This window comes from Pseudopodoces humilis, chromosome 7, assembly GCF_049639895.1.
Source record: "Pseudopodoces humilis isolate 2021_Gansu_Grassland_sample_001 chromosome 7, ASM4963989v1, whole genome shotgun sequence".
NCBI lineage: Eukaryota > Metazoa > Chordata > Aves > Passeriformes > Paridae > Pseudopodoces > Pseudopodoces humilis.
Window position 1 is genome coordinate 43,358,415 of NC_142206.1, and position 72,089 is coordinate 43,430,503.

Sequence of the window (72,089 nt, forward strand, 5' to 3'; positions counted from 1 at the left end):
TGGCATTGTTGGTTAACTGTGCAAAATTTAAGTGTCAGATATATCAGTGAACTGCATAATCTTGAGTGTGGCTAACTCTTTGTGTATTTCATGAAAATATTTATGCTTTTACAGAATTCATATAATGAAGCATCCCAGTGATGATATGATCTTACACTTTTCTTTATATCTATTCCTTCTTTGGGTTTCTTCATGTTTAGAGTTGTACTTCTGTTTTACAACATTGGTGATATAAGCATGTATGATCTGAAGTACTGGATTCTGCACAGGACATTTGAGAAGAAAGTTTACCCAGCAGTTCTGCTGCAAAGGTACTAGCAGTAGCCCAGCCCAGGGAAATCTAGTTTTGTCTTACTTTTGCTTAAATAGACTTGAACTTATCTTTCTTATACTTAAGGCAAGCAGTTGATGAACTAGCTGTGAGGGATTTTGCGGTGGTAGAAAGGGCACACTGTTATTCTCATCCATTTCAAGCTATTTCTCTCTAAATTAAGTAATTAAATGAGCAGAGAAGGCCAATTTGAATTCAGCATATATATGCTGTACTTCCAAGCTGAGTGCAAAGGTAGCAGGTCCACAGCTGCTGTAACTACAAGGATGCATTATGCTTGCAATTCTACACTTGTGTGCAGAGCAAGTTGATATTAGTACCATTTAACCTGCTTCCCTTCTGGAGAGGAGAGGGCCAGGCTTGCATATATTAGTCCAGATACTAGTGACAGCAGTTTTCTACAGTGACCTTCTAAAATGAAGTGATGGGGATCATTCTGTTCTGGGTCACTGTTACAGGAGACTATTCAAGGTACTAGATGACATTTAAGGTCCTGTCCACAGCAACCTATTTGGTGATTCTCTCCAACACCCTTCTATCTGCTTTCCTTGCACATCCTCGCCTACCTCATTTCTTATTTGTCCTACCTTCTCTTCAAGGATGTTCCTAGGCTGAGAGTAGAGTAACCCTTCCTGTGTTAGACTTGCTAGTCTTTGTTTTTTAACATGGCAGTGAGATCTATTTGATTAGGTAATGTTAGATGGACCATTGTCTTGTGTTGTAATTTGCCATGCAATCCTTTTATTCTTCTTGTCTCGTTTCAAAATGAGCTCTTCCAGTCTCAATCTGCTTCACTGAGGTCAGTTTCTGATCTGATCCTGCAACCCCGGGACATTCAGGGAGGTGAAATCTTATTTAACCACAAGTCAATTGAAATTCTGGAGACAAGACTTCACCTTAGCATTCATTTGACACTAAATAACATTCTTCCTGTTTACATGGCTGAAAAGAAAACAAATTATCTGCTCTATATAGTGTTAGCTGTGTTTTTAATACCAAAGAATATATTTTTTTCATGTGTCCTGTGTGAACACTGTAACTGTAATGTCTGGAACCCCCATTTATCAATGTGTTCTGAGAAGATCCTCAGAATACATCTTTATTATAATCCAGTTTATCTTTGAAGAGCGTTTATTAATCCATTTATATTTAAAGGCAATTTCATAAATACATTTGCTAAGGCACCTTGTAGCTTTCATAATTTGTTTCAAACAAAGATTTGTGTTACTTCTTTTCATACAAACAAGCATACATAATTTATCTTCCACATATATATTGTAAACAAACACATTAATAATTTTATCACATGTTTTGGTATTTCCCACATGAACAGAAGTGATTTGCTATAACCCAAGTTAGCCACAAAGGTAAAATCTTATACATTTAAATTTTTTTTGCCTTAGGTTATATACAGTCACTTAGACTATTATTTTTAACTTTTAATAATCTAGTTTGGATTTTTGCCAGTAGAAAGAGCTTTTTAAATTTTTAAATATTACTCTGTTTGATCAGCTGAAGAAGTAGTTCCACTTTTCCTTAGGATTTCCTATGTTTTTAATACCTTTTGTTGTTGACATTAAGTTGGGGCCTATGATAAGCCAGGGGCACTGACCATAATTATATGGCACAAGGTACTCTACACAGGCCACCTCCAAGTCTTCAATTACCAATCTATTGTTGCCACATTTTGGTTGATAAGACAGCATTGAGAAAACACATTGAGAAAACACATACCCATGAATTATTTTAAAATAGGTGTTTTCCATGTATTCTTTAAAAGAAAAAAATCAGTATCCTGCAAACTTTTGGAAAAACTTCCAGTTTAGTCTTTTCATCAGGAATTTTGTCATGGACAGATTCACAATGGCAAGGAGAGTTTTGAGAACCTTGTGACTGAAATTATCTTCATTTTCTTGGCAGCTCTTATGGGTATGCATTGTACAAAATCAACATTAAAAGTGGCCTTCATTATGAGCTTAAGTGGATTTGAGACTGTGCCAGAAACCCTACCCCACTAATAGCTTGTTCCAGCAATGGAATAAACAGTTCTGCAGCAAGTTCTTCAGATAGATTGCTTCTCCAGATTGGATACTGAGGTTTGTCCCTGCTGATTTTGTTGTCTGTATCAGTTCACTACTGCCTTAGCATGGTAGAAGGACTTGCTTTTCTGTATTTTGGGACCTAGAAGACAGTGAACAGAGAAGTAGTCACAAGAATCCATTTATAACAGCCTGACAACTTCCTTAATATGATTGTGGCAGTGGTGGAAGTAAACTGACAAAAAGGAAAAAATCTGCAGGATATTGGGAGCTGGGAATACAGTCTACAATGACTGGTATGATCAAAATACGGAGAGACAAGTAAGAGATATTATATAAGATATATATATATAAAATATGTAAGATAAAATACAGAGAGACCAGGTTTGCTTACCCTGTCCTAGTATGGAGTATCTACTTTTTAGAGCATGTTTCTAACACAGTTACAGTATATCAAATTCTTCTTTATCACTCAACTGTTATTGAGGCAGGAATTAAGAATGAAGTTTAGAATTTGGCCCTTGATTGATATGATGGTTTGGCCGGGATTTGAATACCGTATCTCTTTGACAGTCCCAAATGGACTTAAATTATGTTGTAAGGAAAAATGATCCTACTGTTACCTCATTCCAAAGTCCAGTTCTGCCTTCCTTCCTAGCCATTCAAAAAATCTGCATGTGCTTGCTTCAAGGTCTACTCCATAATTTCCTGAAGTAAAAATTTTAGAATCCACTTACTTCCACTGCCCTTATCTTTGTATGTCCTGCATGTGATGGGAGCCTGGTGTCTGAGCATTTCTGATGTAAACAGAAATTTATACTACTTGTGTCTTTACACACATATAGAAGATTTTGCAGAATCAGGTCCTGTGATACTTGTTTATGCACTCCTTGTGCTCTCATACTGCATTCCAACCAGATGGATAGATAAAATCCTTATTTGGATCCTGGAGGTAGTGTCTCACAGGAAGAGTCTGCAGACACAAGATCACCATAAAGCTGAGGGCTGCACATCTAGCAAGGATGCAAATCCCACAAGAAGATGATTTTTCCCTGTCTATAAAAAAATCTTTAATTAATGCATGATGCATAATTCCAAAGGGCTTGTCAAACTTCCCAAGGCCAGGTGTATGCAACACTAAGAATCATAACAGGCCTCAGGTATTCTCACAAAGCTTCACAATAGGAATCTGACACATTTGAAAGCTGACAGCTGTCAGGGTCTCATTGCTAGAAACAGAGCAGATCATTAATGACTGTGGGTTTATTACTGGACCCATCAGGCTCATATTATATATTTTAGCTTCCTTATAATTCCAGTCAACAACAACAAAAAAACTAAACAAACTTGACTGACTGAATCCAAGGGAAAAAACATATTATGGGACAGTTATCCACTATTTATCTATATATACTGCACTGTCTCACTTTTGATGTCCTTGGAAGAAAGGGCACATGCTGTCTTCACTGTCTTTTCTTCAGATTTAGGGTGCAATGACAACACTTACTCTAATTTTTATCAGCTCACCAGGCAATAACATAATATCTGTTACTTCTGACTCAGCAATGAGGTCCATAGGCCAAGGAATTCTTCTTTCTCCTGAATAAACTTTTTTTTTATGTGACAACCTGGGAAGGATAAATGTGATGGCCATCTTGAGGTATGTATGTGTTATACTGACCTCAGTGGATACTTCCTCTGGCAAAGGCCAATTCATCAACATGTTCTAGTCTTTGAGATTTCATATTGAAGAAATATAAATTAAAAAAAAAAAATCAGTAATATGATGCTTATTAATACTTGTGATGTTTGTTAGTGTCAAAACTTGAATATTTATTAAAGTTTCAGTTGAAAAATTAAAAATACTGCTGACTTTTACAATAAATTGAGGGAGTCTTTTGAGGCAGTTAATCAGATTATGTACCCATGGCCAAATTGATGGTGTTTAAGAGATAAAAGCAGAGAGAAGTCTGTGGTGGTGTCCCCAGGACACATGCAAGTTGGCTATGCTGACAGCACGCTACACAACTGGTATACTTTTCATTTATGAGGCCAGAGGTGGATCTTCTTCCTACCCGTGTGTATCAGGTGCGAGCTTTGAATGTCCCCACCATGCTTCATGCCAGGTAATCAGTATGCTCCAAAATGATGTTGCTGTCTCCCAGTAACTGTGCTGCTCCATGTAGTTCCTGCAGCCCTGAAGGGTCTGAGAAGGCACCCCCAGCCTGGCTTAAGGGGGAAATAACTGTGAGGGACAGACTGGAAGTTGTGATAATCAGTTCTGATTTTTTGTGTAATTTAGGTGCATGATGCCATTGTCAAAGGATCCATAGTGTCCCCTGGTCTGAAAATATGTCTGTGTGCTCACTCTCCTTCCTGTTTCTTAAAGTCAAATTCAGGAGTCACTGGAGTTCATTGCAGTTGTCTTCTGCTCAGGAATCTACCATAGATCTGGTGACAAAAATAGTAAGAGAACAGCATTGGAAAATGACCTCCGTTAGTGATGTCTGCCTCCTTGGGCTAGATACAGTCAAAGAGAAAGAAGAGACACTTAAAGACCCAGAATATCTCAGCTGAATCATGGGTAATGAATGTCAGTTTGCCATAAGAAAGACAACTGTGCTGAACAGTACTGGACCAGTATTTGCAATCCTGTGTCCAGACATGTCCTTGTTATCACCTCATGTATGTTAGGAGGTTCACTGGTCCTGAACTACTTTCTTTTAGATGTCCATGAAAATTATCTTCCATTTCCTTTTGGCTTTCTTTGTTCCATAAGGTTTCTCTCTTGCCCCCAGTGCTTTGAGAGAAAGAAGTGTCAGGGTCCTGAGTGCACCACTAGGTCTTCACTGCCCTGATCAGCCTCACCAGAGACAACTCCCTCCCTGCCCAGACATGCCTTCTGATCCTTTTGCCAGGGACTCAGGCCTTGGCACCTAATCCTTATTGGAGCTGTGCTGTAGGTGTGCATATCTTTGATCATGTTTCTTGCTGTTCCCAAATTGTTGTTCTAATTTTCTGGATTGATCTTGGCTTTGACTTGCTATCTTGTCTGATGGTTGTTGGACTCCTGATGCTGGAGCTGGATGCTGCTGCAATTACTACCCCTGCTCTGTTCACCCTGTTTGGGACTGGGGGACTGTACCCTGCTGGTTGTGTTGCTGAACTGTCTGAGGTGTGGTCACCTTCAGAGTACAGCGGTGCTTATTTTTCAGATATGCTCTACTCTTTCTTTTCAGCTTCTGAGTTTATGGACTGCAGAGTGAATTAAGATGTGCTTATGCATGTGTACAGAGGCTGAGACCCTCTCCACAACTGCTGCTGTACCATGCCACTGCCAGCCTGTGAAAAGGGTGAGGTTTCATCTGAATCTTGGCCTGTAATAGCTCCCAAGCTGTGCTCCAAGTCACTATAACGTTACACATAATTTCTGTATTCCTGATTGGTTCCTTGCCACAATTCTTATTTGTCAGTCTGGAATTAGTCAGATAGTGCAAAACTCCATTCATCTTGCTGAGTGTTAGCTGACTGTATTAAAGATGACTTTTCACCACATAGTCCCTCATATAGAGTTCCCTGCATTATTTGCTCAACAATCCTCTTACACAATAGGGATGTTCCTTCATACTTTAGAATACTATGTGAATAAAGTCCACTAATTATTGTGAGGGTTGCTTGGACATAACTGTATGCAATGTGATTTTTGGTTTTTCCTTCGCACCTTGTCCTCCTCTCTGTGAAGAAACACCTGCTATTTTTCTACTTGAATTTCATTGTTTCATATTGAAATCATGGTAACTCAAGTAATGAGAAGGAGACATGAAAAGATAAGAAAAATAAAACCTGAAAAACACATATCTTTTTTAAAATTATTTTTCAGATAGTATGTTATATTCACACCAAGCCCTGCATCACCTCTCTGCATCCTGTTGCTTCTCCTTGGTTGTACTCAACCATTTCCTTGGCTGTCTTCTTTCAATGTGTGCTGGTATTTGTAGTGAAAATCAGTTCATGCAGTGAAATGAAGAATGATTCTGCTAGCCCCAAAGGAGCAGTCAGCTCTTCAAATTTGAGTTTAAGGAATTTCAGACAAATGTGTCATTTTGCCACAGAGACACTCAAGAGAGCTTTCGAGGCCATTCTTGAAAAGTGTGAAAACAAAAGCAAATGTGAATGTCATAAGCGAGAGAGGTTTGCCTAAGAAAAATATATTCTTCCTGATATTATGCTGGCTTTTGGGCTTCTAATAGTTAATTAGCTTGAAGTGTGCTCAGATTCAAAGCTCCTAGCCTTTGTAAAAGGGATAAAAATCCATCAAGCTACCCTTTTAATGCAAAAATAGAGACTTCAGCTGTCCCAGGGCCAAATATTTAATTTAACATACTGAGACCTATAGAGACAGAATATTGCATGTTTCTCATTTGATGGGAGCTTTGCCAGAGATTCAGGAACATGAAGTTTGTCCCTTGGTTTATCTTTAATATGTGTTAGTTTAGGATGTGTGAAAAAGACTGATGGTTTCACAAACCCTGAAATAGCAGGTTTAATGTCATATACTAACACGTGTTGTTTAATTTCATAAATCTATTGAAATTTCTTAATGTTTCCTGAAACCTGATTGTAAGGAACAGTTTTCCTACTTTCCTTTCTGTTGCACTGGGTTAGGAGAGCTCTTCTGTGTGTGGTTTATCCACACTTTCAGTTGCTAAACAGAGCTCAGCGATGATATCTTCAGGCAACATGTTCTATTAGAGAAGGGACCACAAAATTCCTTTTCTCTTGTGTTGCCTGCCATAATTCGCCCAGAGACACAAAGATGAAAAGACAAAGTAGTCCGTAAAATTACTTTATTGAAGTAGTTTGTAAGGACTGAAATGTAGTCTCATTAAATTTTCCAGAGAGTTCCTTTCCCATTTCCAGGTTTGATAAAACAGTCAGGTTTATTGAAAGTGGCACTTCTGTGTTTTTGATAAGATTCCTCAGTTGCCCCATTTATTTATTTATTTTTGGCTTTCTGCTATATCACATATCTGCCATATGTGAAATATACCTTTTCCCAGTGAGCCCACTAGCTTGGAAATGGGTTATGAAGTTCTTCAGACCCTGACTCTCTAAGTCTATGAATCCACTTTTGTAACCAAATGTTGCTACATGACAGCCTTTCTGTTTAAAGGAAGCGGCTTAAGTCAGAACCACAACTAGTTGGCTGGTTAAAGTATTGCATCAACCATTAGAATGCCATTTAGCAGAATGCCCAGCTGAGAACTTAATGCCAAACAGAAAGGTCAACTTCTGCTTCACTCTTTCTGCTCTTTATAAGCAAAATGCCAATTGCAATGAAAGGTCGCAGAGCCATTTCCAACCTTGTGTTTCTTTGAGGTGAGAGGCTGCTAATGAAGGGTATTTCATTGGTTCTACATCACTCAGAAAATGGTTATAAAGCATTTTGGATTTACATGGATCTGTAAACAGGTTTTAACAGCTTCTGAAGCCTTCAACTACTTAAATCTCTGACAAGATGCATTAAATTTGTACTGATGGTTTAGGGGTGCTTTAAGGTGTCGTAGTTTAAGGGCTTGCGATCTGAAGATTTCGGGATGTTACGGAAAGCTAGTAGACCCCTCTCTGTTAAGACAGTAAAACCTTCTGCAATTAGCCAATAGCACCTAACGATGATGTAAGCAGATGGGAGTAACACAGTGACCCTAAGCTATAAAATGTAAAATTCCCCTGTAATAAACGCCATTTACGCCATCCATCACATTGATGTCTTGTGGGTGAATGGTCCGTGTGGCTGGAGATAGCCACCGTGCTGGAGCTGGCCAGGGAGCCTGCCTTGTTTGAAAACCCAGCATTAAGGAGAGCAATGCAGTTTGCTGTTACATCAAGGCTGGCATGACCAATATCTTCTAGTGAGTAGAAGTTTTCTGTTGCTGATGCTTGAAAACAAAACAAAGAAGGAGGTTGCCTGTTTCAAGGGCTATTTTTTTTCAGAGCAGTGAAGGATGAGTGTGTCATTATATCAGTAACAAGTGTATGTGAATATTTCACAAATTTGTTTGAGACTGTAGAGGTGAATTTCTTATCTCCATGGTAAAAGATTCCCAGTGAGTGACAATGTTCACTGTAAAGTGCTGTTGTCCTTCACACTTGTTTATATGGCAGACTTTTTTTAGCATAGTCAGCTTTCTTTAATGAGCTTAAACACTGCTCAGAATTGGAGACTGATGGTAGTAAATAATACTGAATTGATAGCACAAGTATGTAAAAATGAAATTGGAAACTCTTTAGAAGATTTTGAAGGATTTATATTCAGTTTTTAAATGAAAAATCATACCTTAAAAATTAGTTGTATTTCTGGGTAATAGCTAATGGAGAAATGCAAGGAAGCTTGTGGAGAAATTATTGCTTGTTGAGACATTTCTAGTCTCATATAGCATATTTAAGGACTGGACAGTTCATGTTAGTGACTAAACCTTTGTTTGTTCTTCTATAGCCTAAATCAGGAATGTTACTGAATTCTTCTCTTCATAAACCTTGGGCTTGCTCCCAAGTCCAATAACAAATAAATGCACAACTAGCTTGCCCTGGACTGACTATAAACAATTCTGTGTGGAATTCAGGAATATACAGAGTTCCTGAAAAGAAAAGGGATATATTTTTTTTGTGTGTGTGTGTTTTTTCACTAGGAGAAGAAAAGCACTGTGATTGCATATATACTATAGCAACCTCAGCCTGCCTGAAGAATGGACATTCAGCTTCACTGCTTAATTTAGAAAAAGGTTGGGAAGGAATTCTGCACCAATCATCTACCCTGTTTAGTAATACAGGCTGCTATTTAGTAATACAGGTACTTCATGTGAGTACCTTTCTAGGCATGAAATTGCTGCTGCATTTTCATTGTTTCCCTCACAAGAATGGCCTTGAGCATGGGAAGGAGGAAATGGATGACTTCTTGTTTTTTTTCTGGAATAGGTAGAAAATGTTTTCTAATGTTTAAAACACGTATAGGAGCACATTGCTAACCAGCTTCAGCCTCACAAGCTACAGCTAGCTCATTTTTCTGCGATTTACAAATGCTGCAGCTGCAGTTTGCAATTACAGGCTATACATGTGCAAGTAGAATGTGCAGTGGATAAAAACATATATTTCTAATATGAATTGCATGCATTGACTAGATGATGCCTTTGAATCAGTGACAGTAGAGGGGAAAACAAACAGAAGAAGCTTGGCAAAGCAACAGTACATCTTGCAGCACCACAGCTCTGGTACAGCCTTTCTGTCTTGCTTATCAATGAATGGCATGTGTCTTACTCTTTGTACATAGATGCTAAGAATACACTTTGTCTCTCTTGTTTTTAAATGCTGTAATCATTCACTGGAGCTCACAGGTGAGGACTACTTCTTAGGAAGCCAATTTTGCATTCTGAGTACTTTTCCACTAATCTTCATTCCTTTAAGGTAGACTCTGCTTCACTGGAGTCAAGGTTAGAGGAAACTTTCAGGGTGGATTTTAAGGTGGGCAATGAAGAAGAGCCAATGTAGTAAGACAGCTTCCCTACTGTGGACCTCAAATAACCAGGCCTGGAACAAGGTGTACCCTGTTTTCTATGCCTTGTTTATGATGTCCTGTTTTCTTTTTTCACATGCCACTTACAGGTGCAGCATTTCTTCCTTAAAATCTGGTGTAGCTAAGGTTTGTGCTGATCCTCTGCCTGGGATATTAAACTGCCTGGACATTTTATTTTTGTGTAGAGTGGTTTGGTTACTGAAATTCCATTATTGTCAACATGTCTCAGCATGACATGAACCTCTGTTAGCCCCTTGTCTCCTAATGTATGTAACAACCTTTATTAGTGTTGTAATGTCTTTGGTTCCTGTCTCAAATGTAATGGAATTGCCTGCCAGATGCTCGATAGGGTTGCAGAATGTCTTGGTATGTTCTCTAGGTGCTGCTGTCTTTATTAAATTGAAAACCCTTTCTGATTGTTCAGAAATGATCAATTCTCATTTGTATTATTGTTTTCCCCCTGCTGCTTGCAGGCTCCTGACTTTTGTTTCTGAAAAATCTCTTTTCCCTTTCTCCATTTATAAATTAATCTTTTCATTCTCCTTCATTTCGTTTTATCCTTCTTTTTTGCATTCCTGTCCTGCAATGTGTATTAAATGTATATACTTCAAAATCCTCAGTACTTCATGTAAAGGTCTGAGCAGCTTCATATTTTGTTTCTAGTGCTTAGTTTTTGTTTTGCTTTCATTTGTTTTTAAAGTTTAGTTAATGAAGTTTTTAATACCTTTAAAAATTATTCCTTTTATGTTTGGAACATCATTTAGTGTATTTACTAGGACTGGATTTCTCTTCTATCTTTTTTCTTTCCTTTCACAGTTTCAGAAGCAGTGACCACTACTGCACATAGGTCTGTGGACTACCTTTGTTTCTCACAAAATTTTTGTTCTGAGGGCCTTTATCTACAGTATAACCACAGTTTCTCTGCCAGCAATCCAGATCATTAATAATACTGATAATGACAAAATGCACAGAACTCAGTGGAGTTACTGCTTGTTATGAGCTCCTCTTTTGCAATTTCTGTCTTTGTCTACATGTTGCTGAACAATGCCATCAGTGTAAGGTAATAGTTCCCAAGTAGTATATGCCTTTTTCTAAAATGTCAGATCCAGCAAGGACTACCTATAAAAATAGTAAAGTTAAGATTCTTTCAGACAAAAACTCTTGACAAACAAGATATATATATATATATATATATATAAGTAAATCTTCTAAGTGATATATAAGTGAATTTTAGCTCTCTTCTTGGAGGTAGCAGCTGTTATTGGGTGTACCTAGGTAATGTCTCATTTGTCTGTAGCAGGGTAAGTGAAGATGGTTTGAATGATGCAAATTTTAGCTGGAGAAGGCAGGCAGAGCCATGGCTTTGACACATGGTGGTGTGTGAGTCCTGTATATCTTGATTGTGGTCACACAATCACATTACCATTGGTGTCTTCCAGATTACCAGTAGCATTCTTACTGTGCTCCGTCTCTGAGTGGGAAATCACACCTTGTCCTGCAGTCAGGGCCTAGGAACATAACTGAGATTTGGAGAGTCATTGTAGGCTTCTATAATTTATGCTGTATTTTTCCTCATGATATGAGCAGTCATCCTCATATATTTTCAAAGATTTTGTGGAAATTGCTACATTTTCAGACAAATTAATCCCTTTTCCATTGATTGAAAAAACTAGCAGGGTTCCATTTCAAGAAAATATGATATTTGCCCAGCTGAAGATATAAAAATCAAGGAAAACAGCTGGACATGCTTGGGAAAACGCAATACTTGCAGGCCATGCTCAGAGGTCAACACACTGCATGCACACAACAGGCATTCAGGAGCAGCAGAACCTTTCCTGCTCCCTTAAACCTGCTTAATTCTACTGACTAAGGGATTAAGTACAAAACAATGCAGAGGTATAAACTATATCTTTAATAGTGGTCTCACCACTGCTCCCTGCAAGGGACAGGGCATTCACAAAGACAGGCTATTGTGGAAGCCTAGCAGGGCTCTTTTATCATGGCACATCACATTCATGGCTCTTTTTGGTGCTGAGACTAAGCTTGGCATTCAAAGAGGGTAGGGAGTGGGCGGATATTTCCTTACACAGGTAGTTGCTCTGTGACTTTAGGACAATTGCTTTCAAAGATATGAAAGCCCTTGCCATCACTCTGCTTTCTGACATAAAGCACTTCTCTGCATTTTGGAGCACAATACTATTATTTTACAACATACCTCAATCATCCTTCTTTCTCCATCCTGGCCTGGACTAAACGTGAACAAAAAGTTGGTGCTGCTTTTCCATCCAACTTGTTTGGTATTGGGAGCTGTTAAAGGCACTGCTGGGGCAGATTGGATAGGGTAAAATAACACCCTGGGCTGCATCCTTGCCAGTATTTTTTTGAGGGTACAAAGATGGGAATTGCTGGTGGCCCACTCTTGGTTGTGGTGCCATGGGGTCAGATGTGACAGCAGAGAACAGTAAATCCAGTGGAGATGCGGTTTCAGCACAGAGCTCCCAACAAATGGGCATGAATTTTGCCACCTATGTTTCGTATCTGCCTGCCTTCTCTTTTTATGTTGTCCAAATGGGAGTGAATACTGAACACCATTTATCTCAGCAACCAATTGACATCATGTAATGCTAACTTCTAAGGAAATCTTCCCAGTCTTCAAGCAAATTTTGTGAGTATTTCCTTTATTGAATTGCAACATTTTTGATTTTCTGCTGGGAGAAAGGACTAGGTGACAACATACTGAGAAAATTTACAAAAACTAAAAAGCAGGGGAGAAGGGAAGTAAAATAAAGAAATAAAGATTCAGAGACTAGTTAAGAGCTAGGCAAAATTGTAAAATGTGTCTTCATCTTTGGGAATAGCTGATAGATCAGTTGGAATAGTCAGTGGAGTGCTGGCAGTTGGTGCCAGATGGAAGCACTGAACTAGGTCCTTTATAAAATGCAACAGATTGTCACAGGATCTTTTAAGGGTTCAAGAGCGTTTCAATGGTAGATGGGTGCTGTGTAACCCTGAGGGAAAACTTGTGGTAGTTTTTCCTATAGGGTCATTCACAGCTCTGTGTGCCCAATTAAATGATGAAGCACATGTGGAGCACAGATGTTCATTCAGTTTCCTTTGACAGGAATTTAGCGTGCGAGCACCAAAACCACTCAGAAACTGAGATCAGTGACAGGCAAATGGTTGCAGATGGCAGGAAGGTGGCAGAGCTGATCAAAACTATGCCTGAGCTGAAGCTGAAACACTAATGTTGGTGCATCTTAAGAAAGCATGCAGATTTTGGAGTTCTTTGAAGAACAGATTTTTAATAGAAAAAGCTTCACGACTAACCCATGACAGGAGCTCCAGTATCCCCTTTCTAGCCACTAAAGATGATTACCACTTTTTACTGACTAATGCTGAAAAATTTCAGATTGCTGCCTTTCTGTTCTCATGCTTTTTTGTGGTATTCATTATACCTCCTTTTTATAGCACTCCAGACTGCAAACTGCAGTCTGAGATGTCTTTGTTCTGACCAAATGCAGGAGAGGGGAAGCACAAAATTTGACGTCTGATCCACAGCATGAGAGCACAATGGTAATCTCAGTCCTGCTGGTTTGTGACATATTCAGCTGAATTGATACAGACTCCCTCTGATTTATCACCAAAGTAGCAATGAAAATTCAGCTGACAACACATTGAATTTCTCTCTGGGTGTTACAAGGCTACTTCTGCAGTAGTTACTTTCACACCAAATTAAAGTAACTTTGTGAAGACATAGGTTTAACAGGTGAAGCTTTTTGAGTGGTTTATCATTTATATCTGCTTGAAATCACTCTAGTTCGTTTCTGCTCTGGAAAGAGATGGCCAGGTGTCCAAATCTGTCACAGCTCCCGTGAGTCTTTCTTGTGCTTCCTGCCCATTCCTCAGCTTCAGCGAGATGCTGAACAGTGTACACGGCTTCTTTTTCCCTGGAAACACGTCAACCTTTTGCAGTGGATGGGCGAATCTGTCCTGCTACAGTTGTGGGATTCTCATATGACAGCTGGGATCATCTTTTACAGCTAAGGAATGAAAGACATAATGTAGTCCTTCCATCAAGTTATATCACTCACACATGCTTTTTGAAGAAGTTCACCTCCGTTGCATGACTCCAGCTATGTGTTTCATATATTGGCTATCTTAGCATAAAGAATCTATGAGTTTTGATCCCTATTTAAACATTTCTGTTTCTTTTATTTGAAAATAGGCTTTAAGATTTGGAATAATGTAGAAATCTTTATTAGAAATCTTCCTTGTTAAGAAATGGACAGAGAAGGAAAATAGGAGGAAGTTGTCTTGAGGGCAAATAAACCCATGTGTTCAGGGTTGTAAATTGTCTAATTTTCAAAAAAGAGATTTAAATTTTTAATATGTATTAACAGTAGAAGAGGACGTATTAGAAAAAGGAAAGTATTCCCTCATATCTACAGAGGATATTACAGAATTATATCTCTGCCTAGGCTGTTTCTGCAACAAGTTTGAAATGATTGGCAAAGTCATCTCCCCATCTCTATCCCAGCAGTGACTCATGTCAGAAATGTCTAGAACACATAGGCTTTTAAAGCTGTGTTCACATGTGGTATGATAAGTCTGTTGAGTTGTATGTTTATTTTGAGAATATACAGTAGTGCTGTGTTTACATTAGGATCATGGGGGAAGTTTCCCGGGAATATCAGTGAAAATCCTTATTTTTCCTTTGTTGATAGTACATATGATCACATGTGTATCGAAATTAAACCACTGAGAATTAGAACTTTTCTCTGGACAGCTTTAACAGTAACAATTGCTGTCAGCAGAATACTTTTTTTTTACTTTGAAGCATTTTTGCTCTGCCTTTATTAAATTCTAGAATCAGCTGTGGTTTTTATTCATGTTCAACCACAAATTGAATCAAAGGATTTCAGTAATGCTTGTCCTCATTATGCTGGGTAGGTCTTTTCTTGCATTTACAAAACCCTGGAGACATCTATGTTGTGATTCCTCCTAGACAAAGATACACACAAAAAACCTAGGAGATGTTCTGTTGATAATTGTCTGTTCATCATAAAGACATATATAGCCAATGCTTTCAGAAGTAAGTCTTTAAATTAGATGAGGTGAATCCTTAAACCGGGGATTAGTCCTTCAGCTGATGCTGTTACTGATCTAGAAGATAGTATTTTGTTGTACAGGCAGCAGGCAGGTTGATTTGTTTTGTCTTTTTTTTTCTTGAGCTCTACCACTGGCCTCTTGTACAACCATGGGAGACTCACTTTACTGTGTTAACTTCTGTTTCCCTAAAATTCCTTCCCATTTTCTTTAGGCTGTAGTATCTTCAGGCCTGGAATTGTTTCTGGGATTGAACAGCGGTTTGCATACTTAGGTCTTGTGTTCTGTTTGGTCCTCCAGTGACTGACTTTACCAACAGAGCAACCTGGACAGTGTTGCAAACCTGTTTTACTTAGCAAGCATCTCCAGTTTTGCAACACGTCTAGCAAAGACTGTTTGCTGAATATACTGAAGCTTCTTAGCAGCCACTATTTCCCCATGTGTTGCAGTCTGTTGAGGAATCAATGTAGTGCAGGTGGCTCAGTGTGCAGCTGCAGTGTGAGCTGCAGGTTGAGCTCTGGGTGGTGGGAGCCTGAGGCAAGAGGCCATGAACTGGTGCTGACCCTTGCATAACAAGGGGCACAGGGACCCTGGCACAGGGGCCAGGTGACCGGACACTCCATGGAGCTGGTGTCCCCAGACTTTGGGGTGCATGGATTGTGAGGGAATAAAAAGCCAGGGCTTCCTTTGTTTGGGATCCATCCCTCCTTGGAGATACCCATCTTGAGCTGTCACTTTGTAGCTGTGCCATGATTAAGTTATTTTAAGGACTGAGATATCTGAGACTCTGCTCTGGGAAACCTAAGGTTGAGCTAGTAAGGACAGCTGATCTGACTCACTGTATGAGCATGGGGTGTTGTGGCTGTTGCTGGGTTTTAGTCCCAGCTCAGGTGTTGTAAGTGTGACTGCCAGAGTGGCTCCTAGATGTCAGACGGGGAGGTTTCCTGAATACTGTCTGTTCTCCAGCTCTTTCTTTTGCCCCAGGCAGCCTGGGGGTGCCTCTTGGACTCACCAGACAAAACATTCTTTCCTGAAAGTTTCAGGACAACCACCCTTAAAAAACTGGCTTTGAAACCATTTTTAAATTCCTGCTCAAATGTTATTGCTTCCCATAAGGGGCAAACTCCCAAACCAGATAAATAAGTATGCAGTTTGTAAAAGGGCTCTGTTTCAGCAAATTATTTATGAAAGCATCAACAGCTTCATCTTCACTTGGGCTTATAACTTGCTTTCTGACTGCATAATAATGTACGTTTTTCTTTTGACAATTCAAACACCCCTGGTTCTTTCCCCTTAGGTTGCATTTTCTTTAACAATGGTTTCAGATGTCAGCCTAGCCAAGTTTTCAGGTAGGTACTATGAGACAGTGGTGTACTACAGTAAATTCCCCAAGCTTGCACTCTATGTCTTTGGTACATTGGATGCAATGAACCTTAAGGGCCTTTATTTTTATGACAGCAATAAATTCACCTAGTGAGATGAAGACTTATTTTATAACTCTTCCTTTTGATGATAGTAGCACTGTAGAGTGCAAAGCCAGTGAAACTAGAAATGCTTAAATAGTACAAAGTTTGGAAAAAGGAGAAAACATAATGTGATTGCTGTGGAAAGAAAGAGAGCCATTCACCTGTCCAAAAGTATCAGAGGAAAAGGGATTTTACATATGAGCACTCTTTGGACTCTCAATCTGGCAAAGGAGAGTAGCAAAGGACAGGACCCAAAGCCCTCACAAGCTAAAAGCATATCTTATATGAGCTCCAGTATAGCATTAGGGTCCTTTTGAGCACTCTCTGTCAAGGATCATGGCCCATGATTAAAGAAAATGACAGAAAAGCAAAAGTGTCTTCCCACCTTCTTAGCAAAATGTGACATGCTGAGATGAGACCTAAGCTCAGGTTTGCTGTCACAATGCTTGTTAGTTATCCATTATGAAATTTCTTTGGGCCATGACAGAACAAATCTAAACTATGATTGGCTTAGGTCTTTATAGGAATTTCATTTTGTGCTCTCTTTTTGGCCACAGAGTTAGGCTTCAACCAACAAAATTAAAAGGAAAAAAAATTAATTCTCTTGTAAGTGAAGATTTTCTTTTCTGGTAGAAAAAAATACACATCTAATGAGAAACATTTCTGTGCTGTTTATTAGTTAAACACATTTTTTGACAGCTAGGTTATATGCTATGCCAATAGTAAACAAGTGAGAGTGTCACCTTTATCTAAATATGGGACGTTCGGTTTGCCTCTGAAAAAAAAAATAAAGTATGGAAAACAGCAGAGATTCACTAATACCTACTATTAAAGCTCATGGACAGGGTAAGCCATTTGCAGAAGTCTAAGATCCAAAAGTAATTTGGTTTCAGTCAGAATTTCTGTTAAAGACAGGATTTCCTCACACATTTCTTCATCATGAATAATGATTTGAAATATACTTGCAAATGGTCTAAACTATACCTAGCAGATTTCATGGAAATATGGCCCCTTTTGCATGAGATCTATGGATGTTAAATATCAGAAGAACCTTTCAGATTCCAGAATATTTTGTGTCACTAAGTGCATTTAAAGGATTTATTGAAAGGGGAGATTGGGTTTGGGAAAGGCAGGCAGCTCACATTACTGGATGCTATATTGTCCTTAGCCTATTTCTCCATAGCTTTGACTCTTGGAAAAGTGTCTTAATTTTTTTGTCCTTCACTCTCTGTCTATAGTCAGGTTTGATTTATGTAATGAATGTATGGTACAACATGAATGTGTTAGCAGTGTTTATAACTGAAGAGTTACTCCTAGAACTGCATGCTCTGCTCTTTCAGGTCTGTAGAGGATGAACATAATTGTGGATGTAAATAAGGCATTTGTACAGGCCTTAACGTGGAATACATCTGTAACTGAGGTACCAGGACACTTACTGTCTTGTATCATTAGCATGTTACGAGAATACTGTTTTTAAAGGATTAATTCCCTAGTTTAAACAATGCAGAAGATAAGTCTTTACAAAGACAAATGGTAAATTTATTGCAGGAAGAGCCTGAAGAGCAAGGTCTGTTTAGCTGAACCAAAAATAGACTGAGAAGAGACTTGATTGCAAGACATCAGTACTTTCAAAAGTCAAAATTACTAAATAATGATGTCCTCATTAATCTAGCAGGGAAAGACATGAAGAAAATGAATAGCTGGATTTTTCTTCCGAAGAAATTAGAATTAAGAATGAGCGTCTCATTTCTAAGAGTGAGATTGATTAACCATTGGAACAAATATTAAGAGAAATCGAGTCCTTATTTCTTGAAGCCTCCAAATAAAGATAGAGCAATACAAAACATATCTTTAGAAAACATATTTCAGTCAAAAGGAAAAAAAAAAAAGCCAGCTCAATATAGAGGTGATGACAAAATTTTAGGCCATGTATTACACAGAAGGTCAGACAAGGGGATCTGATAGCCATTTCTGGTGTTAAATGTCTGAATGAAAGCAGACCAAGGGAGAGAGTTGATTCTCAGTGTTTTCAAACCCTGAATTAATTGTTAACATTTATCACCTTGCCTGTGATTTCAGCTTTATGCTTGTGCAACACAAAACTACAAAATCCAGAACACTCAAACTGCAGTTGCATTATATGGATGGCAGGCAAAGTTTTATCATCTAGCTCTAAGCTTCTGTTGTACCTTGGAAAAAATATGTCTGCTGTGGCAAACACTGGATCTCATCTGCTTTATGCAAAAAAGAACAAGGAGGAAGAAAATATATACACCTAACTGCACTCTCTATCTGATAAAAAATATGCTTGTGTCTTACAAAAAAACCAGAGCTGCCTGCATATTCATGAGGTAGTTATATTCAGGCCCCTATAGACATGGAATTTGATTAACATGCACTTTGTGTATAATTTGATGGAAATTGACATTCCCTAGAAATTGAATGTGAAAAACTATTATCTGGAGACCCCACACATTCATATGCATTATTGAGTAAACCTACAGGTGGACAGGTCATGTAGGGAAAGGCTTTGTTTGAAGTTGTCCAAGGGCATGTAAAGGAGAGGAATGGCATAGTGTTTTTGGCACTGGGCATTGAAAGATTAGACTAATGGAAGTTTTATCAAGTTGTATCCTTGGAAGAGGTGCAATGGGATGGTAGAACAGCAGCAACTTCACTGATTGATCAGTTATACCTGAGCTAGACTTTGGTAAAGTTCAGAAAAACATTACAGGGTGAATTCCTTGAAAAAGATCTAATCATATACAGTAGGCAATTTTAGGAGTAGATATTGATGGGTTTGTAGCAGTGAATCATAAACAGACCTGATGCAAGAAAGTGAAGAATGGGGTGATCAGTAGAAGTGAGGTGCTGGTTTGTACTAGGACCGAATTTCTAGAAAATCACATATTTGTGTGACCTGAACTTTCTGTGTAATACCTGGAAATCTCTGGGTAAATACATCCTTAGAAAACAGGGATAGGCTTATGAATGTGTTTTAAATACTGAGAAAAGCTGTAGTCTGACAAGTAAAAGATTTAAATACTGGGCTGTTTGTGAGAGATAGTGATGGTTATGTCTCCTTTATAAAGCAAGCCTTATATAAAACTTGAGCTTCTTCAGAGACTAAAAATAATGCCAGTTATATTTCTTGTACTTTGGTTATTGTGTTTCAGTATTTTCTGGGGGAGTACAGTGAATTTTATCCATTTCATGACCAATGAGGCATGCCAACAATTTTAGACACCTTTCACTTCTATAGCTGTATAACTTTTGCGATTCCCATCCTTCTTTGTGCTCAGATATTTGTGTGAATGGTTGAGTTTCAAGAACTCAAGGTGAAAATTCCCTTGTTTTATTTTTCTTTCTGGTCACAGTGACATTTTGCTAACGTCTTTGGTGGTGTAAAGAGCTCTGTAAGAACTTAGAAGATGGGAAAAGGTTTGCCCTTGTATTTTTGTCACTGCTTTTCTCAGGATAATTTCATCCTGTTAGCCTAATTTTAATTTAATTTAGCTCCATTTATTTGCACTGAAATGTTTTTGGCTCAAAAAAAGGAACTATCTCAAATGCACTGGTACAAATATATATTTCTTTTTATGGCCTGATCTAATGTGCATTTGAAAGAATATATCATAGCAGGTAATGCTATATCTTTTAAAATTCATAGGTTAGGTCAGAGGGAGTGTTTTGTCTTTATTCAATTTTATAAGGTTTTTCCAATAAGGTCCTTTTCATCTGGGAGTAGTGCAAGAGGGCTGGAAGGAACCTGGCAGAAAGCTGGAAAATGTTCATCCAGTTATTTCAGATGTATTTCTAGAAGCAAGTAAAAATACCACAAAGGGAAATGTACCCCACTGTTAGAAATGCTGTGAGCAAAGTGCAACAGAGAGATCGCCATCCAAGGCAAGCAACTTCAGAGTGCAGGAGGTAGGTGACTGTTCAGCATGATTGAAAAAATTGGTTTAAGAGAGTCAAGATATACAAAGCAAAAAAATTAACAGCTTAACTACCTGGAGATTTACTCAGCATGCAGCACCACAACAGAATGGGGTTTAATTCCCTGTATTTACAGAGGGACCGCAATTCTGGTCTTAAATTGTTAAGAACACATTAATGTTTTAATGCAGGTGAAAATGTACAGCTGCCTGAGATGAAATCCCCAGTGCATAAGGTAAAATAATTTTAATTCCCTGCAAACAAAACAGAACAAAAGCTAGTAAGATTATTTCTTTTTTTTCTCCCTCTCTTCCTCCCACCCCTTTTTTTCTCTTACTAGGCAGGGAGCACAGAGTGAATAACAAAAAGTGTTTAAATCATGCATATTGTTTTCTGTGTTGTTTCAAGCGTCAATTTTATGCATACATATGGCATGAATGTCAAAAAGTGCAACTGGATGGTTTTTCCCTGAAATTTTGACCATGGCATGTTAGAAGGCATTGTATTAGTATGTATGTGACTTCTAGATTGCAATTTTTCAAGCAAGAGGGCAGTCTAATGAACAAACTGCATTTCAACCACAGTTCTGCCTTGAGTAGTTATTAATCTGCTGTGTGCTACTGGCCCTGTGCTGGTTCTGCACATGTGTTTGTGCAGCCGTTCAGTGAACTGGGCTTGAAAACTGCTTCACTTGCAAAAGAGCAACACTAGGAACAATATAATCATTATTTTCACCTAGGTTATCTATCAGCTGGATCAGACTTCCTGCTTTTGATTAAATAAATGTTTTTATCACCATTACCTGAAGGTTAATTCAGGGAGAAGAAGAAAAGCGAAAGGTACTGGAGCCAGCTTAAACAACTCTGCTGATTGGATGGCCAACCCAGTCTAGAAAAGGAAACCTGCTCTTCCTACTAATCCTTTGTGAAAGTATACATCTGTCCAATGAAAAACATTTAAACTAAAATATCTAGCGTGAAAAAAAAAAATGGAAAACTTTAAGCTGAGTGCTGGGGAAGCTTCACTCTAATACTGCTATATAGTGTTTCTAGCAGATGGGAGGCAGCTGAGCTGTTATGGATAATCATTCATGGTAGCAGTGTTGGCCAGCATTTGCAGATTCAAGAGGGAGTGACAGGTCTGTACAGTGATGTCTGCTCATTGCAGTCATTGTTGATAACCTTTCCAGCTGAAGGCACCTGCTGTAACAGAATCAGGCAGGTCTTAGCCATCAACCATTTAAGACAATAACAGCTCCAATGCTGAATGTGCCACCTGAGTCACCCCTAGTAAAACTGTAGTTCATCCTGTTATTAGAGCAAATGTAAATGTGTTGGAAATAACATATAGGTATGACAGCAGTGGGTCATCTGTCAGTTGTGAGTGGTAGAAGTCTTTATGGGATATGGTATTCCTGAGCCATTGATTCAGTCCTCTTTTCCTTCCATGTGGCTTAATGGGAATACAGAACCATCACTCTGAAAATTTGGTCTTGCATGCAGACTTGATGCACAGCTTGCCACAGGAGTCAGATCTTTAAAACACAGCTGATATCTCAGGTACTTGAGCCACAGACAATTTGGCAAAGGGCTCTGTTTTTAGAGCATCGTTAGTAACTTTGTTCTGAATCCACCCAGAGACAGAAACAATAATTGTAGGAGAAAATGGGGTTTTTTTCAGAGCATTGTTTTTAACCCTTACAGGGCCATGAGAAACCAATCAACATGTTTATAAAATTTCTATGGGGATTCCATGTCCTTCTTTAACTGACGATTTGGACTGCAGCTTAATGAAGCTACCGTGGAGTTTAAGGCCACTGTCCGAGTTGCTTGTCTCACTGCAGTCCACTGAGGTGTGAGCCATTGAGAATTGGTTCAGGGATTAAGGAATGTTCTTGACTTCTGTTCTAGGGAAAGTGCTTTTATGTGCCTTTTTCTTGCTTTTAAAAGCAAAAGAGGTTTTTTTGTTCTCTCTCCTCCTCTCCTCCTCTCCTTTTCTCTTCTCTCTCCATAGAAACTTATCCTTGAAGTCTTTTTTTCTTTTTTCATTTTAAAGTTGAAAATTCACATGCAATTAGAGACTTACCTGATGCTTCATTTCTTAACAAGAAATGCTACTGTAGACTGTGATAAACCCTCAAGCTTTGGTAATATTGTAAATCTTGATTTCTTCTGAAGTGGCATGTTTGGGGTCAGGCTTTTCAAATAAACCTTGAAGCAGCAGGATAAGATGAGAACTAGAAGAAAGGGTGGAAGCTTTCTTTTAAACACTGGTACACACAGAATGAATTGAGCAGGCTTGGACTCTTGAAACCTTGTATCCAAATCCTGCATTGTTGAGAAAATTTTCATGGCTTGAAAATATCCAACTTTTGTGTGGCACTTTTGCAGGGTTGGGAAAGCAGCAGGTTCCATGTCCATGAAGGTTATACCATATTGGAACTGTAATATACAGCCTATATTAATTTTCTCATTTTATTTGTATGAATAATTAATGCTTTAATTTTCATATATTCACATAAGTAAATTAGAATTTCTTATTCCAATATAATAATTTCCAGCAAAATAAGTATTCTGCAGGGATTTACATAGCATTAATTTCCTCCTTGTGTTGTTATAAATATTTAGAAATTGTGTGTAGGTGGATCTCTTATGGTTAAAGATGTCATCTAAACCTCTCAGTGGAATTATTTTCTAGTAATTCTTTGAATCATTTGTTATACCATTAGTTTTGTGTCTCTTAGCCAATTGTAGTAGTCGCTTAACTGTAAAAATAGCAAAACCTTTTAAAACAGCAATTTTTGTTAGATGGCATTTATAGTAATACAGCTCGTACATGGCATTAGTGCTGGCAACTTTCATTTGAACATCTCAGAGCACTTACAGAATGTCAGCTGATTCAGACTATGCACTTTCACAGCAAAATATCTTTTCTATTAATGTCAATTCTCATCTTGAGTTTTGAGCTAACTTTATTTTTTGCAATCGAATCATGGAAATTAAGCAGTTTAGCCTAAGGAACAGGAGCCCAGAATATAACACAGGAGTTTTAATTCGACACAGGGAACAAAAGGTCTTTAATGCCTCCTCTGATGTGAAATACTGCAGTATAGAACAGGAGTATGGATGTCACAGGAGGTCAGATTGTTATCCTGTGCAAGGGGAAACCCTTTCATTTTACAGATTTCTCAAACAGAAATAAAATAAGTAATTGAAACCTTAAACCTAATAGAACAATGCTTTTATTTTCCATAGGAGCTACTGTAATATTTCTAGCAGCTCTGAAGTTTGATGTTTTGAGAATAAGTTCCATTAAAAAATGTCATATTCATAGGTCATTCAATGCTAATTCTGTATATTTAACTACTATATAAATTCTTGTGTTTAATCTGGTCTAGTTTTGAATACCACAAAGGAAGCAATCATATAAATAAATCTATATTAATAGAATAATTGGGTGACATTAAAAGTAGTGACCTTCAAAAGGTGTTTAAAGATTTGCCAGGATTAGTTGTGTTTGTGCTTGGAAAAGGAATTGCAGATCAGGATTCCTGGCTTCTTTCATGGCTTAGGCACTGGTACCTCACTGCCTGCCAACTTGTGAGTGTCCATTGCACAATTTGCACATACACATCTGTGTGTTCTGTGGTGGTTCAGCTGCTGGTACTGTTTGTTAAATGACTGCAGATATGTAGTCCTTTTAGCAGAGCAAATATTCAGCCTATTTGAGGTTTTGGTAAAAACAAAAAGAAATATCACCATTAAAACCTTAGCAAAATGCTATATGAAAACCCAGTAGTTTTAGCTTGCCTAAAACATTTGGAAAGTATTTTTCATATTAATAATTTACTAATAATTGTAGATCATTTTTGGGAGCTTTTAATCTAATCATATATAATTGAAAAGAATGAGTTTGTTCGTAATGAAGTAATAGCTGAAATGCTCATTAACTTGTTGGAGTGAAGTCATATCAATTTTAGGTGAAATAGACACAGTGGTGATTGTTCCAGGAGGCTTTCCATTTCTTCCAAATCTTATCTGACCTAATTACTATGGACTAAACACTTGCTCACATTTGAGGTCTCAATCATTCCAATATAAAAGAACAAAATCTTTGAGATGCTCTATGACTCCATATTTTTGAGATCAAATACTTTTGTTCAGAGCAATAACTGAAATTTCAACATAGTTTGTTGTTTTTTTTCCTTTGGTGCTGTTGTCTTTTTCTTAAATGCTTAGCATAATGACATCATTTAGACGAAAAGGAATATTGTATATATTACAATTCTTGTAAAAATTCATAAACTCCTTAAAGTTTTCTATAGTTCTGGAATATGTCTACAGGTATCTGTGAATGTTTAATGCACAAAACATTTTTAAATCGATATATACAGCATAACAGAATTATTGCAGGTTTAAATCTCTGATTCTTCAGTGAATAGAACTGCAGCCTGTTTTTGTGGTACTACATAGTTTATGACCTAATTTTATGTACTTTAATATTCTTAGTTCTTCTAAGTTTGTTTACTGCCCTGCGTAAAATTATATGATCCATAGAAAAGATTAGGTTAGAGAAAGCTTAGTAATGGAAGTTTTGTGTATCTGCTATCTGAAGACATTATGATAGGGCTGAGATGATTGAGGGAGCCTATGAAACTCTTATAAATTCTGGTCGATTTTGTGCAGTCATTCATATGATCTACCATACCAAAAATATACCATGGAGTTTTTCTGTAAGCATACAAAATCTTTCTCTGATGGACAGTAAAATCTTTCTCTAGTGGACAGTCCAGAACATCTCTGCCAGCCAGAGACAAAAAGCCATGTTAGCTCAGTGACTGAAAAACAAGTACACTGGGGAGGCAGACAGAAGATTAGCAGCAATGACATAAGGAAACATCTAAGCATGGAGAGAGAATCATGAAAGTTGGGCAAGAAGTCAGGCCAGGTTAGTCATAGAATCATCACAGAATGGCTTGGGTTGGAAGGAACCCTAAAGATCATCTAGTCTCTGGCAGTAGCTGCTTTTGATTATTATTTCTAATCCCTTCCAATGTCTGAGTGTTTCATGCTGCAGTAATCTATCTCCATACTCTGAAATAGAACTGAATTCAAAGCATCCTTCTTTCTGGAAAAGCTGCCCTTAAAAAGTAAACCCCCTTGGTGTTACCACCTCTCTAGGTGATCCAGACAGTTTCCTGTGAGAATTCCTTGAGATCTGGCAATAGACAACCCCCTGACTCCATGCAGACTCCAGTGCTAGGGGATTTTAGGTGCACAGAGGATCTGTGAGATCCCAGCGGGGAGTCAAGTACAAGGAGATCTTCCAGAGCTAAGACAGGGGTGTGAAAAAAGTGTGAATTAGTCTTGCAGTCTTAAATTTCCCTATAATAATTCTGCCTAACCAGATTCTAAAATACATGGAAAACATATTTTGAAAATGTTTTTCTGGTGCTATTCAGCATTAATAAACACGATAAGCAATCACAGTACCTCAGTACACATTGTCTTTCACCTGAAGAACTTTCACATGAAGTGCCTCACAGACACTAATTAATTAAGCCTTACAACACACCTGGGATGGAAACACTTCAGGGGAGTTTATACTATCAGTTCATTTTACATTTCAATTAAACACAGCACAGAAAGGTTAAAAGATTACTCCCTAGTGACACAGCAAGTCCGAGCTAGAGCAAAGAGCACAACCCCAAGACCCTGCTTGGATGTTTTTCTGCTGGAACAGTGGAAAATAATGTATTGCAATCATATAATATCATATACAGTTTATAACAAGATAAATTAACTGTGTAAGTATTTATTTACACTGCAAATTTGGGATAACAGACTATTGCTGTGATTTAGTGAAGTTCATATTGTACAGATTGAGAAATAAATGCAGAGTAGTGCATCAAAGAACTCATTTCATTTTAGCAGCACAGAAGCATTCTGCTAATCCTCTGCCATGCACTTGTGCAAATGTGTTGTAGATGCAGCCACAGGACTAACTTTGCTTTAAGAAAAATGACTGCAGCTAGAGGGAACTGGCTCCTCTGAAGTCCAAGGAAGGGTAAAAGTTTTTGATGATCGCACTCTCCATGCTCTTTTCATGTGATTTTTTTTAATTTATTGCTCTTTTAATTTCATTTTATTAGCCTGAGTCCCCCAAATGAAACTCCCAAAGGAATAGCAGTTGTGATTAAGATCTCTTTCTACCCAAGCCTAATGCAAGTGTGTCTTGAAATACAATATATGGACCCTAACAATGTTCGGGGACTTAATTTCTTTTGTGTCAGCATTGGGAATTTTCTGGGGAATCCTCAGGAGATTTTCCAAAGAAGATGGTTGAGTCACCATCCCTTGAGATGTTCAAGAAATGACTGGAGCTGGCACTTCATGTTATGGACTAGTAAACAAAGGAATGATTGGTCCAAGGTTGGACTCCATGATCTTGGAGGTAATTTCCAACCTAAATGACTGTGATTTTTTTCTGAAAGTAGAGTTCTAATGAAAAAACTAGAACCTCCCAAGAAGTAGAGGTCCCTACTGGAATAAATTTTAGCTCAGTTAACATGGTGCTAATGACACCAGGGTCATGGGTTTGATCTCCATGTGGGCCATTCACTTAAGAGTTGGACACGATGATCATTGTGATTCTCTCTCAGCTCCGAATATTTTGTCCTTCTGTGAAATTCAGACACATGGTTCAGCTTCTATTTGCAAGCATGGCAGAGCAGGAGACTTCCACATTAAGTGCTTTTAATCCTGTTAAATCAACATCCATTTCTATAAGTAATATCTTATACTCTATAAGTATATCTTAGCAAACACTTTCTACTTCCTTGAGACTCACATTCCAAAGTCTAGAGGAAATGGATTTCTCTCTTGTTGTTAAAAGAATACCTTTTAAAAGGCTTCTGAGTGATTTCTTCCTCTTTTTGAAAAGATGATGGGACTGGGGCTTCTTTTTACAGTGTTGTGTTACTGGAACCCACATCATCACTGTCTTTCCAGTGGAGTTTTCTACTAATGACATCAGCACCCCAAAGCACTGATTTCTTAAGTACTCATCTTGTTTTAATTTGAGGTGCCTGCATTGATGGGAGGAGGTGAGGACGTAAACTCTTAAATAAAAGGTAACAAGTTTTGAACTACATCCTGATTTCTGTTGCATGTGTGCTGTAGATAGTTGATACCATACTTCCTCAGGGCATTTGTAGGGTTGGAGGTTTGGGGTGTGAATACAAACCCATTGTTTTTCAAAGCTGATTTATTAGGCATTCGTTACTGTGAAACACTGTAAGCCCATAAATTTGCATTCATTTTTACTGATGTGACCCAATTAAAGAATGAATTGAATTCCATTAAAGTGTATACGGTGGCTCTCCTTCCAGTGAAGTTCTTATTGTTGTCTGCCTTTTGTACCTTACTGAGGAAGAGGCTTGTTTCAATGAAGTCTACAGGCTAAAGCATTTTATGTTTAGACTCAGATCTTACCTCTCAGCTCTGTCAATGCTTTCTTTTTTTTTTTTTTCCTCTTTGTAGTCAGCCTAGTTCTACTGCTTTCAAGTACTAAGGGTAATCCCTCCAGCTTTCACAGACATTGTCAGCTGCTTTGATGCATGATCCACTATAACACACAAGTGGGTCCTCATTTCAGTACAAGAAGTTCCGTAGTATACACCTTATTCTTTAGCTTTAAGGTGGTTCTGGGGGATGCACGCACTAACTTTCAGCTCCTCCACATTGTTCCCAAACCTATGGGGTATAGTCCTTTATTTTTAATGTAGAATATATATCTTTTGGTGGTAGTGAGTATGAAATTGCCAGAAGGATGATGAATTGAATGCCTGGAAGATGGAAATTCTTTCCTTCGCTGTTTCCTTCACATCTGAAACAGTATACCAGCTCCATAAACTCAGAGAGAAAATTCCCTTCCCTTCTGTACAAAGCAGCTACTTATGTCTTACTTTAGACCTGCTTTAAAAATAACTTTTGAACATGTGATCTTTAAACTATTTTTCTGCTTTACCAGCATGGACCATCCTAGTTAATATATGTCCCTCTTTGGGAAGGAGAAGGGAAAACCAGAATGGTTTTCTTTTGTCATATGTCTTGAGTTAAGTTATTTTAAGGGGAAATGAATGCTAAAGCTGGTGAAACCTCACTGAAGTGGTTTGCTACTTAGTATTAAACTGTGTTACAGTGGTGATGAAGATACACACATCAAACCACTCAAGGGGGAGACTTGCGTACCTCAGCTGTGCTTTTCTACTGTATCAGTTAGTGACACTGAAGAAACTACCACTGTGTATGAAAATTGCCCAATTTCTATCGTATGACAGCTATCTTTACCTCTGGCTGGCTATGCACACTTTGTTGGAGAATGAATAGGCAAGGTTTCATCACCAATTGCATTTGCTGAAGTAATCTGTTGCTCTGTAGTCTTCTGTTAAATATCCAGACTAAGTCTCATCAGCTTTAAATAAGGTAATATGAGGTTTTCATCAAGAAATCGCTCTCTTTAAGTCTGTGCAGTGAACTGTGAGAGAGAATACTGTGATTTGTATGGCAAATTTTCCCAAGGTAATGTTGGTTTTAAGAGATGTAAATTTAGCATGATGTAAACATTCATACAGTAATGAAAGATTTATTATAAAATTTTGAGGTAAATGGACAGAGACAGAATATGTACTTAAAATATGTAGTATTACTTGTTTTTATCTGAAGGTCCATTAAAGTGTGACTTAAAACAAGCTTTTCCTTCTTCATTGCTGCATACCAGCAGCATCACCACGTCCCTACTTACTAACCTCAAGAGACATACCTGTGCTCCAATCTTGTGAGGAGTTTCAGTTTTTAATCCTTTGATGTCAATGAGGGTAGCTCAAAAGAGGGGAGTCCTTGGTTTGCAATCAGAGTAGACTCAGTACAGGAAGTAGCAGTGCAGGTTGTTTCTGTATGCTCAGTATCTGTTGTTCATAACTAAATGTTAGCAGGCAGCTATATTTAGGAAGTTCAGCATTCATTCTTGCTCATTAGTTGTTGTCTTTGCTAAAATAGTCAACAAGGGAGCTAACTAGTGCTGGCTGCGGCTGTAGTCTATCTGTTTATGGATTCACCTGTTCAGCACTCAGGAAGGCCAAGACCTACGTGCTCATTTCACACACAGAACTGGCCTACTAGCAGATGATGTTAATGATGATTGGCCTCCATTGTCCTGCTAGGTATTTACAGTGAGTGTGAAAGGCATAATAGTAATTACCATCTCTACACAGCCTTCAGAATTTATTGCTGCTGCAAAAGTGCCCCTCAGGGTTATGAACACTTTTTTTTATTAACCCTAAAAGAAAGAGAGTGAGCAAAGACTATATTACCACCATCCAAATCCTGCATTGAAGGTCTGAAAATAACAATGCTTTGATTTGAGGTCTTGTCTCATGACAAGATTTATTTCTGAGATTCTTGAAAAGAGAACTAATTAGCAGTCACAGTCCTGGCTGTTCTGTGCTGGTGGACACCTGTGCAAAGAAAATGAGCCATGAACAAGGAGCTGTTTTTGAAAGGGCCACTGAAATGACTGATAATTTTAATGTATTTCAATTATTTTTTTTAAAATAGCCTAAGATAGATTCATGTGTGACAACTAAATATGAGAAGGAAAATATTCCTACTGTATTTCTATGCATATTGTCATCTGCTTATATTTCAGACTTCACTGTTAGAATTTATGCTTCCCCAGAGAGCTGACTGCACTTTTACTATCTTACTCTTGTGGCAAAAGCAGCATCCCAATTTTTTGTGCCTGTGACCCTTCTTGTACACACAAAATTCTCAAGACATTAGATTTTAGTTGCTAGTCATTTCTGCCTATGGATAAGTGTTACATTTACAGAGGATGACAAAACACCTTGAAAACTTTGAGTGAGAGCACATTTTTTTCACAGTTTTTTCTCTCTCAATATTTCACACACCTCAAAAGAGAGTAGCAGTTCCAGATTGTAGATAAAAATGTATTAATGGTGTTTGAACTGCAATTCTTGCAAATAAGCCCGAGGAAAACCATATGAATTGATCAGAATTGGATAAGGGTTCATTGAAATTTCTTTCCCTCATTTATAGGTCATGTTGTATCTGATACACCTAAGAAATAATTCTCAGGATTCTTAAATCTCACAGTCAACAATTAAAATATGCAACAACATAGAATTCTCTTGGATGGAAGATGAGAAAAAATGACAAAAGCTCAGCAGCAATGTAAAACGTGTTTTGCGTAGGGATTGAAGACTTTAAGAAGAAAAGCTAAGAAAGTAGTCTAGAGGTTTTATGTAGGCTGTAGTTCATTAGGATGCTTAAACGACATTATTCTTCACACAAATTAATACGTGATCCAGAGTACATAATCTTTTGAGTGTTTTAAGACCCAAATTTCACAGCTTTCAATAAGGAATGTTTCCAAAAATTCAGCGCCTCTTCAATGCAGTAGCTATACAAGGCAATATAAAGGACACCTTAGATCTCTATTTACATTGCAGATTTAACATTTACAAAGTACCAGAAAAAATGCCCATACAATGTAACCAGGTGGCCAGAAGAGGCTACTGCTTGTAGCATTGGCGCAGCCTCACCTCAAGTACTCCGTGCAGTTCGGCACTCCACAGTTTAAGAAGGATGTGGAGATCCTTGAATGTGTTCAGAGTGTGCTCAGAGAAGGGCAGCAAAGCTGGAGACAGGGCTGGAAGGAGTGCCTATGAGGTGCAGCTGGCTACACTAGGCTTGTCTGCTTTGGAGGAAGGTAGGCTGAGGGACAACTTCACTGTGCTCTGGGGAGGTGCTGAGCTCTTCTCCCTGGTATCCTTCAGCAACATGTGGGAATGGCTCAAAGGGTAGGTTCAGACAGCACATTAGGAAGCATTTATTTAATGGGAGAGTAAAGGCTCTTGTAGGCCCTTAAAAATGTTGTATTCTATATTTTTCTCTATTTTGTTGGATTTTGATGTTTTTGGTTTTTTTTTTTTTTAAAGAAAATCAGTGGGAAGGACGATGGTATTTTTGGCTTCATCCATCATATTTACTTTGTGCCAAAGCCAGATCTTTAGTGAGAATAGGAAACAACTCAGTGAAATGATTCCTTCTACCTCCTGAGGGCCAATTTCTGCACCAATACTGCAGCAGCAGGTTGCTGCAAGCACAGCACAGTTCTTGCTTCAGTCTGCCTGTTAGTGGGCTGTTCTCTGACGTGCCAACCTTCACAATAGCCTTGATAAGCAGAGAGGCTTTCAGGGTAGGTAGTGTTATTTCTGTCCAAAAGAGGGTTTCTGGTTACTTGTGTTATCCTCTGTGTTGATGTTGGTTTATTTTTGCCATTTTTTGTTGTTCTTTTGTTGTTGCTGTTGTTGGATTTTTGTTTGTTTTTGTTTTGCTGTAGTTTTTGCTTTTATTACTGTTGGCTATGGGTTTTTGGTTTTTTTCACTTGCCTGCTCACATAAATTTTGTTCTGGAGGGAAATATCAATATTTCAGCTTTACTTTCAGGCCCAGAGGGTTGCAATCGAAGTCTGTTACCTAATTGTAGTATTGTAACTACATCATCAAGTGACCTGACTGATATAGCTGGGAGAAACTACTGTTTAGCATTGTGTAGCTGACTAGCAGAAAATGATGCCTGGATCAAGGCCTGTATTCAGAGATTTCCTGTGAGAAAGCAGTGTCAAAGCTTATGACTGAGCTTTCCTCTGTCTGGAGCATGGGAGAGATATTGCCTATTAGCAATGGCCTCACAAGCCCCACCATCAATTACAATCAGCCAAAGCAGGATGTTACAGGTTAACCTCAAGCCCACTCTATCCTTTGCTCCTCTCTTATATAGGTGTTATTATTTTTTCATGACATACTAATTTAAATAAGGCATAAGAATTTTCCTGCTGCAAAATGTAAAAGGAGAGAAAAGCAGAAAGCAGAAGAGAAGAAAAAGCCCTTAAGCAAAAGCTCACTTATTAGAGTACCTATTTTTTCATTAAATCTTGGCATCTATTTTAAGAATTAAAATATTACTCATTTTCAAATTTTATAACTGACTAGCCTGTTAATTTAGAAGTGTTTGGGGAAGGGTGAATAGTTCATTATCTTGTTCCCTCAATGACACTTTCAAATGCTTTCCTTATGGTGACCTCTATTTTAAATTTATGGGAATCACTTAAGTGTCAAACAAGCTAAGTGGTGCATTTCATTAATGAAAAATTAATGGTGAAGACCTTGGGCTAGTTTTTGGTACTTATTTACAATACATATAATTCATTAGAAGAACATCAGTCAAGCAAAGACCTGCATGGCTGCAATGGTGCTGTAAATGGGACTTTATTCTCTTTTTTTCCAGTTAATGAAAGTATGAGGCAGGGGAAAATACACATAAAAGAGATTGAATGAGTCCTTAGAAAAGTGGTAAAATAGGGTACACAAGTCATAAATTCTGATTACTGACTCTAGTCTAACCATTCTTATTAGTGTAGGAATGCGACAGCAGTCCGTAAAAGGATGAAAGTCTTCATGATGGACAAGGAGCAACTGACTTGCAGAAATTTGGGACTATGGTCCACTGGTTAGAATGAGGTCCTGGGGAGGAAGTCTTAATGCTCCCACGTTGTCTCTGCTAGTGCAGTGACACATGACCTTAAAGCAATTCCCTCTTGCCAAAAACTCACTATCTTCAGAACCTTCTTAGGGACAGCCTTTGGAGAACATCTTGCTCTACTCTTCCATATAATGAAATGCAAAATGAAAGTCACACTTTCACATTCTGCAAAAGGCGTGGTTTATTATCTCAAATGTAAAGCTGTGCAAAACTGTACAGTTCAAATATATTTTTCAGCTAAAATCAGGCTGTAGCTGCCCATAGGCTTTGGATCAGAAATGACACAAGTGTTTTCTTTAAAACTTATTTCATAATGTAATAGGTGAGGTGTCTTTTAAAGACATTTTCTTCCAAGCACACTGATGTAAAAACATCATCCTGAATTAAATGTAGATAGTAATAATACAACAACCTTTAATTCTATTTATATGACACAATTCTTGCCAGTATTATAGATGCATTTATCAGATGAGTGATCAATACAACACCAGGCAATGACTCCCAAATTCTCAGTGGTATGGCATAGAACAATTCAGGCATACAGATTAATAAAAACTAAGTATCTTTGGGCATGGAAGAATATAATAATAACAAAACTTATTTTTAATAACATCATGGTATTCAAATCCTCATATCACTGTGCTGGACACACAATGTCATTGTGTGACAATCAAAAAATTCCATTTTTGAGTGTAGAAAGCTCCTATTGTAGTTCAGACTTGCTACAAAATAGAAGACCAAAAATGTAAGAAGCCATGCTTCACTTTGTCTGCCTATAAAATGAGAATAATGATATCTGTGAAATCGTAGCACCACCTTATTGTTTATTCATGGCACTCTTTACTCCCAATCATTGAACTGTCATCCCCGTTCTCACTGTAGTTATGAACATCTTTTTAGGATAATGCTCTCAAATGCTCTAAGCACCTGACTGCCTTCAAGGTGATCTCCAGGTCTGCTGGGGCTCACTCAGTGCCAGTTTTCCAAGCAGAGTGTTCAGATCAGTCTGCATGAAGGAGTAAATGAGGAACGACAGTTAGGAATTTTCTGGCTATCTATTGGCAGTGGATTAATAATGTAAAGTACTCTGCATGACAAGTTATTTGTTTTTGCTGAGATTAAATGGAATCACTTGGAAAACTATGTGGGTTTATTGCTATAATAATTTTCATAGAGTGATAACAAATATAAGTACCATAATATCACCCAGATCAGTCCTTAATGGACACAAGTACCATTTAATGTTCTTAAATAAGTTTTGGAATATGAACTCTGAGGATTATTTTGTTTAATAATACTAATAAAAGCACAAGAAAATATTCAGATGCTGATTATATTCCTTGCAGGGGGAGGAGAACAGACTGCAATTATACAGCACATTGAGGAAGAACTGAGATGATATTTGCAAGGTTTTTCCCATCACAAATCAGTTGACTCAAGAAGTTTCGAAAAAGCTTTTTTTTTGTCTCTTGCACAAAGCTTCAAAAGTTTGTTAAGAATGAACCAATATTTAGAAATAGACCATCACAAGCTGTGCATGTTGCTCAGCAGTTCCTCTGTATTGTAAAGAAATTGATTTAGCTGTGGCTGCCCATGTGAAAGACTACAGCATCTGCTGTTCAGAAAATTGGGATCAAAATTGTAAAAAATTCCATTAATTATGACATCACCCTTCCAGACAACGCCTGTTATTTCCTTGTTGCTCATAGACTTGACTTAGAACACATGGGGAAACAAAAATGATGGTAAAACAGCTTTTTCTTTTTTTAAATAAGTTCTTCAACAGGAAAATTGCATATGACTGAACTGCTTATTTAATGGAGAGTGTTTTCCACATTCTAGGGGTAAGAAAAAAAATCAACTCCACGTTGGTATTTCCTATAGTTAGTTATTTTTCTTCCTGAAATTTAAGATTATGATACACTGTGAAAAATCTCCAGCCTTAGGAACCTGGGGTATCATAGTTGGTTGATCCTGGTTGGATACCAGGCACCCTCCAAAGGGATGGTGGAGATCCCATTGGACCAGAGAGAGTAAATATAGCAAAAGGATGGCGAATTGTCTGGGAGAAATCACTTACCAAATACTGACATGGGCAGAAAAAATTGAAATTTGGGATATTAATTTAATTTATTAATAATAAAGCAGCATAATGAGAAGTAAAATAAATGTTAAATACACCTCCCTCCTTTTAAGCTCTACTATTTTTCCCTGCAGTAACACAGGAAGACAGGGAACAGGGGTTATGGTCAGTTCATCACCTGTTATTTCTGCTGCTGATCAGGGAGAGGAGTCCTTTGCTCCAGGGTAGGGTCCCTCTCATGGGAGACAGTTCTCCATGAACTGCTGCAAAGTGGGTCAGCCTTTCCCAGGGTGCAGTCCTTCAGGCTGCTTCACTGTGGGTCCCCCACAGTGTCACAAGTCCTACCAGGAAACCTGCTGTGGCATGGGCTCGTCTCTCCACAGGTCTGTAGTGCCCTGCCAGGGGTGTGCACCAACACAGACCTCCCGTGGGCTCACAGCCTCCTCTCAGCCATCCCCCTGCTGCTGGCCTGCCTGCTTTGTGTTCAGTCCTTTCTGCTGCTATCAGGACAATGCACTAATTCAGGGTGCCCCTCTTGTTCTGTGTGTGGGTTTGCAGGAGCCCTGCAGAATGGTGTACTGGCGCTTCTCACTTCTCTTTTTGAATGCATGAAGGTAAAACAGGAACCAAGGCAGATCTAACTGGTCTCTTCTGATCCCCAGTGGGAAACGTGTCCTTGTGGCATTCAAGCTTACAGTATTGCAGTCCATAGCTTACATATATAAACAATCACTCAAAAACCCTCCTGTTTCCAGTGTCTGAAATGCACTTTCATCAAAGGATTTTAGTATATATATGTGATGATAACATGATTCCTATCTAATTGTTTCCCATATGGTGTATCTTCCTTCAGTGCTTTACTTTTATTCATGAAGCTGTGACTTGAAAAACTGCTTCATTTAATAATAAATCTCACAGGTATCTAAATTTCTAGATTTCCCTAAATTTCTAGGTTACTCCAAACTTATCACTTATTTCTTCCCATTTCCTCTTTTGCTTTTCATATTTGCATGAAGGCCAGGCTGGGATGATGAACATTTCAGACATTTCTCCAACTGTCTTCAAGTTTGAAATTTTAGTCAGGTGCTGGTGGACTGTATCATTGAGCATGGCAGTGGAAACTGCTTCCTCAAAATGTCTCACTATTGTAAGTGATAAAACACTAAAAAAATACAGTATTTGTAAAGATGTTATTCCTTTCAGTCAAAGATTAAATTCCCAGAAATGAAGGAATCAGTGAATTTGACCCATTAATCCAGTTTTCAAGTTGTAATACTTAATAAAATACCAGTGAGTGACAGTGTGGAATTTTTTTGCTTTGATGGAGTGACCAGATAATCAACAGACATTATGTTAGGGAAAACTGTTAGTTTTGTGGTTTGGGAAAAAAAGGTCCAGAGTTTAAAGGCCCCAGAACTTAAAGGTTCAAGAGCTTAAAGACCATTCATCCATGTGATTTTGTAGCTATCATGCAAGCTAAGCAGGTAATAAAACCTAAAAGTTGACATAATCAGTATAGAAGAAGACTGTAGATATGGCTGCATGTCTTCTTGATATAACTGCTACTTATTCCACATTCTTGAAAAGAAGAAATTCTGAGTTTTTAAAAAAAATGTATTAGAAAGAGATTAGAATCATAGAATATTCTGAGTTGGAAGAGACCCACAAGGCTCACCATGTCCAATTCTGTGACTGGTCTGTGTCTGACCAACTAGTTCACTTAATAGCTTATGCCTTGTCTTATTTCTAGGCTTTCTGACTTTTAGCAGAATGTCAAAGTCAATTTAGAATCATCTCATTACTGTCTTAAATAAACACAAGATGAAGAACAAAATATTTTAAGACATTAATGTAATTTATATTGATCAAAGACAGGTGCCTCTTGAATGAAAGTCATATCAATCTGTTAAATCAAATTAACTTCTAAAATTTACATCCTTCGCCTATGATAATTGAAGAATGTTTCATAGACACTGAGTTCCCAGTTGAACACCTAAATAAGAAGCTGTCATATGAATGCAGCGTCAAAGTTCAGAAGACCATTATAAAATGAAAGGACAAAATATTTTGCAATCTGTCAGAATCAGGAGCTGAGATCCTTATGTAGTAAGGTAGATTTCTGGTAAATTCTTCAGAATTTTTCCCTCAGTAAGGGTCTAAGTGCATGGCACAAAAAAATCTGGAAAAAGTTTCTAGAATGATTAAAATTGCTTGGAGCTAATCTTCTCTTATCTGATTTCTGGAAAATATTTTGTGTGGGATGTTTGGAATTTTCATTAGCTATAGGAAATAAATAAGAAAAAAATGCAGAGTACACCACAGAGAACTGTAGGTGGTCTGTGGACATATTTATTGTTTATTATTGCATTTTGGACTGTTCTGTGGAGCGGAATCATAATCTTCTTAAGTGAAATGCATTTATTAAAGAAATCAACAGCGATAAATGCTAGTATGCTGCACAGGATTTATTTTAATGTAGTGCTCCTTGTTAAGTGGGAATCATATTCTATTCAGAGCTGTATGTCAGGTTGAAAAATATCTGATGTCTGGTAGATAATGCTAGATGTGAACAAATGAGAATATGAAACTGAAAGAAATATTGTGGATGGAGGGTATCTACTGCTGGCCACTGCCATCTCGAGTGTTTATCACCTGCTTCTTAAAAGTAATTTTTTTTGGTTTTATGGTACTTCTGTATTTATTTATTTATTTATTGTTCCAGAACCTCACTGTTTTCTCTGATAATTAGTATCTGTATGCCAGCCCACACTTTAATTCATTAGAGAAATGATGGAAAAAGGACAATTTGTGTAAAGTATGAAGGTCAGGTTTGAAGTCTTGCACAGTTGCCCCACTTGATTCTAGTGATTCAGCTTACAAACTTTCCTCATAAAATGCATTTAACAAGGAAGTGATTCTATAGCTGTTTTTGTTCATTGTGCTTCACATAGTCTTCAACACAAAAATTATAAAGGCACAAAAGGAAAGTTTTATAGCTTATAGGTAAGGAAGCAATAATTGGTCCTTTCTTTCACTTTCTAGGGTCTCCTAAGATTAGCAATTATCTCACTCTAATTTAAACATGTTTTTATTAGTCAGGTTTGAGAGAATTAACCTTCACTTATAGAAGGTTTCTACTTGTGATCTCTTTTTCCTCCTTGTGATATATTAGAGAATATATAAAATAGCTCAAATTTAATATGACAATTTTCTTTTGAAATTATGAGTTATCATGAGTTATCATGAGTTATTGTTTTCTGCCTAGTGGAGATAAATTCCAGACATTATTTACTGTATATAAGCAATAACACATTTTATGTACCTCATAGTCCCCTTGCAGCATTTTTTATAACTCTATTAAAATAAATGTTAGAAATGAAAGCAAAGAAATAGGAAAAAACCTTCATACTCTTCATACTCATTCTAATTGATTATTTTTTCTATTCTGTATTTTACACAGCGTGACTCACCTGGGTGGTAGTGCAAATACAGAAAAACCAGCAGGTATTAAAGCCATCTCATTATCTCTAGAGTGCTGCACCGAGCTCTGGAGTCCCCAGCACAGGAATGACATTGACTTGTTGGAGCAAGTCCAGAGAAGGGCCACCAAGATGATTAGAGGGATGAAGCACCTCTCCTATGAAAAAAAGTCTGAGGGAATTGGAATTGTTCATCCTAACAACTGGGGAACCTAATTAGGCCTTCCAGTACCTGTAGGGAGACTTCAAGAAAGATGGAGAGAAACCTTTTGCAAGGTTTCACATGAAGTGACAGGACAAGGGGAAGGGGTTTAAGCTGAAGGAGGGTAGGTTTAGATTAAATACTAGGAAGACACTGTTTACTGTGGGGGTGCTGAGGCACTGGAACAGGTTGCCCCAGGAGTTGTGGACCCTGTCCCTGGAAGTGTTCAATGCCAAGTTGGATGGGGCTTTAAGCAGCCTGCTCCTATAGCAGGGGAGTTGAAAGTAGATGATGTTTAAAGTCCCTTCCAACCAAACCATTTTGTGATTTTTTGATTCTGTGATTTCCATTTTGCATTCAAATGTGAGGGACATGAATGACAACTTGGTATAAGGAATAGTGCTGCCTTGGCAGCTCTACCTTGTGTCAGTAAATGACAAGTCTCTATAAACTAATCAAAAGGATGCTATCGTTTGAATATGTTAAATACTCTTGCTCCATTCCCTTCCTAAAGGAATGCATTTCAACTTCCTTTTGCCCAGCTTTGGACTATACTCTGCTTGATTTGGTCTATTACATGTATATGCCTTCTTCATATATGAATCTGAATGATTACTGAGAAATGCTTATGCTGTTGGACAAGATTCTTCTAAAAATGAATTATCTTTTATTGCTCTGCAGAATTTCCACAATGCTTCTCCATTAATTCCAGATGATCTGTAAGACCAGTTTTTATTGTATTTGCAGAGGCATCTAAACTTGGCATTAAGATACAGACTAGAGCAGTTCCGCCACTTTTGCTAGTTCTCTTGTAGTAAGGTTTGAGATGCTATAGAGTCTGAGAATGTAGTTAACACTTGCCTTTATTCTTCAGGGGAGTGCTGCACTGATAACCTGCCTTGCTGCCCTATCGATAGGTTGCTTCAGGAAGGAAGAGCTATAAAAGGGAAAGTTTCTCTTGACCAGAATACAAAGATAGTTTGTATGTTTTGAAGTTTAAAGTCATAGATCAATTGACACTTTCTAATGGATGCTTTCATATCTTTTGGTTTTGCTCATGTTCTCACCACTGGTAATGCTCTCTGTGACGTATGTTCATCAGGAATTCTGTTCCTGGAAGTCTCCAAAGGGTCTTCAGGAAGAAAAGACTTTCAGAATTACTGAACCAAAAGAAGAAATAAAATAGAAACATTTTCATGCCTGAATAGAATGATCCTATAGTTAGCCCACACATCTTCTGTTTCGTTGGTTTTTTCCTATGACACATGGTGTTCACTTTGAATTTCTCAAGGACTAGAAAGAAACAAGGTAACTGTTCAGTCTGACCTGTGACATAGTAAAGAAGAACTCTGCTTTCTTTTGTTTCTGCGATGTATGATTTAGATGACTTTATATATAAGTTATTTTCAGTCAGGTGAATTTGACTGTGTTTCTTAGAGAGCTTTTCCTCCAGACAGGAAATCTCAAATTTTTCCCCAGCTCTGAACAGTGTTATCGATGTTACTTAGTACAGGATGGTATAAGATTGTGCAGCTACAGCAGGAAGAAATTGTTTCTGCAGGGAATTTAAAATAAGAGGGTTTGAGAATGACAGCAAATCACAAAGATATGAGTAATATGGAAGAGGTGTGACAGCTCTAGACTCTCTTCCAATTGAAACAATGGGAATTTTGAGGTGACCTGTGCATGAACTAACTTAAATTATGAAGTGCATACTCTAGTACATAACATAAGGAAGACAATTTTCTGTTACTGGCAGGAAGCATGATAAAATTCACCTGAAAATGAGCAACTTGGGAACAGATTTTCAGAGAATGTGATTTCATGTAAAAGAATAATAAACACATGAAAAAAAGGTTGGGAAGGGAGGTGACTGGACTGGAATAAGTAATATGTTGAAAATAGAAATAAATGAGATTCTTTGCAGACATTCAACAAGGAAAGAAAGAAATAGAAAATGGGAATGTGAACGAGGGACATAGAAAAATGGAAAGGCTCCCAGTTTGTCAGTGATTTTTTTTTTCTTATCATGTAATGATTTTATTGTTCTTCTGTTATGACAGAAGTTTGCATTGAAAGAAGTTACAATGTCAACTAGCTAATCTTTTCAATAAAAAATTAGAAATGGGAAGAATGCTAAATAGACTTAGATCTTTATTCAGATTCTGACTGCAGAGAAACAGACATGGGGGAGATGACAATAGGGGTTTTAGAGAATGGAACTTGGAGACATACAGCATGAAGTAACTATATAGTATTTATCTGGTTTCACTTGTCTCCTGCCAGTAATATTTTCATATTTTATTAGGTGACAAAGGCCAAATTAGGAGTAGAAAGTACTTGGTTCTTCTCCCAGTTTAGCTACTGACTTCTTATACCATTCATTATACCTGTTTCTCTCACTATCCCAACTCTGTGCCTTATTTTTCCTCTCTAGAAGTTGGGGTAGATGATGATTAACCACTTCACAGGGTTGTAAGTGAACTCCGTTTGGTCCCTGGCAGAGAGATACAAAGAAGTACATTATATCATCAAGGATAATTGTCTTCTCCAGCTGGTGCCGCTATGGATCTGGAAATAGATAAATTTGGTCTTTGGAATCCTGCTGGGAAAATATTATTGCATCATTTCTACTATAGTGTTATCTTCCTGGTACCTTTGAAGATTCTGCACCAGATTCCAGCTGCATTGAATGATCTTGCTGTAATACCTTACATTTGTAAAAGCTGTTTATTTAAATGTTTCATTTTCAGTAACTTGCCAAGTCCAGCAGCAGATATTTTAAGCTTCCATGTCACATCACGACAACCTTGCCTAATCCAAGATGAAGAAACAAATATGTAGAAGGTGATTTTTTGAGAAATAAAATTTTCTAATGATTTCTGTGACTATTGTGATTGCAGTGACTGCTTTTCAGAAATTGGCTGTTTTGAACAGTTTTTATTTTCCCACAGGCATCTGCAGTGATTTCCTTAAGCAGCTGACATCAGCAAAGTAAACAGGTAGGAATGGGCTAAATCTGTCACTTTGCTAGTGCAGCCCTTTGAGGTTCATCTGCCAGCTAGAACTTCCCAAGCCTTGATTTTTCCTTTCCTTTATTTTGTGTCACTGGTACAGAATTTCTGCTGATTATAAGCTTAACATCATAACATAAACATTTGTTAACATAAACATACCTTGAATGAATGTGAAATCACTATTGTTTTCAAAAGCTAGAAGACTTACAGGACTTCTTATGTTGAAAGAAACCTAGGCTGAAATGTTTATAATAATTAGTAATGATTAAGAATATTTAGTTGCCTGTACTGGGAGGAGTGATACATCAGAGGATTTTCAGTTTTGCTTATTTTTTACGTCTGATTTTTTTCTCCAGCCAACACATTAAATCTAGTCAGTGAAATTTCTGCCTTACTGGGTTACTGGACTGAAGCTGATTAATAAGGTACCCATTTTTCTTCATATCTGTATAGCAAAGTGAAAAGGACTGAAACAGATTAATAATATAGAATATGCCAGCTAGCATGTCCAATGAAGGGCCTATAAAAAAAAAGCGAAATATTGCAAACTTGTAGATTTCCTCTAGAAACTTAAATTGTGCTTTAGCTTGACTTCATTTGTCAGATGAATCTTCTTCTTTGATTCCTGTAGAAACTGTTCTGTTCATGTTCCAGGCGGAATAAATTCCAGATGATTCATCTCCTATCTCTACCTGTTTCAAGCCTTAAAATATTTAAAAACAAAACAAAACAAAACAAAAAAGGTGTGAAAAGCTCACAAACTCTTTAGTAATATCTTTTTCTGCTCTTGTCTGATAAAAGAAGTGGGACTATATATAGGTGAGGAAGTGGTGGGAAAATGCTAGTGGAAGCTTTAGAATTGTCTCAATTCTGAATTAAACCAAGTTTTTTATTCCTTATGTGAGTGGTGGTGTGGAAATTTGTAGCATCCAACAGCTGAGATACTTCTAATAACTGTGACTGCCAGAAAACCCAAAAGCAGATGAGGCTGCATGTCAAATGTTTTCTCTCCCACATCAAAGACCTGAGTTATCTTCTTCAATTATTTGATTAGGTTGATTTAACCATGGATAATAAGGCTGTCCCTAGGTAAGGCATTCTCATTCTGATATGGCTTTAACTGTTCAAAAGAGAGAAGCATATATTAATTCTTGTTTTGTTGTGGGTCTTGCCATATTACCCAGGAATGAGGCACATTTCATTTTAACTTCTCTGTTGGGGAAACTATGTATAATGTAACAAAAGGACAAAAAGGAGTTTGAGGAAAAGGTTGTATTTATGAAGGCTCAACATTTTGGACTGATATACAGATAGTGATTTTTATTTTTTTAATCTTTTTTTTATTATAATTTTAAATTGATATAATTGCCTTACTTGTTTTATGGCATATAAGGCCAAATTTCTTGACTGTGATTCAGTGCTATGGAAGCACCATTGGAATCCTCTCATGTAATCATGGGTTTGTTCAGATATGGGTTTAAAAAGGTTACAATGGAGCAGCAAAGCCAGAGGCTGTAGTAATGGTTTGAAGAGTGAGTAACAGGGAACACAGCATGGTAAGGTACTTGTTTAGTAGAAGTGGATTGCTTCATTATAAAGCCAAAGTGTTGTTTCAGGAAGAAAACCCTTCATAGCAGGAGTTCTGTTTATGTACCACTGACTTCTACTGTGCATCCCCAGACTCTGTGCTCACACTTTTTGTTGCTCCCTACTACTTACTGCAACATGCAAGAGTGTGGAATGGTGACAGATAAAAATGGTCCCATAAAGAGTTTCAAATTAATAGCCTGAATATATGTGAAATTAATTTTTTCTCATTTGTGTTGGTCTAAAAACGCAATAATTGTTTCATGTTTATACCCACAAAAGAATGATGTAACATTTTGATCATCTCTTTTGCAATTTAACATCACTAAATATTTTCCATTTGGTTATCCAGCCCTTGTCCATATAGCCAAGATTGGGCTATTTATAAAAGCTTGGCCTTTCAGCATTTATAACGTCACTAAATTTTATACAGACCCACAGGTGTCCCCAGAAATCATCCCAAACAAGAAACAGACTTTCTAGACTGATAATGAATTTGGATATGAGAAAGTGGGTTTAAAAGTGGTGCTTTTCCAACCATTACCTATTGGCAATAACCTAAAGTGGTCCATCTCAACCAAAACAAGTGCTGCCTCATTTCTGGGGTCCTTCCTCCAGCATTTCTGGAAGATGTGCCAAGTATAAAGTAGTCCAGGTTCCTAAAGACCTTTGGAAAAATGTGTCAGGACTAAAAACATCACTTTTCAAAACTGCAGAAACCCTTAGGAGGGGTATTGGCTCAATACAAGAAATTACTTGCTCTGTAATTATTTTCTTCTGTGCTTTTAAAAGGCCTGTAATGGTGATAACTCTAGCATTAGAACATGGGTTTAATGATGGCTCAACTTTCTTCAAGCCATCATCCCTCCAGCTGGTTATTAATCCCCAAGTGGTGCCAAAGGCTTTTGAGTGTAGTATGTTTAATTCATGGAGGTTACACAGATTGCTTCCAGTGAAGATCTGCAGATGTAAATTCAGGAACAGATTAACCTTTTTGTCTAGAAATCTCCGGCCTTTTGCTGTATTTGTCCATGGAGAAAAAGGACTCAAACTGTAGAAACTTTAAACACATCTTACTCATTTACTTGAAGAAAAGAGAGAAGGGAGTGGAAGGGGTCTCTTTGGCACCCTGGTTCCCATTATTTGCTCACACTGACATGGGGTAGCTATGGTTTTACCATACATGGGGTACCCCCTGTAAGAGCTTTACTCTCTCTGTAAATGCAGGTTTCATAATAGTTTGTTAATTTGTCCTCTTCCATGTAGCTCTACTGGCTTTGCAGACTGAGCTGTATGAAAAGAGTTGGTGCAGGTGCCATTCTGCCCATGGCAGGTGTCATTTTGAGTCAGGGATGAAGTTGATATTGGAGTCCACAGCATTAAGTAACCAAAAAAAAAAAAAAAAAGGGGTGGGCATTGGATTCTCATCTCTAGATTGCTTTATAAAGAACAGCATAATCCTCTAGTATCAAGGTTAAGAGCTAATCTTTACCACAGCTGTAACATACAGGAACATGATCCAAAGCTCTTTATCAGTGCAGAGCAACACCAGACAAAATTCAGGATGCATTTCCTTAGCACTTCACTGTTTCTTTAGCAAGCACTGTCAGATTTCTTGTTAAACCCTCTCTCTTTTGATTTATTTATTGCCTGCTTTTCTCTTAAGGTTACAAAAGATATTTAGTATGTGTAATTAATAAAACATTTCATCCTCTTTATTTTTAAAGTGTTAAGCTGTAAATAGAGAATATAAAATATGTTACTTTCTGTTGTTTCAGAGCTGAAAGTCTTCTGCCTAAACTTTGTTTTTTCCAGTTACCATATCACTGAGGAAAATGAAAATTAAAAAGCCTGCATTTTTCACCCCCCTCCTTGTGGCTCCCACACAAGAATGTCAAGACTATGTACATCAGAACTGTTTCATGTTTAATTGACTATCTGACAATACCTGTCTGGACCCTTCAGAAGAATAAATGTGATAGTACTGCATTTTCTTTCATGCTTCATCCTGCAGTTGAATCAGATTTCATCTCAAGTGTTTGGATGCTGTGCTAATGATGAAATATGAATTGAGAGGTGGAGAGAGATCCTGTATACCTGGAATATAATTTCACAGTTACATTTGTAGCCACAGAACTGCAGATGGTGTGAAAACAGTGTTGATTAAAATAATCAGTCTAGCACTTAATAGCACTTTAGGTTTTCAAATACAACACATTAATAGATTAATCTTTGCCACACCCCATGGGGTATTTTCCTTTGCATTTCCTATATACATAAACTGAGAAACTGCACACAGAGGAGATAGACTTGAATTTAATTTGTTGTTATACAGCTTTTGATCTCGCTGAGTACTGCTCTGTGACAGAACTAACTGATTTCTGGTGATTTTAATTTCTTTCTGAATTTATATAGCCCTGTGAACCCTTGTTCACATCATCAGCAGGCTGGATAAAGTAATCAGGTAAATAAGTTTTCACTATTATGAAATTTTTCTAGCCCATTTCCTCTCTCCTCCTTAGATTGTTCCCCAGTCAGCAGAACAGAGAAATGAGTGTAACATGGGCCAGTTCAATAAGGCCTAACCAGTTTTAGCTGGTGCATTGGCCCAAGTTACCCATCTCTTCTTTCTCATGTTACCTTTTGCTAGGATGGTTTGGAGGGAGCAAGAAAGCAGCTGTGGTGGCTGAAGCAGCTAGGTTATTTACAAGGAGCAAATGAGTGGATGTTGTGTTGCTTAGGTACCAAAATAATTTATTTTACTGTGGCAAGTGCCTTGGGGGGGGGGGGGGGGGGACGACGGAATGAAACAGTAAGCTGGGCATTCTACAGTTGATGAAGGTGGCTTTTGGACTGCAAAATGTGTTTTTATTGCATCATTTATCTCAAATAAATAATTGAGGTCTAGCAGCTCCTGACAGGAAATGACATGAAGACCAGCCTTGCTTCAGGCTGCAGTACAAGCATCTATCATGTAAATGAACTCTGAACCATGCCAGCAGGATGCATACATTGAAGGGATAATGGGTGGATGATATATTTTGTTATCCTAGCCCTTATTTATCTACTTCAATATTTTTCTTTTTGAGCCAAGCACCTATATTGATAATTGCTTAATGTCTATACAATAGAAAAACATGATTATCTAAAGGGCTTCAGGACATCTGAAACCATAATCAGGTACTGAAGGATTAGCTGGGGGATGGTCTCAAGTTTGCTTATAATATTTTATAACATTATAAATGTTATGATTAATCTGTTTTATTCCCCATTTCTACTCAGTTGTGTTTTAATTTTCTCTATAGGCAGCCATCACCAAACTAAGCATGTCCAAGACTGTTTTGGATTTGGGTGGTCAGATTTTGGTAGCACATGAGCTACAGGGATGGCTTCTGTGAGAAGCTGTTGAAGCTTCCTCCATGTCCAACAGAGCCAATGCCAGCTGATTCCAAGACAGATGTGCTGCTGGACAAGGTTGGGCTGATTAGAAATGGTGATAATGCCTCTGTGTTAAAATTTTTAGGAAGAAAAGAAGAAAAAAAGAAGTGATTGCATGGTTGTAATTGTGTCCAGAGAAGGACAGAGTGAGAATATGTGAGAGGAACACCTCTGCAGACGCCAAGGTCAGTGCAGAAGGAGGGTGAGGAGGTGCTCCAGGCACCTGAGCTGGGATTCCTCTGCAGTCTATGGTGAAGGCCATGGTGAAGCAGCTTTGCCCCTGCAGCTCGTGAAGGATGGTGGAGATACAGAGATGCATCTGCAGCTCATGGGGGAGACTCATGCCAGAGGAGTGGATGCCTGAGAGGAGGCTGTGAACCCATGGGAGTCCTGTGCTGGAACAGGCTTCTAGCAGGGACCTGCAGACCCATAGAGAAGGGAGCCCATGTTGGAGCAGGTTTCCTGATAGCCCAGCCTGTCCTTGGAGAACTGCACTACATGGAAGAGTGAACCATGTTGCAGCAGTTCATGGAGTTCTCACATGACTGTGAGATGGACTCAGGTTGGAGAAGTTAATGGAGAAATGTTTCCCATGGGAGGAGCCCCATGGTGGAGGAGAGAAGGACTCCTTTCCTTGAGCAGCAGCAGAAACAACATGTGATGAACTGACCATAACCCCTATTCCCTGTCTCCTTGTGCCACTGAGTGGGTAGGTAGAGCTGGGAAGGAAGGAAGGGTGTGGAGAAGGTGTTTTTAAGTTTATTTTACTTCTCATTATCCTGCTCTGATTTTGTTAGTAATAAATTAAATTAATATCCCCAATTCTAGGCTAATTTGCCCATGACAGTATTTGGTGAGTGATCTCTCCCTGCCCTTATCTCTACCCATAAACTCTACATTATATTTTTCTCTTCCCTGTCAATTACAGCTCTGAGCTGAAACTATCTTTCAGATTTCTCATCAAAGGTCATCAAGACAAGATATTTTCTTTTCCTTATAGGACATGTTCTCTACACAGAGATAACAGCTGAGATAGACTCTTCCACAAGGTCTCCTTAGAGATGAAAGACAGGAACTAGTTAAACAGAACAAGGAGGGAGTAAGAAAATGTGCTGTTCAGTCCATCTCATCTCCTTATACTGCAGAGTAGGTAAGTGTTTGTGGCTTGAAGTGCTGAGAGATCCCAAATGAGTCCTTTATCCGTGTACACTTTGAGTTTCAACATTGTATGTGTTACAGAAAAATGCAGTGAACTGTGATTTGAAAACCATTGGGCTTGCCAGTAAGAAAATGCAACTGGTCTGTTTCCCATTTAGAATTGTGCTTCTACAGTTCCTCATTGCTCATTAAGAATCCAGAATTGTTTCAATCCAGAGTCTTATGCAGCAACTGTTGCTCATCTCACTTTATGGAGAACAGATCTGCTTAGGCAAACACAGCTTTGTTTTTTGAAAAGATAGGCTGATAAGAGGAACTGTGTTGACATCTACCTGCACTTCTCAAAAGCATTTCACTTCATACCACATGACGTTCCAATTAAAAAATTAGAACTATGCAAAATTTATGTAGCACATAATAAATAGATTATAATTGTCTGATGGATCTCAAAAAAGGAATTGTAAATGAGGAATCATCATCCACAGAGGGTATTTCCAGCAGGGTTCCATGGGAATCAGTCTAATACAATTCAGAGGTTTTATTAATGATTTAGAAGTGAGGAAATTGGTGCCTGTAAAATTGGCAGAGGATGCAGCATTAGTAGGAGTAAACAGTGGTAAAGTTGGATCAGTTTGACAGATCAATCTAGTTAATTTGGAAAGTGGGTCTTATCTAACCAGCACAAGTGCAAGGCTGTGTGTTTAGGAACAAGGACAATAGGCTGCACATGCAGAGCTTGCTTCCAGAGAAACAGTGACCCTGAAAGGACTTGAAAGTCAGGATGGATAATTGACTGACCAAGAGCTCTCAGTGTGATGCTGTTGCTGAAAATGAATGTGACCTCAGATGAATAAGCAGAAAACTGCTGAATAGGAACAGGAAAGCAGAGAGTATAACCCTACACAGTGGTGGGGTATTTTGGAGTCTGGATGAAACCATTAAATGTATCCCTGGTTTGGGAGTTGAGCCTAAATCATGGGGGTGAAAACACTGTACAACACAGCCCTCTGAACATGGCATGCTGAAGTGAAGAACCTGAAAAAGTTCTCTGTCACTAGAGAACACTTTGATTTGAAGCCTTCCTTGATACAGAATAAGCTGAGTTGCAAGGAACCCATCAGGTCTTGCCCTTTCCCTCCTCCCTCCTTTCTTCTTACACCTTCTGCATCTTCTATATTAAGTAATTGTTGTTTTTAATTTCTCTTAAATATTTCAGTAACCTCTATTTGATTTTTAGATTTAGGATGATGCTGTTGAAGCCCACCCCCATGTGGAGAGCCTGACAGTGAGACAGTTGTGTTATTATGTGTTGCAGAGACCTGGAGAATTTATCTCTCTCCTGTTGAAACAAAGATTTGAACAACCATAGCAACAGTAAAACCTGCTGTGAATCTTACAGCATGAAGTGTTGCTGATATCTACTTCTGGGTATCAAGGTCCTTGTCCCAGCTCTACCAGCTTGATTCTGGAGAAATCAATGTAAAAACAAGTGAAGAGTTTCTGATAATAGCTTTTAACATAATTTTCTTCTGTTCTCCTTTTCTCTGATTGTTTATGCACTGGCTGTGGATTATATATATATTATGACTTATTTAAAATAAATCAGTGTGAAATGTTTAATATTTAATATCGTGTATCCAGAGCAAACTGCACAAATGCTTGAAGAAGTATGTGTATTTTGTGGAGAGTGAAAAAGGACATCCAGCTAATGTAAAACAGCTTGCCTGGCTTAATTAGATCCACTTCAGGGAGTTCAGTGGGAATATTACTGACCTGGTGAGAAAAAAACATCACGTGTGCGCTAAGGTTAGGGTTAGGTACGCTTTTAGCCTACAAGAAGCACAAAAACTTTTGATTTAACGTCAGTCTTTTTGACTGTGAGGTAAATTGAGGTATCTTCATTTGCTTTGAGCTATGAGCCTGTTGTCGTGGTTTTAAACCAGTAACTAAAGAAATTACTTATTTCTTGCTGTGAGATATGGATTAGAGCAAGAGCAAAACAGGCTTAAAACTTAAAAAGGAATAAAGAAAGTCTATTAACAAACTACAAGAATAAGAACACCAGAATAAACTTCTGGAAAAACCTTTTATCTCCCACTACTTGACCATTTCTTTGTACACATGACAACATAGAGACAAAAAACTTTAGAACTTTGGTGGTTAAAACAGTCCCAATTCCTGCTAGAGTCTTTTCATCAGTCTTTGTAGAGAAACAGAAGTCTTCTTCTGCTAATCTATGGAGTTTCTCAGAAGAAAACTATTTCTGTTATAGTTTTCCATTGACCTGATGCCAGCTGCCTGGAAATCTGTCATCAGATTTTCTCCTCCCATTTCACATCACTCTGAGGTGTGTATGGGCCATGAGTCTATGGATGTCATTTTTTAAGGATGAGTTATTCAAAGGCAAAAGTCTGTCTCTGTGAGCTTTCCTGGAAACAGTTTTCTCATTGCCCCCAAGGCTTCAAAATCTTCGCTTCACTTAGTTCCAGCACCTCACTGTATCACAATTACTCTCTCTTTTGCTCAAAATTCACACTTTGAACACTCCATTCCTCCCAATATACTCTGTCATGAATTAAAGGAGTCTTTTTAAACTATTATTGTCCATCTCCATAGCTTTAACAGAAAGATATTTCAGCTGTAAAGCATCTCCTTATTCTCTCTTCCCCATTTAAAACTTAACTCTTTTCCTCACTGTTTTTGGTGGTTTTATGATGTCTTCTTCATGTTGGTTGTCTCTCTCTCTCTCTCTCTCTCTGTCTTTCTGGGAAAAAGGAGTAATCTGTACGCTTTATCCAGGTAGTAAAAGAATTAAAAGCTTTAGAAAAGCTGTAAGAGTTCATGGTGTCAGGTTTCAGTCCAGCAGCAGAAACTGAAAACTAAACCAGGCTGCCAGCTCTGCTTTCTTTTCCTCCCCCCCGCCTTCGTCCTCTGCGGCCTTGTCCGGCCTGGGGAGGGCGGGGGAGGATGGGAAGGAGGAGGCCACAACAGAGCCTTGTTACCTTCTCAGAAGCCAGAAACAAAAGACAACCAGAGTGCTCTGACTTTACACCTTAAGGAGGTGTTCACAGGTTGAATTCACTTTTTAATGGTCAAAACTGCTGTAAATTCTTAGAAATGACTGATAATTGGTCAGGAGGAAAGACTCCCATCAGCCACCAGCAGTTTCAACTTCCTTAGCTCTCAAAACCACCTTAAAGGTAAAGCCACCCCATGACACCTGTACCTGAGCAGCCAGTGGGATTCAGGTGCCATGTGGTAGCTTAAGTCTGAACTGACTCTCTATATTTAGATGATGATGATGATGATGATGATTGTTATTATTATTATTATTATTATTATTATTATTATTATTATTATTATTATTTAGCTCTCCAGCCATCTTATTTCAGTCTCATCATCATAGGTGAGAGTAAGGTCCGCACTGAGTTACAGACTTGTGAATTCAAATGATGCCTATTGCTTGTCTTGTGGCTTCAGCTGAGATCCCCTGGTGTAAACTGTACATGACTGAATTCAAGAATTGTTAGTTGGTTGTATTCTAGCAGGTTTTTTTTTTTTTTTTAGTGCTAAAATGTCTAATTCTATATTCTGTATAGACAGAAGTCTTGTGACAGGTGCTGCCTGCCTGCCTTCCAAACCAGCAATACCGTGTCATCACATTCCTTTGGCAGTACTCTGTTTGCTGAGCTTGTGTTGAGCATATATATGTGCATATATATCTGCTTCTGGCCCCACTTGCCTTTGCTTGATTCAGTACATAGTGCAAGCTCAGGTCTGCCAGCAAAGCCCTGGCAGAGATGCCAGAGCAAACTGAGCTGAAAATACATAGCTATGATTATTAATGTATTAGAAACCATCCCACTGGCAAAGAAAGCTTTCACAGCAATGCCTCACTAAGTTGTTGAAAAGTCATCTTGTTTGCCTGCCCCCCATATAAACAAAACATATTAACCCCCTTGTCTTCACAAGTACTCCCTGTAATAAGTACTCCCTGTAATAGGCTGTTAGTCAAGTGCTTCTGCACACAGCAATAGGGTGTTAGGTTAAAGCATCCAAATGGCCAGTGCCAAGGCTTTGGATGTAAAAACTTGTGTGCCATGAAATATTGGTGCAATATTGGTGTACTTTACAACATGGGAGAACATGCCTGACAGGACAATAGGCAATGGGCACAAACTGAAACACAGGAGGTTCCATCTGAACATCAGGAGATACTTTTCTAAGGTAAGGTGCTGAAGCATTATCAGAGAATGCAGTCCTGGGCAACCAGCTCCAAATGGCCCTGCCTGAGCAGCAGCAGCATTGAACAAAATGACCTCTAGAGATCCCTTGCCTTCCAACACAGGATCACCATTCCATGATCCTGTGTTGATAAAGCCTTTGTGACCTGTACCTGATGGCATTGTTAAAAGAAAATCAGTCTGGCTTGTGGTTTCTGGTCTGTCATTTCTGTAGGAGGCAGAGACAAAACTCAGTATTCCTTGCTATATTTCAACTTACAAGCCTCTTGGCCTCTCTACAGCAGCCCCAGCTATGAATATTTCCTTTCCTGTGATGCTCTAAACCTCATCAGAGGGCTGTATAAAGTGTCTGGAGATGTACAGATTACAGGCATTATGGGAGTCCCTGTTCTGCATTATGCTGTACCAAGAGTTTTCATGCTAGTGAGACTGGTATGTGGGCATTAATTTAGAGCCAGGAAAGCATTTCTTTTAGCTTGTGGCATCCTCATCCATGTAAAACAAAGAAACAAACAAAAAGTGCCAGTATGACAGAGCAGAAAAGGCCGTTTTCCACAAAGCTTTTGAAAATAAGCACTGTTCCTGCGCTGAGACATGCATTTAAAATGCATATCTGACCTTGCCTATATACTTACGCTCCTAGACTTCATCACGCTGTACTGACAGGGGGAAGAGTGGGTGGGAGCCCGGCACATCCTGGTCTTTCTGCCGGCTGGGCGCTGGGTGAGGATTCCAGCTGCCACCAGAGAGCACTGTCACTATACGTTTGCAGCGCAGGTGCTGCTGCTGCTGCTGCTGGCACCGGCTTTCCCTTCGGGCTGGCAGCGGCAGGAGGCTCCTAAAGGAGACCCGGAGTAGGAAGACTCTGTGCCGTCTTCACCTCTGTTCTGCCCCGAGAATGCACGCTGACAGGGGTTTTCAGGAGAGGAGCAGCTCTGTCTTGGTGAAGGGCAGCCGGCTTCTGGCGCAGCCTGTGCGCCGAGCTTGAACCCAGGGTGTATGGCCCCGAACCAGGGAGTTCTGATACCCCTCTTGTCTACAAGGTGTTTTTTACTCAAACCAAATTCATTTACACTTGAATAAAATCTTACTTATCTGTCATTAACTCAAAATCTTATTGCTTCTGTTTCAGACCTGAAGAAGGACTTGTGTGTTCCTACAGACTTATTTGTGTTTATTTTGCCTTTATTTTGCTCACAAATACAGCCTCACTTGCATTCTGCAGCAAAGCTACTGATGCTTCGAGTCCTTGAATAGCTCAGGAGCACAGCACTACTGGGGTTTTGGCTGATCATTCATATGGTTTGTATGCACCTTCTCTGCCTGAAACCAATGCACCATGCAAGCCTAATAATTACTTTGAAATTGGATGTGTCCTTTTTTAAGAACAGCAAAGAACTCTGTAGATGGTTCAGCTACCTGCCCCTGAAGTAAACATACCTGCAGGTGTGAAGACAGCATTTAGTTCTCTTTCTGGGGAGGCTGCCAGACCAAATTATAGTCAGAGTTATCCCAGTTACTGTAAGATATTCACTGCTAAATGAAAGCAGTTAGAGGTCCCAAGAACACTGCATCAGAGCATCATTCTTTTGTCTATTTTCTGAGTCTTTCTAGTTAGACAGTGTCAAAGGGCTTCCTCCAGCTCCTCAGAAGTGGCTAGCAAGGGGTTGCAGTGCAAGGATTCCTCAGTTCTCCTCCCTGTTATAAAAAATGTTAATGGGAATGTGATGGAGGAATGTGATCTGGCTTACTGTATCCTCCTTTTTCTGCAGTAACTTGGGCGCTATTTCTGAGCAGTGGTGTCTCAGCTTCTCAAAGCAGTAACCTACTGCCTTGTGGAGATGAACTGCAGTCAAGGCTGTAGTTTCAGATCTGGTGCATACTTGGAGAGCATCTCTTTTGGCTTGGATAGGATAGCATCACAATAGGAGATGCAGTTCCTGTAGCTGGAGATGCCCAAGATACAGTCCTCAGGGAATAGCAAGAGGTGGTATGCAAATGCTGCTGCTCATTCTGTAATGTATAGGTTAAAATAGGCAGCCTGTGATGAGATGATAACCCTGGGTCAGATGGAAGGGAATTTTTCTTTAAATAAGTCCTGTGAGTTGAGGCAGCATCCTCTTGTTTCCTACAGCCCTCCCTTTCATATAACTCCAGGGCCAAATCCCACTTAATTTATAGGCTCTGACAAGATCTCAGAGCAAGAATGATAGCATGGTTGCAGAGCACAGGCTATCATTTAGTATATAAAGTGCCAATTTTCTGACAAAGTGTATAATCTAATATAGTGTTGTATAGTGTCTGTGTTTGATAGGAAGCCTCTGTAAGTCACCTCAGATTAAGAAGGGAAGAGTTTAAACTGTTATATGGGTAATGACAAGGAGGAAAGCAAACAATTCAGGCATAAATCTCCATTCTCTCCCCGAAAAGAGATTTAACAAGACAGGAAAATACAATCTGCCTGAAATCTGACATACATTTTTTATGCTGTCTGATATCAATGCATAGTTCCTGTTTTCTTCCCCTTCCCCAGGGCTGAGAGAGCTTTACAAGCAGCATGTGTTCACTCCACAAAGTGTTTTGAGAGAAATTCTTTCTGTTTTACAGTGTCCCTTGATGGCAGGATTGAAAATAGCTTTATTCAAATCAGTAAAGGTCTTAAGGTTTTACTTTGAAGGTGCCATGAGGTGGACTTCTCCTACTGGATAAGCCAGGGATCTGTCTCTTCAGGACTTGCAAGGCTCTGAAGACAAAAAGGCATATTAGAAAAAGACATGAAAAATTATTATATATTGATTGTGGGCTGAGTCCCAAACCTGAAAAAACGGCTTAAAACCCCACTGCAGGATTTAAGGACTTAAAAAAATTTGGCATCAGGGTGTGGAGCAGACATTGAGATTTTCTCTGATTAATTTCCTCATATGAGGGCCTGAATCAGTGGCATGGAGTAGTTGGTGGCCTGTCACTAGTAGTGTCCCCCAAGGCTCAGTACTGAGCCCTGTACTGTTTAACTTGTTCATTAATTACTTGAATGAGGCAAGCAAGTTTGCTGGAAGCACACAGCTGGGAGGAGTGGCTGATACCCTGGAGTGCTGTGCAGCCCTTTGGAAGGACCTCAACAGATTGAAGCAATGAGCAGGGAAGAACCGTCTGAAATTCAGCAAAAGCAATGCAGGGTCCTGCATCTGAGGAAAAATAACCCCAGGCACCAGTGCAGGCTGGGGGCTGACCTGGGTAACAGCTCTGGGGAGAAGAACCAGGGGGTTCTGGTGGACAACAAGCTGTCTGTGAGCCAGCAGTGTGCTCTGCCTTGTGGCCTGTTGCATGGGTGGCTGAGCACTGGAACAGACTGCCCGTGGAGGTTGGGGAGTCTCTGTCACTGGAGCTACTCAAGCCCTCTGGATAAAATCCTGTGCCATGTGCTCTAGGATGATGCTGCTTGAGCTGGAGGTTGGACCAGATGACCCACTGTGGTCCCTTCCAACCTGACCCATCCTGTGGTTCTGTGATATATGTTGCAAGTTTAAATTAGTAGCCTTAGCTTTCTATATAGTCATTAGAGCACAAAGCACCTTCTGAAGAAGGCAGAAAGTCCAGGAAAGCCCAAGATTGGATTAAGTGGAGCCGACATAGACTAGAAACTGGAACAGGCACTAACTAACACAAGTGTTCATAGTAAATTTGAAGGTTAAGTGGGCAAAAAGCTCCTTTCCATTGTGATATTTATGTGTAATGTCATGAAGTTCATCCTGGAGGATGTCTAGAAATGTGATCCTTCTGCAGTTATTTGCCAGCTTTGGTAGAGCATGATGTAATATGTGTAACATGATGTGTAATGTGCCATTACACATAGCAAATATGTATAACTTCAAAGGAAAATTACATCTATTTCCCCAAGGAGGCAAGCTAATAATATTTTGGTATAAGTACATTTTCCTGGGATCTCAGACTAAAATACCTTATTCCCTCTAATAATAAATAAGCCAAGCTGGGGAAGCTGAGGTAGGTCATGGACAATCTGAGCACATTGTTTTGCAGTTGGAGAACGAAAGACACAGGTAAACTTAAGACAAGAGTTTCAAATAAGGGCACTAAAATTTTATGGTTCAGTTTTGGGTGCTCATCTTCACAGAATTCAGTGCCAGACTTTCAGGATTATTGATCATGTCCACTACAGCAGAAGTTAAATATATTCTCTCCAGAAATGCAGTGGCCATTTTATCAGCTGAAATTGGTCGCATCTGAAACTGAAATTGACCTGCGTAAACCAAGCCCACAGGCTTTTGTTTTAAAGTAAGAAGCCGTGATAGAGTAATCAAAATCACCGAAAAACCCCTCTTTTACCTAATGGCAGAGCTGTTTTCTCTAGCAGTACTAAAGATAAATGTTTGAACAAACTACTCCACAGTAAACCAGACTAAGATCTCCTGGATTTTCATCCCTTGTGACTTTATGGAGGTATCTTTAATTCACTCTTCAAACAAGAAAACCTTTTCAGGATAGTCTAGGAAATTGAATCTTGCATCCATATTTTCTAAATTCAGTCTTTCAATGGTTCTATATTAACTTGCCAAAGTACCAACATATTTGATAGGTCTCCATTGAAATAAGAGGTTTTCATCTTCTTCACACAGCCATTGAAAATATTCCCTATGTTATTCTATAGTGGTAGATAATTTAGAATAAAAACAGATGAGTTTACTATGGAAGATACTATTTAGGAAAGAACAAGAGCTGAATTAAAGGGGAGTATACCAGCACCAATTTCAAGAGTTGCATGTAGGATGCCAAACTGGAGGGGTCTTAGCTCTCACTTTCTGTCTTACCATTAAGGCTTGAAGATGAATGATGAATCTTAAGAACAGGACACCACACTTTATGCAATGGCATTACCAGGCAAGCACCAGTTTTATTTTCCCTCTTTTGGAAGCAAAATTATATTGAAAATTCCTCCCTGATAAGCAGTTGGCAAAATGAAAGAGCATTTTTTATTTCTACGTTTTTTTTTTTTACAATTATAACATTAGGAGTTACAAAATCTCTATTGTGAATTGAGACCTTTTTCAGAAGCATTAAAATTTTCATGCAAAATTATGTCACTATCAAGCCAGTTTCATTGAGAATCACCTTTGAGTTGCAGAGTCTCATGACTGATGGAAGCTATACACTTTCTCATTCTAAAGAACTGAAAGTAAATTTATGTCCTTCAGTTATTGTCTATCTAATACATATTTCACTTTATTCTGTCACAGACAGCCTTTTCTTGCTACTGGGTACAAAATACAGATCCAGATTCCTGGTCCCTTGAAAGAAGAGGGAAAATGGGATACAGATTCAGCTTTTGAAGGAAAAACATGCAAAGTGCAAGATACTGAAATAAAATTTTGAAGCCTCCACTAATTCAGAAGCATTGTGATGGAGAAGAATCTTCATGAGAAAATGTGTTTGAGGTAATAAGAAGAAACACAGTTCCCTGTTTTCCCTGCTTCTTTCTTTTTGATTACTTGGGCTGTGAAATCAGTTGACAGTTAGGAGTCAATTCCTGTGGATTAAAGTAAATTCTGCTTCTGCCTTGCCTTCACTCCAAGGTTAAAGGGATAATAGGACACTATTTTTCACTAGCCCATCTGTAGCCTACATCTACAGATGATCTCCTGTGGGGAAGTGAGGATCAGTGCTAAATGGAAGCCACTTGCATTTTTTTTTTGCAATCTTCTAGCAGTAAATATTAAATCTTTGACAATTTCAAAGTTTTAAAAACTTAAAAGTTCAACTAAGCTAAATCAGAGGCTTCTATCTAGAAAACTGAATACACGCAGCAGTTATAGAATCAGGCTCTGTTCCCAGGAAAGTAGTGACACAGGAAAAGACATGGGTTTAGACCTGCAAAGCAATGTGATATGAGACTACCAGAACACTCTTACAGGGAAAATAAAACCAAACAGTAAAAATGCTCCATCCCCAGAAATTGAAGAGAGAGTAACAAGTAGGATTAAGGAGGGATTTACTCTGTACACAGTGCAGTGAGAGCCAGTACTACAGTATTGAGTCTAGCCCAAGTGTCTACATTTTAAGGAGAGCATTGAAAACATAATTGAAGTGCTAGAGAAAAATGTTATACCATGGGTATAACCTTAAGAGGTTTTCCTAAAGGAGTGATTTGATTGCAGCATGTAAGTACCTTCCTGAGAAGAAAATGCCTGGTAGTAAATAGTTCCTTCATCTAGTGGAGAAAAACATAATGAGTCAGAAATTATAAACTAAAGCTGGGAGAAAAAAAAATTGAATCAAATAACATATAAACAAAAGATCTGAGCAGTAAGAAAACTTAACCAAGAGCTGGTAGGTTCTCTGTTCCTTCATGCCTCAAAAGCAAGACTATATTCTTTCTGGATGATTCCTTAGGAAAATATGATTTAGTTAAAAGAGAATCTGTTGGGATCCACTCCAGCCCAGCTTAATATAAAACCAGAAGAAACAAGGTGTATTTGCTTAACTGGAAACTAAACACCTGAGGAACACTAGAACAATCAGGCCTCAGTCAAAGGCTCTGTTTTGATAAAAACAAAACCGTTGTCACAGGATTTATCTCAAAATACCTGGATGCTTTCTTAACTAGTAATGAAAAATAATTCCCTACAGGGGTAAATAATCTGGAGAAGTTTCCAGTTCCCATATTCAAGGCTTTCTGGTTGTAGCAAACATGATGAAACACTACCTGTTTGAATTTCTTGATTTCAGATTCTACCCAGCTGCATCCACTGCAATTAAGCAAACTCATCTGGATTACTGTTCCAGCATTGTTTCTAACTTGTGGTTGGGGTAAATCACTGGTATCCAGTGCAGGATAATTCCTAACAACAGGCCTTCTATTGAATAATGGACATAGATCTGATTGCTCCAAATACTTTCATTGCACTTCCTATTCTCTATACTTCATATTCTCATGCTCCGCTGGATCATCAAACCATTCTCTTGAGAGTTTTGCAATACTTTCCTTTTTTGCAAGTGGTTCATATCTAACATTTAGCATCTCTAACAAGTGGTAATAATTTCCTTCTAGCTTCAGCTTGTATAACGAAGAAAAAGTAGAGATGTGTACTTTTAAAGCTAAAGAAAACAAACAAACTGAATAAGGAAGATACTCTAAAATTTTCTCATTTATCACATTCTAAAGAAAAGTGAATTGTCTGCCAGAGGATGTGTTGTTTCACCCTGAGGACTATTCAGCTATTCCTATTGCAATTTATATGTTCCTTGATCTGATTACTGAGATATACCAAAACCCATGCATTTGACTTTGAACAAGACTACTGCTGTAATTTTCAAGGAAAACATTGGAGTTTTGTGACTGGGTTTTCAGCTTGTCTCTACTTGTACAAAACTCTGTTTCTGTAGCAGCACTTTGCTTGTTTTCTCAAACCTCAGATAGAACTGGAAGTTCAACCACTCAGCACACCTTTAAGATGTGCTTGTGTTGTTCCAGTGCTTCTGACAAACCAGCCCAGCTGGCTAATTAATTAAGGATGAGACACTTGGTGATATGCACCTGGAAATCATCAGCTGCCTGGAGGTTATATGTTCATGAAACCTCCTTTGGAATTTAGACATTATCTATTTTGTGTTTGTTTCCTTGGGTATCTGCTGGTAAAGTTCAAAGAAAAGTGATCTGAGAAGCTGAAAAATAATTCTTTGCTTCTGGACAGGTGTGATTAGTTGTATTTATTGGTAATAAGAATGCAGATTAAAAGTTGACTGGAAATGAGAGTCAATAGATCCTGGGTCATTGTGTGTGGTTAAATTTATACCACAAAACAACTTCTGTGGAAATTAAAGAAATAGTAATACAATTGAATTAATATTGAGATTTTTCTTGTAGTTCACTCAAAAAATGGAGAAAAGGTCTGTGTGCCATGATACTTCATACCATTTTCTATTATGGCCTCATAACAGAGACAAAGAGTGAGTTGCTCCCAGGCTGTCAGCTTTTGAACTCTCTTTTCTACTCTATCTCTTATGCATAGCAGCCTTATGTTTTTCCACAATGTAAGGTCAGATATGTTGCCTCATCACAATTTATGGCTGGAAAATTATGATGCTAACACACAGATAATCCAATAAAATGCTTCTGCTGGTTAGAAAATGCTTAATCTTTAAAATCAACATTCCTTTAAGAAGTTATTTAATTTGGTGAAAATTGTAATGAGAAGTTTTTCAGGTCTCAAATGATATTTTTAACCAGCAATAAGGATAACAAGAAGCAACTTTAGGATAATTTGGCAGTCTTGTATACAGGAAGAATGATCATCTTATATGTAGTGCAAATGTAATTTTTAAATTTTTTTTTAGAGAGCACTTTTTTAGTTTACTAATAATGTTTTCCTGCTTCACTTAACTAATAGGAATCTATCTTGGAGTCAGAGATTTCTGAGCTGCATTCCACAGAGCAAGAAATTAGGCAGAAAATTTTAAAGACATAAGTGAGTAGTCAGTCACGGAGGTCAACATAGTTCCTTCCCTTCTGCTTGCTATTGTCCAGCACAGTTCAGTGCACTGAAACGTTTTGTTGGATTAACTAATCTGTGCTGGATCTTAAATATATGATTTAGTGCAGCTGAACAAGCTCCTAAAAGACAGCTGAGCCATGGTAAATCTTCCTTGTAGCCTGTGTCAGATCTGAGATCATTTAACTTTTCCCACCATGAAATTACTGGTAATACAATACAAACATATGCTTCTATGGAGAAGAGCTTATTTTAGAGACAGATTATAGTAACTTCTTTCTTTCTTTCTTTTTCTGTTAAAACTGGTGGTTTAAACAAAATTTTTGCCCTTTTTTTCAGAACTGTCTGCAGAGGTCTCCTATTGGTTTCTGCTACCATCTGTTCTTCTGTTTCAACAGCACAAAACCTCAAATAGACTTTTTTTTTTTTTTAAGCCATTGCCAATTTCACTAAAGGAGTACAGAAAAAAATCAGGACAGAATAACTGAGAAGTTTACAAGAGGAGGAGTTATTATGGAAAATTATGGAAAAGCTGTTATGTTTGTTGACGATTTTAAATTAAAGCTCAGATGTGCCTTTCCAAGTAGGTGGTGGTCTGCACTAATAATTTTAGTTACTGTTTAGTAAAAAAAGTTTCACCCCTGGGAAGGCAAAATAATGAGAGGCTGTACCCAAGGAATATATTTAAAATCAATACATTCAAAGAGGAAAACTACATGAGATGTCACTGGGGAGGTCTTAGGATGCTATCTATCTATCTATCTGTGTCATATTGGATTATGTACATGCCATACACTGAGGGAGATAAAGGTTTATGATTTTACAAGGAAATAACTCTATAAGAAAAAATTTTATGCTATTCAAAAGGCCACAAAATTTGAGATGAAGAAAAGAAAAATTTAATATTAAGCCAAGCTGTGTAGGTAATAATGGGACAAAGAAGTAAAAGGCTGATGACAGTGACATCACTCAGAAAATAATAAAGAATAAAAAAGAATAAAATGTGACAGCTTTGATAGACTTTAAAGGCAAAGACGTTGGAGTGAGGGTGGTCAAAAAGACACAATTTCTCAATTTTTGTGGAATTAAAGAGACCAAAAATGCCAACTCCATACCCCTTCCTATAAGAATTTTACAACCTCTGCTTGCTTTTGCAGCGATTTGTATAAAAGAATGAAAAAAGGCTCAGTGAACTAGCTTGTGTGTGTGAAGATCAAGGCCAGTGAAAAGTTGCTGTGTTGGTCAGAAACCAGTCTTTAATGGCAAGGTTTACTGGCATTGTGAAATAATTTCCCCAAAGGAAGCTGCTACAGCAGACCTGTTGCTTGCCCCATTTAAAACAGGGTTGTCAGGTGTACTAGGGAGTCCTGTGTAGAGAGCAAACCTGCTGGAGCCAAGGTAGCCACGATGTGCTGGCAGCCCTAATGCACCTTCCCTGCTCCTAGAGTCTGCTAACCTGCTACAGCCCTTTGTATAGCCCAGTTGGTTTGGGAAAAAGTTTTGAGTACATTTTCTTTTGTCCTAACTAGTCTGGCTGCTTTTCGTGATCATCCATTTCATTGCCTAAAAGCAGCTTCATTTTGATAATTGTGATTCATGAATTTCTTTAGTATCCTCATGTTCCATTGTTAATGCATCAAGAGAATATATAGGCTTCCAGCACAGCTGGAAAAGAATAGTCCAATACTATTTCAGTCTCTTAACATTCCTTTAACATTGTGAGAAATTATGTAAAGAGCCCTAGGATTCTTATTTCTGTTGCCAACAGCCTACAAGACAGTTTAGGATTGGGAAAGTTATGATTTGTGATGTCACACTGTGCCAAAGAGGTGGGAAACAGCATTCACTGGCACCTGCACTTGGTCCAAAAATTGAAAAGGAAGAAACTGGGTCATTATGTGCAAACCATTTGTATTACAGGCCTCACTCAAGTAGCTGCTTGTGTTTCAGCTTAGGTTTGGAAGAAATAAATGAATCCCCAGAAAGCTAAATGCTGTTGGAGGAGACAGATTTTCTTATCTTCTTATGTCCTGAATGGGATCTGTTTAATAATGCCCCCGCTTATTCCACTCAGTGCAAAACCATAAATGTCATCAGGGCTTTCAAACAAGGGATGTATTCCCTGCATAACAATGGAGGAAGCAAAAAATGTTCTCTGTGTCACAGTGATGAGTGTATTAGAAAGTGCTGGGATAGAGAGTCTGTGAAATGCAGCCCCAGTCAAAGCATGGTCACAAATTCATAGTGGTGGGTTAGCTCACTCACACTGCTTCCTGCCATTCAGGAATATTCAGACAACTGGGCTGAAGAAAGGCTGCTTCTAAGATGATCACTGGTATAGGGCTGGGAACCAGCCCGGCCCCAGTTCAGCAGCAAGGAACCGAGCCAAGTTGAGCGCTGCTGACCACAGCCAAGCCCAGTGGTCTGGAAAGTGAGAGATGCAACATGGATGATCTGGCCTTTTGGGGGTTCATCCATCATTGTTTTTCATTGTCTTAGGCCTGGGGTTGGGGAATGCCAGGAGAGCGCTCACCATCTTGTCTTTGTCTCAGGAGACCACATGGCACTAGCTATGGAGAGCATCTGCAGTCATGTTTGTCTTGGGAATAACTGCATGGCACCGGCAAGCTGTAGGAATGTTGCCATCTTGTTTTTGTCTCAGTGGCCAGGCAGAACTAATTTGAGGTGATAAACACCTTTTGTGTGTAAAGCAGTGTGAGGTGCCTCAGGGAGGCAAAGATTTAGTTTCAGATAAGCATTGTTAAAGTGAGAGGTGTGGCTATAAAGCCTGGCTAGTGTGAATTCTGAACTTCTGCTTTGGGGGCTGTGCCCTGTGAGCCCTGGAAGAGTTGTCCCACCCCAGAGCCCTCATGGGGAGCAGCCCAGGAGCTCTGATTGGGTTTGAGCCCTTTGGGTTTCTCCCTTGCTGTGTTCCTAGTGGTCCCTGACCCTGAACTGCACCCTGGTTCTGTTCCTCAAAACCCATCACCCTGCCTCTGTTCGGGACTCTATGTCTCTGGATCTGAGTTTGTTCCCATGCTGAACAAATGATTTCATGAGCAGAAGCCTGTCTCATTGGTGTTCCATGCTGGTTCCTGGTAACTGTAGCTTCTCTGGGCCTGATCCCACGGCTGCAGAATGCAACAAAGCAGCTTCTTTTTTGCATGTTTTTTGTTATTCATATTGTTGTTGTTACTGTTCTTTCCTTATTATCCATTGCTGTTTGCTTTCAGTAAATTTTTATCTCAATCTATAGTCTCTGCCTTTGTCCCTCTCACCAGAGAGAGGTGGAGTGGAAGCATGTATCTTACCTGGGGCTTACTTCCCAGCTGGTTTTAAACCACCACAAGATCACTAGCTGAAGCACATGGAGTGTGTCAAGGATGTTCTTCTGTGCTTTAATGATCTTAGGGTTCATTTTGTTGGCATTTTCTCCTCAGTTTGTATTAGCAGTTTGAAGATAAATTTTAGTACTTTTTATTGGTAGGGTATTGAGTCTTGGCTGCAAGAATGAGGGTCACTATAGCCAGAAGCTGTGAAAGTAAATTTTGACTTAACATCAACCTTGCTGCTTTAGCTCTGGGACTTTGCTGTTCCAGACACACATTAGTAGCAGATTGACTGAAGGGTTGTGAGGCAATTACAAGAACACTTAAATACTTGACCAAAGCTGCCAAACTCTCATTACTTTCCATCAAAACCAGAAACCCCAGGTGGGATGCCATGAGCTTGCAGGCAGGTGCCTTGTCTCACATATATCTCCATGCACAGTATCTGCTGTCCTGTACTTTTGTACAAGGCAAAAGCTTGTTAAATACAATGTTGATTTTCTTTCTTTTATTGCTGGAATTACTAATAACACTTACTGACAGTAACAACATTTTCAAGCTTGTGGAGAGGCTAGTGTTCAATGTTTCTGTGGGTTTTCTCTCTTGACTATCCTCAGTGATTATCCAGGGGTCTTCAAGAATCATTTTTGGACAATTACATGAAAGAAAGCTGGGAGATAGGATAATGAGTTGGCAAATGTTTTTATACCTATCCTACATGGCACATGCCCTCCTTGGCTAACAACTGGTTGAGATCCTTCCTGAACATGGGGACATCTGCAGCACATGCATATTTGTTTAAAGTTTACTGCTACAAAAGAATTTAGGTAGACACCGTGTACCAGAAGGATAAAGGGGAAATTTCTGAGTAAGCATGAGCTCTTCAGTGAGTGGTGTATTTTCTGCTATGAGATGAGAACATGTTTGTGTTTAGAAAATTAATTATTAACTGGAAGAGACTTTTATGGCAACATTTACCACATTCATGTGAGGCAAATGTGACTAAATAATTCCCCTGCTGACACATGAAACAGTGCCTTCCCTTTTCTCTGCCATCATGGCCCATATGTATCTGTCTCCCACAGACACCTAACTAGGATTTTCACCATGAAGTGAACTCTAATGTTTTTGTGAGTGAAGGGATAATGAGAATGGACTAAGGCATTAATGTATTCAAGACAGATGATAATCTCCTGCTGCTGTATAAAAGGCAAAACATCTATTGTCAGCGTAGGAGACACTGATCCTCTGACAGTGAGTGCTCTTTTATCCCAAATGACTGAGATATTTCTGTCTGATGATGTGGGTACTAATGAGTGATGGTTTCTCTGTGTCTCACACCTGTTTTATTTCCTTGAGAAAGTAGTGTTCATTCTCAGAGTACTGTATTTGCTTCCATAATGGTATTGGTTCCCCACTAACAGAGTTTGACCTTAAAACCTGTATGTGTTGTTTATCCCTCTTGTCAGGCTTGACAGTGGCCCAAGAATGGTTCTGATTTGTTCACAGTGTCTGTAAAAACAAACAAAAAAATATTGGGTAAAAACTGTGGATTAGGAAGACATATTGCCTTTATTAATTTAGAAGTCTCAAGTGCTAAAGCCTGGGTCATGCACAGTCATATGCTAATGTGCTGCTTGTATCTCTGAATGCCTTACTTGTACTTTGAACAATGCAAACCTTCCTCACTGAGATACTTCATTTTGGCACCTTAGTTGTCTACAAAAAGACTTTGCAAGCAGATTTAAAAGTATAAAGTAAATATTTATTAGATAACACACCCGAGAGAGAGAGAGAGAGGGAGAGAGAGAGAGAGAGAGAGAGAGAGAGAGAGTGGATGTAGAGAACAAGGCAAAATGCTATCAGGGTCATCACCACCTGATAAAGTACCCCAAGAATCTTTCCTGACAAAGCAGGCACGGGTCAGGAGGGGAAGGATTGATTTCTGCTGCTCCCTCAAGCCAATCCTCTATGATGAGGAGGTGCCATTTTCATGGTTTTCCCCTTAGGACTCTATACCTTTCCACTTTGGTATTTTTTTGCTTGAATCTCTGAGCTACCCACTGTCCCTGGCTCAGGGGTAATTTGTAATTTTCCCTTTCTTATCTTTAAGGTCTCTTTTCTGAAGACTTTCTCACAGCATTTCCAGAGGTGATTTCCTGAGAACTCTATGCCAAGATGACAAAACTGTGTCAGATCAGAGTTGGGTCTTAAATCCCTGAAGAACAAAGCTCCTTGCCACAGGCTGCAAGTTTGTATATGTTTGAGATAAGATGGGATAAGTTCTTGCAAGAGAAGCCCATTGAGAATCATCGTATTCACAAAAATGCTATTTGGCTTCAGAGTCTCTCAGTCTCACATTACAAAAAGCTTGCAAGAGGCACTGAGGAAATCACATTTGCTGCATTCTTATACTCCCTAGGTATTAGCAGAGAGTGACCTTTCATCTGATGTAGCATGACTGCTCCTATAAATTTGTGTATGGTTATGATTGCTCTGGGATAGGGACTGGTTTTGAATGTCCATTGCTGAAAAAGCACTCCTCATTTGCTGTTGATCAGCATGAGAATGCTGTTATTTAGGGGGGCAGCAGTTATGTCCTCTCTTTCCTTCTGTTTTCACTCCATTGCTCAGGAGGTCACCAATTCAGGTTTTCTTCTTCATGTTCATGGGTGTTTGGGAGGTGAGAGGGTGATCCTTAACATGTGGTTTCTCTAAACTCACCATGAACACAGGTTGGTCCCATCTTCTTTCATCTGCACACCTTGGCACCCTCATTCATTCTCCCAGATGATCATGGGACTGAAAATCCAAATTATAAGGGATAATGGGGGAGACTATTTTGTGGAAAGCATTTGGTTATCAGTGTAATATAACCTTCATATGGAATGAAATAACTTTGAAAGCATGTATGATCCTGATTTTGTAGTCCACAAAAATCTGTTCTTGCATTTCTCTACTTCCCTTCCTTCCCTTAGTAAGACCTCCATTTTCTGACCACTGTCACAAGTGTTTCCCACGCACAAATAGAATTCTTTGTAGAGATCCCTTGAGATCCTAGGGTAAACCTTTAAAATGATAACAAAATATGCCACAAACACAACTGTGAACTCTGTTGCTTATAATGTCCTGCTCTTTAGTTATCTGTACCCTGGTTACAATTCAGTAGAAAGGTAGGAAATAATTCCTAAAAGTACTAAGAGATTTCATGTTTCATGGGCTTGACTAAAAGCTTCATATTTCCAGTCTCAGTGAAAGTGTTAATTCTTCCCTTTCTCTTTTCTGAGATTCACTGCACAAGTGACAATCCTAACTACTTTCAATAGAGCAGATTTTCCAAGGTCTACACAATGAAAACAGGAGAATGCAGAAAAATGAGGTAGGGTTTGACTCTGTATGTAAAATACCTAGAAACCACAGGTAAGCATGAAAGGAAAGTTCATCAGCAGTTACAATATTTGCCACTGTTTTCACTTTGACAACGATTTGGCAATCCTACTGTTTAGTTAAATTTCAATGAAGGCACAAGCTACCCCAGGCTAGTAGCTCTAGCAACATCTACTGATCCTCCATTGCCCTCCCTGTGTCTTATGGTGGGTTTAAGCTGCACAGGAATTCTGTCAGCAAGGGTGGGTCTCCCCACCACTCTGCTTTCTCTTTTGCCTTTCAGAAAATCTGTGGATTCTCATGAACTGTGTCAGCTGGGGCAGGAAATTCAGGGGAAAATGGGTGTCTTTGTCTGCAGAGACTTTTGCTTTGCTATTAATAGTTCCTTGTGATAGAGAAAAATGATGGGTGAGGGTAGAGGAGTTTATGTTATCTTGAAGTTATGGGCCAAGGTCTGGAACTCTGAAAAGCCATGAGAGAGAAGCATGCTCTCCTGGTGACCAGAACACAGTCTTGGTTCTTATCACAAGAAACATCTCACTGGCAATGGAGACAACAGCTGTTTTTAGGGTTCTTGTGAATGCTTGCAGATGGGCTCTGATGTTCTAGTGTGTACAGTGGGGCAGGTGACAGGGCCTATGATGATCGTTTTTCTCTCATTAGGCTAAGTTCCAGGGTGACCTTTCTTTACAACACCAAAAAATGTGAGGATATGTACTTCATTCAGTTTGTGAGCTGTTCAGATTCTGCAGTGAAGCAAATCTGAAATAGCGTAGTCAGTGGATTTGTGGCTAACGTGGTAACATGTATCAGAATCACGGTATTCCTGCATAAGCAGAGAAAAATCTTACAGCCCAGTGTTGCATATGTGCACATTTTGTGGCTGTGGGGAAACAGAAAGAGGGGCTGCTGAGATAAAGCTGGAAGTCTTGTGCTTTCCCAGTGCCTTGTAGCAAGAGGACTGTATATTGTCTCCCGTTGTTTGACCAGGTCACTTGGGGGAAAAAAAAAGAAGAATAGAATAAAATAGTACAGAACAAATCAGAGCAGGATATTTCAGTTGTAAGGGATCCTCTATTAGGCTTTTGCTAACATGTCATTACTATTGGTGGGTGATAGAGTTTATGTGCAAGCCAAGGTGTGATGCTACTACTACATGTAAGGGACGATCTACCAATTTCACAGCTAAGCTAAAAATGTAGCAGAAAGCAGGATTTTGTTCTGACACCTTTAACAGACGTCTGTTGCTAGTACACCTGGAAAGCAACTTTCTTTCAAGTACTTATGCTCATCTTTTTTAGATGGAAACCAGAAGGGTTGAAAGTGACATCTGAGCTTTGTGCTTGAAGGTGACTGGGAAGTTTGAAGTCACCTGTCATGGATGGAGCTCATTAGCATTTCACTTGAGTAACAGTTACTGTTCTTCAAGGAGAGCCTTTTTAGTGCTTTATGGTGCATGGGTCCAAAGAGACTTACACTCTCTTTCTTAGAATGGTGTTGTTACTGCCACGCTTTTCTGCCTCTTCACTGGACTGGATGTTGTACAATTAAAAGGCCTATGCTAAGCAGATAGTTGAGAAGGATGACCACAGTTTCCTTGCTTAGAGCCATATTCTTGGTGTTTAAAATAGGAAAAGCAGTGGCCTTTGTTTAGAAATGAAAGACTGGATGCATGGGTTTGAAGATGTCTGTATCTTAGATTCATACACTGCACACTTAACTGTTGTTGACATGGGCCTCTTCATTTCCAGCATGGACTTGTTGAGCTTGGTGTAATGTGGGACTTTGGAGTATGAGGTGGTTTGCAGATGCATGTTGTATATGACATCTGAGGTCAGTGTGTGTAATAGTCTCCATTGGTATGTTTGGCCCAGGATATGCTTTCCTGCTTCCCACTGCTGTGTTGATCTTACATTTTATAGCCTGATTTGTCTGTCCTAGATTTCCACCTTCCATTATGGGACTTTTTCTCTCCCTTTATAGTATTTCAAACTTTTTTCAGTTCTGCAAACAGTTTGTTCCCCACTCTGTCCTTCAAATAAAGTTTTCTTTGGCAATCTCTGTTAGGATAAATTCAATAACTATTTAACTCAGAAGGATCCCTGAGGAGGAAGCCAAGAGTCAAATGCTACAATTACTCACATTTTGGTGAGAGGAATCAGACTTCTCAGGAATCATTTCAAACAAAGCGCTAACAGTTTATTCCTGCTGGGTGGAAGCAGGAAGTGTGCTGGAGGGAACCTGACAGCCTCCTGAGTACCATCAGGAAGCATGAAATGGATGGGCAAGCAGAGGAAGAGAGAGAGGCATTAACAAAGAAAAATGTCTCATTTCCTCCCTGAAACTAATTGGAAAAATATGTTACTGGTTGTGGCCATGGTAATTTCTCAAGGTGGCAATATCTGAAGCCTGTCCAGGCATGGGGCTGGCCACAGGTTGGACCTCTACCTGAAATGTCTGTGATTAGTGCAGACTATAGTTGTTTGTTTACAGTATAAATGGACACGTATTTGTATATATATATATATATATATATATATATATATATACATATAAACATGCCAACATATACATATGTAAGGATTTTTTTTTTCCCTGAGGATCTATGCTTAATTTCTAGTAATTCTTGACTATACACACATTTACAGAATACAACATATCAGAAAACAGTTTTTTTGGTTAAATTTTAAATTAAACTGTGCTTTTATTCTCTGCCTGTTCTCTGTTCTCATCCCCACTTGAGGGTAGCTTACTCCATGAAAATGTAGGGAGAGATGCAGGGAGAACAGAAGTGATGTAATCATATCGGTCACAATATTTTAAAATAAAATGGAATCTCTTATGAATACTGATACAAGATGTGGGAAAAAATGGAAAGAGAAAGATTTCCTTTAACACATCAAGGAATGCTGATATCACTCACCCTCTCTAATCTTAATGAAGTTTTGATAAACCCATTTAGATTTTCCTTATGAGCAAGGCCAGCCTAAATTCAGATGTTGTTCACCTGTGCTGCTCTAATTCTACTGCTTGGTTGACATCCTTTAACAGCCTCTGTGCCTTCAAAAATGAGTAGTGTAACTCCTCTCCATCACAGGCACTGGCCCCGAGATATCACCTTTCCCAGGCCAGGGAAGAGGCACAAGGCAAGAGTCAGCTGGTGGTTGCTGGGGATGAAAGGGAGTTTTGTATGAACTCGAGAATTTTCTGCTCCTGGATGATTCATACAGCTCCTTTATGCTACCTCAGCATCACAGGTCTCTTGCACAGGGAGGGAGGGACAGCTGAAGGCATGCAGGACGTGCACATTCTTGACCATGTGGTATTTGGAGAAAACAATGTTCAAATTCTTAGGTCTAATTTCTTACAAAAGCTTAATTCAAAAATATTTAGTTTCACGTCTCTTCAATTATATTTTCTGCACAGCTGATGCTAAAAGCAAAATGTACAGCCAAAATGTAATGCAGAGGTTCTCTTCTGAATAAAGAGGTTGGCACCTCTGTCTCAGCAATCCAATTCAAAACATTCAGCCTCTCTGGATGTACTGAGTTATATTCTGTCATAATTTTCTTGGCTCTTCACCCTCCTGAGATAGAAAAATGCAACTGTCTGTAGTTTGCTGTGTATATATGCCTTTTAGGCAAAACATTTTAATAAGGGTATAGAGTGAAATTGTTAAGTGAAAACATGAGTAGTGGGCCTCTCTATATACCTAGGAATGTTAATATGTGCAGAGAATCGAAAATTGCAGGTCTGGAGGTTTAATCTGTAGAGGTTTTACAGAAGCAGCAGTGTACTGAAAATTCACAAAGCACCTACCTGTATTCATAGCATGAGTTTGCTTTTATTAAAAAAAGAAAGGAGATTTCAAGAAGAGATCAAAAAGCAAGTCTTTGTTGCAAACTTCCCAAATGCGCTTAGAAGCCAGCACCCTTTTAACACCTTGTCGACACACCTCTGTCCACAGCCCCTTTCAAAATTCAACATATGTGCAAACCAGAGAATACTTTGCAATTATGAATCACCTCCCACTTTCCTCACTCTCTACTGGTAAATGTGAGCATGACACTCAGTGTAGAGCATGCAAATACACAAAAAGATGAATGAATTTTACAGGTATTCATAGGCATGCCTTACTGTATAATATTCTATAAAGTCAATAGGGAAGAAAACCCAGAAAGAAAGTATGGATGGCTCAGCAGCTGGGGAATTAGCAAACTGAAACAATGAGATTTCACTTCTACACCCCAGTGGTTATTTCACACCATCTAGAACAGATTTGGAGATGGAGATAAAGCCAGTGATTAGGATATTATCTTGGAAGGGTGTAGAAACTGTCTTCAATTCTTTACTTGAAACCTGCAGCTACAGGCTTCTGCTTTGAATCTGAATACCAGAGGTTAATAGCCTGTAAGCCATGGAATAATTTGTCTCTATTGTGCTCATTTTAAGGGCAAACTTCAAGGCTCTAAATCAGATGAATTGTCTTAGCAGTTGCAGTCTCCTCCCATCTGATATCTCTTTCCCCTTCTTTCTCTGAATGGATGATGTCCTTTCTGTTCTCAGTTTTGCATATCATTTAC